Source organism: Meleagris gallopavo, chromosome 6 (assembly GCF_905368555.1).
Source record: "Meleagris gallopavo chromosome 6, MGAL_WU_HG_1.1, whole genome shotgun sequence".
NCBI lineage: Eukaryota > Metazoa > Chordata > Aves > Galliformes > Phasianidae > Meleagris > Meleagris gallopavo.
In genome coordinates this window covers 5,261,443-5,332,896 of record NC_139409.1, presented here as the reverse complement: position 1 = coordinate 5,332,896, position 71,454 = coordinate 5,261,443, and the positions used below count along the sequence as shown (strand labels likewise).

The 71,454-nt window shown below is 41.1% G+C and overlaps 3 protein-coding genes across 5 annotated transcripts in view; 1 reads left to right on the top strand and 2 right to left on the bottom strand.

The window, feature by feature from the left end:
* Positions 1-10,891: 10,891 nt before the first annotated feature.
* WDR48 (WD repeat domain 48) lies at positions 10,892-34,442 on the top strand. Its single transcript, XM_003206931.5, has 19 exons — positions 10,892-10,982; positions 16,936-17,076; positions 18,622-18,700; positions 18,914-18,996; positions 19,111-19,240; positions 21,478-21,566; positions 22,345-22,446; positions 22,745-22,969; positions 23,956-24,030; positions 24,374-24,476; positions 24,950-25,047; positions 25,872-25,979; positions 26,299-26,395; positions 27,235-27,330; positions 28,322-28,430; positions 29,657-29,744; positions 30,247-30,323; positions 31,339-31,531; positions 32,465-34,442. Exons 1-19 carry the CDS (start codon positions 10,935-10,937, stop codon positions 32,558-32,560), a joined length of 2,037 nt encoding a protein of 678 aa, XP_003206979.1. The 5' UTR covers positions 10,892-10,934; the 3' UTR covers positions 32,561-34,442.
* A 1,577-nt stretch (positions 34,443-36,019) lies between these two features.
* On the bottom strand, positions 36,020-42,929 carry GORASP1 (golgi reassembly stacking protein 1). Of its 2 annotated transcripts, XM_010712349.3 has the most exons (9): positions 42,686-42,925; positions 42,250-42,330; positions 41,242-41,445; positions 40,045-40,131; positions 39,550-39,680; positions 38,871-39,012; positions 38,145-38,289; positions 37,770-37,925; positions 36,020-37,537 (listed from the first exon to the last, which is right to left on the bottom strand). In XM_010712349.3, exons 1-9 carry the CDS (start codon positions 42,746-42,748, stop codon positions 37,257-37,259), a joined length of 1,290 nt encoding a protein of 429 aa, XP_010710651.2. In that variant the 5' UTR covers positions 42,749-42,925; the 3' UTR covers positions 36,020-37,256. The 2 variants fall into 2 exon arrangements, with proteins under 2 accessions (XP_010710651.2, XP_085083094.1); XM_085226968.1 differs by lacking the exon at positions 38,871-39,012 and having other exon boundaries at positions 39,591-39,680; positions 42,686-42,929.
* A 17,921-nt stretch (positions 42,930-60,850) lies between these two features.
* Positions 60,851-71,454, bottom strand: part of CSRNP1 (cysteine and serine rich nuclear protein 1) — a 13,381-nt gene continuing 2,777 nt past the window's right edge. The window contains exons 2-5 of one of the 2 annotated variants that reach the window (XM_085226966.1): positions 68,918-69,113; positions 66,469-66,728; positions 65,517-65,813; positions 60,851-64,580 (exon numbers count right to left, since the gene is read on the bottom strand). In XM_085226966.1, the coding sequence (XP_085083092.1) occupies positions 63,597-64,580; positions 65,517-65,813; positions 66,469-66,728; positions 68,918-69,089 (1,713 nt within the window). In that variant the 5' untranslated portion in view covers positions 69,090-69,113 and the 3' untranslated portion in view covers positions 60,851-63,596. Of the gene's footprint in view, positions 64,581-65,516; positions 65,814-66,468; positions 66,729-68,917; positions 69,156-71,454 lie in introns of those variants that run through there. The other variant, XM_003206929.5, reaches the window with a different exon arrangement.

Here is a 71,454-nt window from a genome sequence, read left to right as displayed (position 1 = left end):
GTTCTGGGCTCCTCTGTTCAAAAAAGACAGGGCTCTCATAGAAAGAGTCCAAGAGTCCAGCAGAGGGTGATGAAGATGATGAGGAGCCTGGAGCATTACCCTCATAAGAAAAGTGTTTATAAATATCTCAAGTGAGGGACTCAAGCCAATGGGGGCAGTCTCTTTTCAATGGCCAGCAACAGTAGAACAAGAGGCAATGGACAGAAACTGAAACACAGGAAGTTCTATACTAACACAAGGAAGAACTTCCTTACTGTCAGAGCACTGGAACAGCCTGTACTGAGTTGTGGAGTCTCCTTCTCTGCAGATATTCAGTACCTGCCTGTAAGCCTACCTGTGTGCCCTGCTGTAGGGAACTGCTTAGCAGTGGGGCTGGACTCAATGGTCTCCAGAGATCCCTTCCAGCCCCTATAGTTCTGTAATTTTATGATTTTGTACCTTTTTCAGTATTCATCAATAGTTTTTTCAAAAGCTTATTTGGGCAAATCTATGCATTTTTCAATAAATTATTTTCCAGTGACAATGTGCAAAATTAAATTTTAATGGATCCTACACATAGTTCAGATAATCATAATAACTAAACACCAGAACAAAATATTTCCAAGTAATTCATAAAGGAATAACTGTATGCACCAGTTCAGGTTAGGGGCTGACCTGCTAGAAAGGAGCTCTGCAAAGAAGGTCCTGGTTGTTCTGGTGGACAAGTGGTTGGCCGTAAGCCAGCAGTGTGCCCCCGTGGTCAAGAAGGCCAGTGGGATCCTGGGGTGCATTAACCACACTGAACTGTGTCAAGTACAGTTTTTGTTGACATAACTAAAAGGCCCACTTTTTAGGTCAACAAAATCAGCAGCCTTTTTAGTACCTTAACAGTATGAAAATAAAAATGCATATAAACACATAGGCCTGATGTTCAGAAACCCAAAGATGTTAGGTTGGATATTGCCTGTAGATAAAGACACCTTCACTGAGATCCTGCCTGTGATCAAGGCATCTTAACTCCCATTAACAGACAGTGGATATCTATTAGTAAGCACAGTTAATCAAGGTTGGAGAGATACTGCAATGATCAAATGGAGATAGCTACTCTAGAATTTCAATTTCAAATGTTATATTTAATCAGTTCACCATGCACAGCAAACACTGATCCAGAAATGCTGAATGTTATAAACATCTTCAAATTCATCAACAATTTTACACGTTGAAGCACTAGATATATACACTGCAATGAATGCCCATTATTAAGAATAACTACTAACACTCCACAAAAAGCAAAGAAGATTTAAAAGGAATCAAAATACTATTTCATACCTAGTTCAAATGCTTTTGGAACAAGGAACTGCAAGGAAAATGAGAAAGCAGCTCATTACAGCACTATGAGATAGGCTAAGAACTCTCTTTTCTGTGCTGTACAATACCTTGCAAAAAGCTACAATCATCTACTCAGCTCCAGCATAAACAAAACGCATCTGTTCTCAGATAACTATTTTCTTCTGTCTAAACACCAATACTTATTACAAGATTTAGCAGATTTATTTTATCCTTTTCCAAAAACAAGCTGGGAAGCATAACGCATTTTACTGGACTAATATCTGTTCCTAAAATACATGGTCATTTCTTCCACTTAGCACTTTGCTCCTCACTCTCTGCAATCTGCTTTCCCCTACACAAACTTTATGTCATTTTGAGTGGACAGCTGTTTGTTTGCTTGTTTGTTTTGAAACAGGCATAAAAGATATTCACAGTTTCAGTATAATGTAATCAAACCTCCTCATCGCTTCCAAAATCAGAAACAGATATTGGGCCAGGTTTTGCATTACTTAAATGCCTTGAATAAAATCACGCAACACTTCAGATTTATGCAGAAAAAGAAATTGCACTATCTGAAGGTAATTAGAGCTCAGATTAGATAGTATCAAAGCCAATTTGAATACTACTGTGCATCAGCCAGTGTAGCAAAACAAGACAAAAAGCAGCTTGAAAGGAATGAGAATTTCATTAGCATTTAGTAAAACGTGATAAATGTTAAAAGAATAGCAGCATGTTTGCTGCAAGATAGCAGTTCTACATTAAAAAGATTTTTTCTACCTGTAACTAAAAACAAAACCATATTTAAGTCTTAAAAATCAGACATGCTCTTATAAGTATATGTACATACACACAAACACACTGAGAACCCCAGAATACTTTAAACAAACACACAGAGATTTAAATTTACAAAATTAACAATGGGAATTTTGCATAGTACACCAAATATTTAGCAGAAACAAAACACTTACAGTGCCTCCTTAGAAAGAAAAAGCCTCCAAACAGATTTCTTTAAACTAATTTCAAGAAGCTCTTATCTTCTAAGAGAAAGTTTTCATTCTCTCACAATCACCACCCTGCTCTGAAGACCATCCTACCTACCCATCTAGCTCCCACCCAGAAAGTTTTTGTATTGGGATGCCTGGGGGAGGGACAGAGGGAGGAGCTTCATTGTTGTTCTGAGGTCTCGTAATCTCATGGGGAGCACTGCAAAAAAAGGAAAAAGCCAGAGGGTCTTTTGAAGAATGATTACATAGATATTACTCCATTGTTTTATTTGCACTTACTAAAAACCTGCAACGTTTCTGTTCAAAAGGAAAAAGTTGTTATGCTTTGTATTTCGTTCTGAACTTTTAAACAGCCCAACTTCCCAGCATATGCTGAATATTCAGACAAATTTTGCACTTCATTAAAAGACAGGATCATAGAATCATAGAATGGTTTGGGTTGAATAGAACCACAATGACCTAGTGTCAACCCCCTGCTATGTGCAGTGTTGCCAACCCCCAGACCACGCTGCCCAAAGCTACATCCAGCCTGGCCTTGAATGCCTTCAGGAATGGGGCATCCGCAACCTGAAATGACACTTAACACATTGCTGGTTTTCATTCCTAAAATTCTACTTTTTATTATTCCCAGGCTATGATGTGTATCCATTTTTTATTAGTAAAGATAAAATCTCAAAGTGAATATAGAATCATAGAAGCATAGAATGGTTTGGATTGGAAGGGACCTTTAAGATCATCCAGTACCAACCCCCTGCTATAGGCAGGGACACCTCCCTCTAGACCAGGTTGCTCACAGCCCCATCCAGCCTGGTCCTGAATGCTTCCCGAGAGGAGGCATCCACAAACTCTCTGGGCAATCTGTTCAGTGTCTCACCATCCTCACAGAAAGAATTTCTTCCTAATATCTAGTCTAAACCTACCCTCTTCTAGTTTAAAGCCATTTCCCCTCATCCTGTTGCTACATGCTCTTATAAAATATAGTTGTGTTCATATTTTACATGTATAAAATCCAAGCTCAAAATACATTCAATATTACATTATGCTGTTATTTCATTACAACATACAAGCTTTGTCTGAGCAAAATAAAGACCACAATTTTGTATCCTGAAATTAGTTATATTTTTGAAATAAAATTTAAGTATAAAATTTACTAGTAATAGTAACAAACATACATTTCTGATGAGCCGTATTGCTAATTACAATTATTTCTCTTTCAGCTACATCAGCGGCACTCATTAGTGTCCAAAAATTACTTTACTCTTCAGCAGATAGAGCCTAAATCTTTCATACAATGATTAAAAGCTGTCATGGGTTTTGTTGGAAGAAGTATAGTGAATAAACTACGTTGTCCTTAAAAGCCAAGCAGCCTTAATGCATGCAAACTGAAAAGCAACGGGGATCAAATGCTGCCCAATAGATGCCATCAGCAAAAGAAACAACTGAGGATGGTTTTAAAGAAATAGCAATGCTAAGTGTGCTGTGATGGAAGTTCAAGTGTAAGTTATTTTTCCTGAAAGCATTAGTATGTCCTCAAGAGCAGAATTGTAAGTATTGGTAAAACATCATTCCATAAGGGCACTGTGTGTGCTCTGGTCAAAATCAGCACGTTCTGTAATAGTATATCTGCTAGTATCACTAAGTACAAAAGAAAAGAAAATCCTGACCTGAACTGCTTTTGCTATATCCCCTTCAATAACGTAACCCTGTGAAAAGTCGGGCATAGGGAATAAAGAGAGATATCAAAGGAGTATGAAGAGCTGCACTTCTGCCTTCTTTGCAAACTGTAACACCCGTAACCTGAAGAGAGGAAGGCATGGATAAGAAAAAGAGAACAACTGCAGCTGTTAACAGATGACCTTAGGAAGTGCAGCTGAAAACAAAACATTCAAACAAGTAGTTTTTCTTGTACTGCTCTGCTGCAGGGATGGGGAAAGCTGGCTGAACAGTAAGAACATTGTTTTCTTCTCAGTTTCCTTCATTATTCCTCACAGTAATGAAAGAAGAAAAAAAAAAAAAAAAAGAAGCTGGTTTAACAACAAAATAATATTCATTATAGAAATAAATAACTCTCCATTTAGTTGCCATCTTCTTGCCATAGATCTGTCTCTACTGTTAAATGCAACACATAGCAATCTTCTTTTTCCTGTTTACTGACAGAGCACAAGAAAAATATCTTTTAATTTGCAGCCTTATCTAGCCCTACTTACAAGCACAGTTTGAGCACTGATAGTAGATTTTCATAGTATAACACTCTTTTGTAACACTTATTTGGAGCAGTTAATTTTAATTAACCCCAATGCTTATGGCTCATAAATAATGTTTCTTACAAGTTGATACAATTTTTTACAAGTTATGTAGCGGTGGCAGTTCACTGCTCAGCAGTAAAATTTCACAAATTTCACAGTAAATGGCTCTCAGGCAATGTCTGTGATACTGGAAAAAGGGAAAATCACTCCCATATCTAAGAAAGGGAGAAAAGAAAAGCTGGGAAACTACAGATTGGTGAGATTCACATCTGCTTGGCAAGGTCATGGAGTGGATCGTCCTGGAAGAGATGCTAAGGCACATGTGAGATGTGTAGGTGACCCGAGACACCAAGTATGGCTTCACCATGGGCAGATTGTGCCTGACCTATCGGGTGCTCCTCTATGATGGAATGACACCAGCAGCGGACCAAAGAAGGAGGGTTGGAACAAGATGGTTTTTAAAGTTCCTTCCAACATAAGCCATTCAATGATTCTATGATTAAGAGCTACTTCTAAATAATGCATGCACCTTTATGAAGATGCAAACCCAAATGCATTCATCATGGACTGAATGACTTCAGCTGCTGGTCAGAAGCTTCAGGATACTCCTTAATTTCAAAATGTAAATAAGCAAGAGATGCCAGGAATGCCTCTTATAACTTACCAAGCAAGTGATATGCAACAGCAAGCAAAATGAATGCTGCAGAAATGTATCTTCATTACTACTCATGGAATGCCTGGTAATTATGTGTAGAATAAAAGGAGAAAAAGGAACAAATTCACATACAAAGAGGCAGATTTTTATCATAGAGAATATGCAAAAGCTGTAGTTTATCACTGAGACAAATGTAGGGGCTCATGTTATTGAGCATTTCTGAGATATGCTAAAGGTTTGCCCCAATCCTTTTTAGAAAATAATTTCATAGCCTAAAGTCTGAGATGAAATTATCAAGGTAATAATTTATACAATTCACATTTTCCTTTTTTCTTAGCAAAAAAAAAAAAAAAAAAAGAAAGAAAGAAATCACACAGACATGAAATTGGGTATTTGGTAAATAGCTAATTGGTTTTACAGAATAACAGGAAATGGCTTTTATGGTAAGTACACATTAAATGCGTTGTTACACAAAGTAGCTTTCTGCCTAATGACCTGATGTACACTGAGTAAGCCTGAAAATTAGCTCAGTGCCTAAAGTTCAAGCCATTTCATCTGCTTCCTCTTCGTATTCAGAAAAACAGTGTTTTTGAAGCAGTTTGTGTTTCTCAAAAGTAACAGGCATTAATTGTAAGCACTCAAAATACTGCTACTATCATCTCTGAAAGATTTCCAGTATTTCTGATGCGCTCTTGCTTACACAGTTCATTCTTAAGTCTCACCATTTATTGCACTCCTCCAAGCAGAACTGTGACATGAGAAAAGGAAGAGCTCCACCAAAGTCTGAGCATTCAGTTTCTGAAATACTTCTTACCATATTTCCCTGGAAGATTAAAGTCTAAACTTCAACACTTTGTCAAGAATGCAATAAATTATGTAATAGCAAACAGATTTACAAATTAAAAACAAACTATATATGCTGGAGAAGCAGAATACAATATTTAGTAATTCTTAGACTAATGCTAGAAAGCATATTTAAAGCAATGTTTAAGTGGAAATAGTTGTTCATTTCCTTCCTCCAAAGCCTCCAGTCCTTCAGATCTTTCTGTCCTTCCTCTCTGGCTAGCTTGGGCATGTGATTTATCAAAGTGACTTAAAAATCCAGAAATATTAGTTTTTTTCTTTGCTTCCAGATGCCATCATTCTGGTTCTACTTCATGATGCTACTTACATCAATGGCAGTCATTAAAAATGTCTGTATAGTCACTATTTTGCTATTTTATCCACAAACCATTGCTCATACAGCTCTGATACATGCTCAGACCTCACCTGCCTTACTGCCTCCACCAGGTGCCAGTGAGGAAAGTAACTCCTCATCCAGCAGTCCAAAACAGAGCAACTGTAAAATGATTTTTAGTATTTTTCATTAAGGCCCTACAAATATCCCCTCATTCTAAACAGAGCAAGAAACATAATTAAAAATATATTTTTTATATTTTTTACACTTTAAGCTTTATTCCAGAGGAATTCTGCAACTTTTGGGATCTTAATCTAGAAGCAAGAGGGGCAGTTACAGACACGACAGTACAAAGACAGCAAAGACTGTGGCCATTGCATGTTTGTGTGACTTTTAGAGCAGGTTTGGAAAATGAAGGAGACTAAAGTGGGTTGAACAAATGTCTTGTTGATGCAGTCACATAAATGTGGTAATCCAAAAAAAATCAGTCCCACAGTAAAATAGGCCCTAATATCACCAACTTTCACATCCTATCAAATACAGACTAAATACAGTAATTTCAAACAGTTTCTTCTGAGTTACGCCCATAAATTATATATAGGCTTTGAGCTACATAAAATCTATCATGTCCTTTGGGGATCTGTTCAGTGATTAGCTGGTCTTAAAATGATATTTCTTCATAGCTTGATTTTATGTAATTCTTCTCCCAGCTGTATCATCTATTACTGCACTTCCTGCAGGATTAAAGAGCTTTTTGCTTATGAAAAACATTCTCTACTTCTATAATTATATTAAAAAATGGGATGGAAGTGATACTCTAAAGCCACCTTGCTCATGATTCAGCCTCAAACAGCATCAGCAATACTGATGTAATTCCTGGAGATATTTGCTTCGTCTCTTCTTACAATAGATGGTGATTCCAACTCCTCCATATACAACATATTCTAGTGCTTCACTACTCGGACTGCCAAGAAATGTTTTTTCTTCTGCTTCGTATGAATCTTCTGAACTGCAATTACAGCCCATTACTTCTCATTCACCACGGACATGAAGATGAGTTTATTCCATACTCCTTCTCAATTATTTGAAAACTGCTATAATATTTCCTTTCGTCTTCTCTGCTGTAGCCAATAAACATTTGAACTTTTCACTGTAATTCCTACAGGCTCCAAATCATAGTTATGTCTAAATTCTTTTAAGGTTTTTATTTTTAATGATGTGCCAGCCAAACCTCACAACAGCAGAGGGAAGTAGCTGGAAAATGCAATAGTATTTTTGACCCTATTATTACTGAGGAAATTTCATCTTTATCTTCTTATTTATTACAGTGGTTACTTATCCAGTAAGCATCCACTTGCTTTTCTCCTTATCCCGATGCCCTGCCCTAACTCCTGAATCCTGCTCAGTTCTCTCCCACTTCCTTTTTGGCTCAGCATCTATTTGCTCACACCAGTGTTTTCAGAAGGTTACAATTCAGCCAAAGATTATCAGAGTTTTTAGGAAATTGAAAAATAATCCCTGGATTTATCTACAGATCTTGTTCCTTTTCTTCCAAAGCCAAAAACAAACAGTTAACCTTAAAATTTGATGATCTTATTGCTTTCCTAAAATGTCATGTCAGTTCAGCACATAACATAGAAAACTTTATCTACCATTTTTTTTTGTGCAGTTTGTCTTCGAGACTGTATCAGCTCAGCCTTGCTTCATGTCTGTGATGAATGAGAATGAGTAACAGGCTGAAAGTGCAGCTCAGACACACAGAAAGCAGCAACTTATTGCTTATTACCACGATACTTCTTGTGTTTCAGCAAAGACAACCTCTGATGGACTACACAATCTCTAGAGGTCCCTCCAAACTTCAAAGGTTCTATGATACAAAGTGAGCTCCATGCGTATTTTTTTCTCCTTTCAGTAATGAACTGTTGGTCAGAAGGGTTTAAGAAACACTGTATAGCAGGGACTATCCACATGTAATCAGTTGACATGCAGAGAGGAAAAGTCAATTTTAAAATTGCATAACAATGTAAGTAAAAAAGGTCTACAGTTAATAAACAAATGTATATATATTTTTTCATATACAGAACAAGAATCATAGAATCACAGAAGAAGAAAAAGACTGACCTTGAAGACACAATATGAAGATTAATCAGTGAAAAATCCATTTGTGCTCATGGATTATGAAATGATTATTAGGGTTTATTAAGAAAATTATTCCATTTTATCAGAATAACACAAAAATTATAAACATGTCAATATCTTTATTAGAGAGACTTTAAGAGAGATTTTAAAGTATGCATGATAATTATTGTTCCATGGAAAGAAGTCTTAAATCCTTTAATGGACTAATGCATATTGAAATGTGGGAAGGCACTTGGCTCAGTATTTACTTAAGCAGAAAAACTTCATACTACCTCTTTGTTTGGTTCATGGGCCATTAGGATTACATAGGAAATGCATGCATCTGAAACAATTTGATAATTACTGTTAGCCTAATGCTAATATACAACTCAATTTTTGCTAAAAAAAAAAAAAAAGAGCTTTAATTTTATCTTAGAAAAAATGTAATGTGCTAAGCAATACAACTTTGTCACATCTGTCCTAGATGCTTTGAATCATATGCTCTGTACTATTGTAATAACAGAAAATAGTGGAAATATAGCTGCTAAGGAAGAGCTTTGGCCAAGGCAGATCTCTTTTAAGAATAATACCCTCTGCTTGCAATTGCAAGGAGGACACTGCACTCATCAGTGCTGGAAAATGCAATTCTTATCAAAATAAGCAGTTTATATTAGCATTAATGAGTGGCCAGTGAGCATGGATGCAATCAGTACAAATGTGAATACGTGACTATATATTTTTTTACTTATTCCTTTACCCATTTTTTGACACTGTAAATGCTTTTTGCTAGGTTTACTGATCCTCTGTGCATTTCACTAATCTCCTATTCCAGTCACCTTTACTGTTTTGAAGTAAATGAAATAATCAATACCAAAACAAACCCTCCAAGATAACATCCCTATGCACAATTCTATATAGATCTCAATCCAAAATATTTTCATTGTTGCAACTCAACACTTCATGCATTAATGGGTTAAGCAACAAAGAGATGCTTTGAAGCTCGGAGGCATTCCTCTAAAAAGCAGCACAGACTTTTATAGTCATACACTCAAAATTTGAGCAAGTATTTTCTATTAGACAAAATAATACAATCTTCCCAGGCTCTCTAGAGAAGATGCTTGAGTCTTTGCTATTGTCTCAGTAGGAAAGAGCAAAAGTCAGGCTGAGCATTTGACCCCCAGCACACTTATAAAATGGCTGCCATCCAGAAGGACCTGGACAGGCTTGAAAAATGGTTCCATGTAAACCTAATGAGGTTCAACATGGCCAAGTACAAGGTGCTGTACTTGAGTAGGGGCAATCGCAGATGTGTCTACAAAGAACTCTTTGAGAACAACTATGCAGAGAAGCACTTGCAGCCTGGAAGGCCAACAGAATCCTGGATGGTATCAATAGAGGGCAGCAGCAGGTAGAGGAAGGGGACTGTCCCTCTCTGCTCTACCCACGTGGAGTCCCACAGGGAGTGTTGAGACCAGGCTTGGAGCTCCAGCGCAAGGATGCAAAGCTGTTGGAGTGGGTTCAGAGGAGAGCCAGAAAGATGCCCAGAGGGCTGGAGAACCTTTCCTATGAGAAAGGCTGAGGGAGCTGTAGGTGGTCAGTCTGGAGAAGAGAAGGCTCTGGGGAGACCTCACTGCAGCCTTCCAGTACTTAAGCTTACAGACAAGAGAGGGAGTGACTTTTTACATGGTCTGACATCATCAGGACAAGGAAGAATGGCTTTAATTTATCAGATGGGAGATTTAGCTTAAATGTTGAAAGGAAATTCTTTACTCAGAAGGTGGTGAGGCATTGGCACCCACCCCTGGAGGTGCTCAAGGTCAGGCCGGATGGGGCAATGGGCAGCCTGATCCAGCAGAGGAAAATCCTGCCTGTGCCAGCTGCAACACCCAATAATCTCTAAGGTCTTCTCCAACTGAAGCCATTCTATGACCTTTAAAGGCACATGCAAACCCTTCAGTATCACAGAGGCACAGCCTGATGCAGCCAGAGCACCTCAGTCTCAGGACTATGCACCAGCGTTCTGTCAGCATCTCAGACCCACTGCACCTCAGATGGAGCTGAGCAACTTCAGCCCATAGGCCAGGCCTCCACTGCTCTCCCAGGGATAAAAACTTGTCCCTCCGGCCACCAACAGGAAGAAATCAATCAGGAAGCGGTGGGATGAGTAAGGAGATGACTCCGCACCCGGAGCTTCGAGGACTAGAAGATACAACTAAGGGCGTAAAATGGCGCGCGGTCATGGCAGGGCGGGAACGCTCACCCCGCCTCCTTCTCTGGCCCCACCCCCTTCGCAGTTGCCTGGCAACGCCTCAGTCAACGCCGGCGCCCACGCCTCTCCTCAACACGGGCTTTGGGCAGAGAGGGGGGCGGGACTTCCGGAACGGCTCGTCCTTCTCGGAAGTGACGTCACAGTGTCAACATGCAAGATGGCGGCGCATCACCGGCAGAACACGGCGGGGCGGCGGAAAGTGCAGGTGGGTGCGCGGCTGCGGGGTGCAGCGGGGCTTCGGGGCGGCACGTATACGTGTGGGCCGCCCACAGGGTGACGGCGGAGCACACTGGAGGGGGGGCGATGGTTGTTGGAACGGGTCTCCACGGTGCTCCGTGAGGGAGGCGGTGTTCGGCTCTGCGGCCCGGCTGAGGGGTTGAAGGGAAGCGGTTTCCTCAGCTTGGGGGAAGCAGAGCTGAGCCACCCGGCCGGCTCTGGGCAGCCATTCCGAAGGGAAGGCCGCAGACCGGTCAGGCTGTGGCAGTGAACGGTAAAAGTCAGGGAAATAAGTTTATTGTGATGTTTCGTTATCTTGTTCGGCATACTGCTGGCGCTTTAAATGGCTTTCTATCTTTCGGTATGGGAGAGGATTAATGTTTTATGCCTACCTTTAGTGGCAAGTGCAAGTTTCAGCTGTTTTTAACCGTTGTAATAAAAAAAAAAAAAAATTGATTTGGCTTGAAATAGTCTCAGCATCCTTCCAAACAGAGGTGGGTGCTGTATCTTACGGCATCTTTTGTGTTCTGTCTCATAGGGGAAATGTTTTTAGCTTATAGTGTTTTTTAATAGTTAATGTAAGCACTTGGTCAGTGCTGCATAAAGAATTCCCGTGCCCTTCTGAAAAACCCACTGGCATTCTCAAAAATACAAAGAATCCTAAATATTGCAGCATCATCTGTAGCATACACAAGTTCTTGAAGATTGGCCTCCCAAGGAAGGGGATTTTGTAGCTATCTATTTATTTGATGAACTGCTGTCACTGTGATGCTTTTTACTTCTCTATATCCTGCTATGCTGATCTGGGCTTCAGCCAGTGCACTCCAAGTCTAGATCAACAGAGAATAACTTTGCTTACATGATAAGCACATACAAAGTATTAAGTACAAAGTAAGTATTTTATTGCAGTCCTATTATTTCACTTGCTTGGTTAAATACAGGGTTTTGGTTAGATAATGGAATTCTCAGTGGCTCTTACATCCCTCAGCTGCTGGTAGAAAGTAAAAACCATTAGCAGTTTATTCTGCTTCCCAATGGCTGAGCATTTAATATGTTTCTGCTTCAAACAACAGAGATTTCTTCTGAAATCTGATTAGAAAAATGCCCATCAGGCATGGAGGAACCTGATTCTTTACAAGATATGAGAGCTGGTTAAGCTTTATGCAAGTTTGAACTGTTTCTCTGATGCACCTGTTTTACTGGTCAGTAGAACCATCCAAAATAGCATGGGATGCTTCTGCATATAATTGTATACTGCATAAGGGTTTAATCAGGATAGGTGTTTCAGACCTCAAAATAACTTCTGAATGTGGATAAAGGTAAGAATTATAATTAAGTATAAGGCACTCATTTGAAATGTGTTGGTGTTCCAACTGTAATGTCCCCTTAACTGGGTGGGAATGGAGATGCAGGGTTTGGGAGTAGTGAACACTACTGTGTGATGAGAAGCAGTTGGCCATGTGCTATGGCTTTCAGGTGTTGTACTGTGAATTAATTCAAGGTGAAGCCATTTTTCAGCAGGTGTCTTAAAGTAGCTTCCTTACAGGAGAAGCTTATAAATGCTCTCCCAAACCTGCTGCTTGTCCAGAGCAATTGTGTCAAGGGATTTGGAGAAGAGAGTTACAACTGGTGAATGTCGATATGATTTGGACCAGTATCTTGATTATAAAATTTGAATCAATTTTAAGTGTTTTTATCTTAAAGATAAAGGCCTGTACACAGGAAGAAAACTTTGCACCGATTTTGTCATATTTATTCACTAAAACATCTTGACAGCAACTGGAAAGTAGTGAAAGGAAAAACTTCTATAGTTAGCAATATTTCAGCTACTGATTTTATGTTTGAATGATAGAACTTACTAAGAACAGGGTAGGTTTTGTATGCAGTATATATTTTTTAAAGATGTTATGTGTAGTGTTCTATCTAATCCTTACCCAGTAAATTGATTCACTGTAAAAAGATAAGATGAACTCCTTAACATATTAATGTTATTCTAGGGCTTCGATCCTCTGATGAAAATTTAAATATCAGTATAAGTTTTAGAAACTTAGGTTATTTTAAAGAGTACCATCTGCAGTGCCAGCATGCTGAAGAAACAGCTTGTTGTTTTTTCCTTGGTGGTTACCTACTTCATCTCCTATTTTTTAATGCAGCCAGTGCATTCTGGGTTCTTGAAAATTATCTTTTCCCAGTTGTCCATGACAGCAGCTGTCGTTGAGAATTTCCCTCTACTTAAAAGCAAGGAATGCGTGCCTTCATACCTTGTCTGTTCAGTTTCTTCCTGAGGAACGCTGGCATTTTTAATAGCAGATTCTACCCACGCATAAGGAAAATCTGTCTTAATGTGTGTGTTGTAACTAGGGGAGAAAAATTTCCATCTGGTTGATAGAGTTGATGAAGGAAATGCATTACAGGTACTGTAAGAACTTGGACTTGTGTACTGAAATGTATTTGTTGATATTACCTGTATCTCTGGTGCTCTTAGTCATTAAAATGGCTAATCCTGATCCATTTAAGATACTGAGTCCCATCAATTCTTTATAGTGAGGGTTCATCACTGTAATATTTGTGCAGCGTTTACTGCAGTGAAGTACTGTTATTTATTGCAGGATTTTATAAATGCTACAGCATAATAAACGTAAAAAGCCTTGGTCATTATTGCAACATCTTGCCCTGCCTGGACCATCAAATGCAATATCACAACAAGCTCAGTCAGCTTCGTGTTTGATGCTGGCTTTGTGAATCGATGCAGTGAACCGAGCAGCAATGTGCTCTCAGTTGCCTTGTTTGAAACGTGGTGCAAGTCATAGCTTCCTGATGACCTTCACACTCCTCTCCAGATGCAGTGCCACCTCATCTGGACTGGTAAAAATGTCTGTGCTGTGGCTTAGAGGAGAGTTTAATCACAGAAAAACCTCTTGTATCTATTATTTTGTGTTTGTGTACGCATACTTGAATATGTACTTTATAATGATCATATTTTTACTATATTTTCTAACAGTTATTATTTCTATATTGAGTATCACTCCAATCTAAAACCAAGTAATAATACTTCAGACCTTTCTCCTCAAAAACAAGGCAACAATGGAGAGTGACATGTGGATAACTAGTATTTTCTCTGTTTGCCTTAGTGGTGTCTAAGTTTTATTGAATGTGACTGCTGTCCACCAGCCTTAAACAACTGTCAGATATTTTAAATCAAATTGCTGCTGTATTTATTGCTTGATTTCAAGTTCCTTGTTTTGAGAAGCATTCTAGCCCCCTTTTGGTAGACTTTATGGAAGATTTATTTTGTCCCTTTAAGTTGCGTATTAAGATGTAATTAACTATTTGAATACAATCTTGGATGCTTCTGGCATGTGAGTGCCTTTTGATGTTATTTTTAATTGAGCCCTGCATACCATTTGTCTTGTCTTAGCTTTTTAAAATGATTGCTTCAGTCTAAACGATTGTGGTTTGCAAGAGTGAACCACCTGATGCTTTTTTCTTTTTGATATAAAAAAGAAATTTATGGATTCCTCTCAGACTCCAGAATATCATTAGGTTTGGGAGTGGGAGTTAGAGAGTCCATATTTATGCCATCCTTATTATTTTCCATTCACATTTTGTTCCTGAAATGTGGTTCAACCTGCTGCCATCTCTTGTCCTTACCTAGCTACTCTGAACACAGAAGTGCTGTTCATTTGCAATGGTGTTATGGTATCCAATAAACTTGCTAACTGCAAAATCATTTCATTTTAATTCTCTCCCCTTGTTCTTTTAAGGACTTCTGGACCATTTTTAGTGTTTGAAGTAAGTAATTGGCAGAATACTGAGGAAAAGTAGTGGTTACTTCTGGGTATTATTCTAAGTGTTGAGCTTTTTTGTTAATTTGCTGTCTTTTTTTTTCCCCATTTGATCTGTCACACATTTACACACACCAAACAAAAAAAATATCAGTAGGAAATAAGATACTCTAAATTCAGTTGCTGTTGCTTGACTGAGTCCTTCAGTCAAGTTTATCACAGAAAAGAAACAGCACGATTCAATGCTGAACTGGTACCAGCATCTTCCATTTGCTCTTAAGTCTATCAGAGACTTAGTAACTCTGAAACAAGATACTTGCTCTCATTTTCTCACTTCTCTCAAAATATAAACAATGCTTATAAAGAGCTGAGCAGCTTGCACTTAGTATTTTCATTGCTTTTATTCAAAAGTTGGAAAGCAGTGTGACTTTGCCCGTCTTTCTTGCTTTGTGTGTTAGACCTTGAGTTTGATTGTAACATTCTTTGAATTAGGTAGTCTGGGCATTTTAACAACATAGATGTGGCATGGTCAAGGCCAGATGAAGTGCTGGAGGGACGTCTTGCTCTGTACATAGAATCATAGAATGGCCTGGGTTGAAAAGGACCACAATGCTCATCCAGTTCCAACCCCCTGCTATGTGCAGGGTCACCAACCAGCAGACCAGGCTGCCCAGAGCCACATCCAGCCTGGCCTTGAATGCCTTCAGGGATGGGGCATCCACAACCTCCTTGGACAGCCCATTCGCACACTGGGTGGAAGAACTTCCTCCTAATATCCAACCTAAACCTCCCCTGTCTCAGTTCAAAACCATTCCCCCTTGTTCTATCACTATCCACCCTCGTGAACAGTCATTCCCCTCCTGTTCATACGCTCCCTTCAAGTACTGGAAGGCCACAATGAGGTCTCCCTGGAGCCTTCTCTTCTCCAAGCTAAACAAGCCCAATTCCTTCAACCTTTCCTCATAGGAGAGGTGCTCTGATCATCCTAGTGGCCCTCCTCTGGACTTGCTCCAAGAGCTCCACGTCCTTCCTGTTCTGGGAGCCACAGGCTTGGAAACATTTTCTTTGTGCTGTTCTAAGGTGCTTATTGGACTGAAAAATTAATTTCATTAAGTCCAAAACTACTCCTTGAAAGAGTTTTCAAAACACTGGCACTTATATATCCAAATGATTCCAGCTGTTGGCAGGTTGTATTCTGTCAAGCTTAATATTTTACCCTGCTGTAATTGTTTTCCATTATCTGGAAAGGAAGATAGCTTTTGGTTCCCCCACATTATCTCTGAATGGAAAGCTTTCTTCTTAGCCATATGCAAATGCTGTGTAAGTGGTCAGGAGAGAGGCAGCATGGTGTGAATGGGTTGGCTTGGAAGCATCTGTAGTGCTTTGTAACTGTGCTTACTGCACGAGTAATAGTGGAGAGCATTGTAAGCCTTGCAGTTTGTCCCCTTAAATCTCCATTTGATGTTTCTGAATAAAACAATGAAGTGAGCAATACACACTGTGCTGTCAGGTACAGAAGGACTGCAACTGAAAGAAAAGTTTCTCTAATTGGAAGAAGACTAAATATTTCTGCTTCTTATTATGTTAGAAAGGAGATAGTTCTTTTTTTTTCTTTTTTAAAGAACACAAAAAAAATCAAAATACTGCCTTTCTTTAAGTGTCATAATAGTATTAATAGTAATAGCTGGGATAGATTTTGAACCTGCAGTCTTTCAGTGCTTTGTAAACCTTACTGGTGGCATCCTCTCCCTGCAAGGCTGGGAAACACTGTCATCACAGCTTTAGAAACCATGAAACCTGCTTAGAAAATGAGACACAAATGCATCTTGTTGTCTGGGATCATCCAGAATCTCTGTGCAGAGCAGGGAATTGAACTCAGGATTCTCCCAGTCTAAGCCTGATTTGTAAGGATTAAATAATCCCTTGTGCTCCTTGTGTGGCACTGCTAACATCTTTGTAACTCTTCCCCATTTTCAGGGGGAGGAAATTGACTGAGGGCAGTGATGGTAGCTTTCAAACTGGCAGACTCATTTAATGCTTTTAAAGCTCTCAGTATTTTCTACCTGAGAACCTCACTGGAATGAAATTAGCTGGTAGAGTTTTGTGGCCGATTCAATGTCTTAATACCATAATCAGGTCTGTGTAAATGTATTTTAGGTCTCCTATGTGATTAGAGATGAGGTGGAGAAGTATAACCGAAATGGGGTAAATGCACTTCAGCTGGATCCAGCATTAAATAGACTCTTCACAGCAGGCCGAGACTCTATTATAAGGATATGGAGTGTCAATCAGCACAAGGTAAGCCAAGAGGATTTCTTAGTCTAAATCTGCTTTGTGTTTTTTCAGTTAGCATGCTACAGGTATATACCAGATATACCAGTTTTTAACAACTGCCAATCATGGTAGAAAAATGCTTTTGGTAAATGTTCATATTGTAACAAGATATATTGGAGTTTACAAACCCTCATTTGGGTCAACATCCTGAAGAACTAATCACAGCTGAGATAAGTTAAATGTAGAATGTTGCAATTTTCAGTGATAAAGAAGTCATAAAAAAGATTGCTTAGGTCTGTATATTATGTTAGTTACAAATGAACTTTTGATGAACTCATATATTCTGGTATTTTGGGAGGATCTCTGTTTGTTATCTCCCTTTTATTATTAAGATCAGTTGATCACATCCTGCTAGCTCCCCTTTCTTTCACCATTGCATTTGATCTTCTAGCTAAGGAAAGCTTGTTAATGCATTATGCCAGACAACTCTGGCTCTTGGACTCTCCTCAAAGGAGTGGTGTTTCAGACTCTTAATTGTCTTGGCCTTTTCTTGGGCTCTCTTCAGTAGTTCCATGTTTCTCTGGTATTGGAGGGCCCAGAAATGGTCGCAGTGCAGAAGGATCACCTCGTACCTGCTGGTGATACTTTGCATAAGGCAGCCCAGGGTGCCATTAACCTTTTTGCAGCAAGGACACACTGCCAGGTCATGTTCAACATGATGTCCAAAGGACCCCCAGGTTCTTTGCTACCAAGCTGCTTTCCACTTTGGGGTCACCAGCCTTGGCTCCCTCTGAACAAAAGGTCAGCATTATGAATCTGAGCAGATTACTGGAAACCAAGGCTTCCATGTGAAATATGCAGGAGATGACACTTCTGTCAGACTCTTTTTCAGTGGTGAGAAATAGAATAGAACAAGGGGCAGCAGGCAGAATCTGGAACCTAGAAAGTTCCGTACTAACACAAGGAAGAAATTCATCGCTGTCAGAGGGACAGAGCACTGGAACAGCCTGTGCTGAGGGGTGTTATGGTCTCCTCTGGAGATGTTCAAGACTGCTCTGGATGCCTACCTGTGTGCCCTGCTGTAAGGAGCTGCTTTAGCAGAAGGGTTGGACTCTATGATCTCTTGATGTCTCTTCTAGCCCCTAAAATTCTGTGATTCTATAAGCTTCATGTCTGAGAGAGCTAGAGAGATCTTTATATTGTGTTTTAGTTGTTCTGTTCCTCTCTGTAGCAGAACAAGTCTAATCCTATGAATGCAGAAATAACTTCAGCTTGGCAGACTCTGCCATTTTGGTTGTTTTTCTGTGATAGAAGACTAAACTTCTGTGACAGAAGTTTTCAGGTGAAATTCGTCATGAAGTGGGAATGAGTTTAAAATATATAGAGGGTTCCCTGAAAACTACTTTGTGATATTACATTTTAAAAGAAGTGGAATAGTGACTTCAAGCAGCATCATGTTAGTCAACTTTTGGTCCATTTGAAGATTGCAAATGTCACAACAGGATCTGATAGTTGCATTATCTTTTCCTTTCACAAGGGGATTTTAAACTTTTTTTTTGTAATTTCCAGCAAGACCCTTATATTGCATCTATGGAACATCACACGGATTGGGTAAATGATATTGTACTCTGCTGCAATGGTAAAACATGTAAGTACTAAATTGTGTCTTCTGTAAGCATGTAAAATTTATTTCTGTGGTGCATGTTAATTTGCTAAAACACTGTAAGCACATTTAAATGAATCGTACCTACACGTTTTGTTTTCATTGAATCATTTGTTAAGAAGCTTAGAGGATTGTTCAGACATTTTCTAAGGTAATATATAAGCTATTAAAGTTCACTCTTTATCTTCCCCCATTTAGTGATATCTGCTTCTTCAGATACTACTGTTAAAGTGTGGAACGCACATAAAGGATTTTGCATGTCAACACTAAGGACACATAAGGTGAAAAACATTATTTGTAACTACTATATCTTACAATTGACAACCTTTTAAATGTTGTGATGTAAGCTTCAAGTGTATAATATTGTTGAATCACACTGTTACACTTTGTTATAGGATTATGTGAAAGCCTTAGCATATGCAAAAGATAAAGAACTGGTAGCATCTGCCGGGCTGGACAGACAAATATTCCTCTGGGATGTAAATACTCTAACAGCACTGACTGCCTCAAACAACACTGTCACAAGTAGGTACCATGGGAGACGAATGCAGCATATTTTATTGAACTAGCATAATCTGTGAGATCGTTTTAAGACTAAAGATACTCATTTCTGTGTGCAGATTCAAAAAATGTGCAAGAATCCCTAGGTTTTTGAGGGCATATACTTGGTCCGTTTATTGTGTTATATAATAGTTGCAGATGTTGAACAGCCAACAGTCGTGCTCAGAATACAGGTCTATTTGGACCTCTTCTCCTGAGATGTAATGAGCTGTTGTTCATCAGAAGGTCACAAAGCTTTCGCTTAAGAAGCTTTTTGCTCCTTAGCTAATACAGAAAATGCACTGAGAAATATCCAGAGGGAAAATTTCTATAATGTGTATTGCGTTTATTTAGATGTTGAAACAAATGTAGTACAGCCCCTAGAGCAGAATTTGATACATTCAATAGATGTATCTGTCAGAAGAATAAAGTTACTAGATAAACTTAGATACAAATTCCTGCCATTGTGGGTGATACAGAAGTAAAGGTAGGGTACTGGAGAGATCTAACTTGGTAGTTAAATGTTAGAAGGCAAGGGGACACTGTCAGTAGGTTCTACATCACGTTTAATCCTTAATTTTATCATCATATTTTAAGGAGTACTCTGCATTTCTACTCTGTCCCTTTAAAGATATTACAGTGTATTGAAATTCACTCTTTTTTCACCCAGGGAGCAATCCCAACCTCAGTTTCTTACAATTGTCAGAACAGTGTTGGTCAAGTTTCTCTTCTGAAAAGTGTGACACCAACCTTCAAGTTGGGTAATATTTAATTGCTTGAGTGAGTGACACAAATCTGGGCCATCAGCATCCTGTTTTGTGGTGGTTCTTACGTTTTGTGGAAGGAGATCTAGTTTGATCACAGTGTGCTTTACTGCCCGTAGGTACTTCAGAAGTATACTGTTCAAAGTGAGTGGTTTCTTTCTTTTTATACGGAGTGTTTGATCTGTGTATAGGATTTTTAATTCAGTTTTAGCCCTGTGCTGACATTTTTGTGTAGCCTCCAGCAGAGATGACTTCTAGTGAGCTATTTTGGGCTGCGAAATAAGTGACTGACACGACTGCACACAACTAAATAGTCTTGTGTGTTTTCCGTGGAAGTTTGCTGTCACTCAAGTGTTTTGTCACCAAATTTTGCTGATAACTTTAAGACGTGTTTTGGTTGAACAGGGAATTTTTGAGGAAAAAATCGACTTGCTCTTGGGAAGACTTGGTCTGGGGGGAAAAATGAGTTTCTTAAACGCTGCTACCGTGATGCAGAACCCAAATGATTTGTTTTGAGTGCAAAATGGAAAAGAAGTGGAGACATTACCTCTAAGATGATAGAAACAAATTTGCATTTTTGGTGTTAGAGCAGTAGTGCTTGGTAAGAGAGAGGGAAGAGAAGCAGGCAAAGTTTTCTTTGTAAGTACAGTGCTCCCAACTAAAAATGCTTCTGGTGGGAAGAACTGTGTTGTGAATGAACTGACTTTGCACAGTCCTTTCAAACAGCACTGATTTCATCGGAGTGCAAGTGAAGGTTTAATTTGCTGTCTGATTACAGGGAAGCAAGGTGCACAAGCCAACATTAAAAGGAAGCCTGTTTTTAAAGAGTGTCTCTCAGTCAGCATAGCTATAGTTTAAATTAGTTGAGGAGTTTTGCTTCTGAGTGACTGTCCCATCTAGAAGAGGAAGGAGTTGAGCTTTTGTTCCAGCATGAATTTTGTTTCTAAGCACTTAGGATTCTCTCCTACATTCCCAGTGTCCTCCTACCCATATTAGCACCATAGGAAGTTTTAAAGCCTTTTGTAGGTTATATGTTTGTTGGACAGTGTGCTAAACTTAAAGATTTTTATTACCACTTTTTAGGTTGCTTGGCTAGGAAAAATCTCTGCGCTTAAATCCAAGAACTTATTAGGAAATCACTTAGAAGTACCATTCTCTAAGTAGTTGAGAACCACAAGATTACCTTGCATTGAATCATTGTGGACATCAGGACTGTAGTGACCATAAATGTGAGGTTTTATACAACACTAGATCACGAATCAGAAAGAACAGCAATATGCTGTCTACAGTCTTGCCCCTTTTTTAGCAGAGCCCCATATGTGGAGTAGGATGACGCTATTATAGATCAAAACCTACATTTGAGTCTGTAAAGATAGTGTTTTTTTTTAGTGAATAAATAACTGTGTTTTCAAGTGGCAACATTAAAATTGAAAATGTTAACTTTTTGCTTTGGAACAGCTTCTTCCCTGAGTGGGAACAAAGATTCTATCTATAGCCTTGCAATGAATCAAATGGGAACAGTTATTGTATCTGGGTCCACTGAGAAGGTAAGCAAAAATCTAGTAAGGCTTATTCTGCTTCTGTTCAAATGTTAATGTAAAGAAAAGAGACAATTTTACTCGTGTTCAATTTTACGTCTGTAGCAGCTTTTGTGTTTTAAGTAAGGAAAGTGGAGGCTTTTTTTGTTGTTTTTTGAGTGGAAGTTGAAGTATCAGTCATCTATAAATTACATATTAAAACTGTGGCTTGTGTAAAACTTTGTACATCAGAGATCATTTAATTTCATTGTAAGAGCTCTAATTTTGGGGGCATGTTACTCAGCTGATCATACAAACTGAAGCATGTACCACTGGTGAAAAAGAAATGATACAGCAACTTCCAAGGCCCCCATGGGGTGGTTAGTAAAGTGAGCTAGTGAAACTTTGTGTTTGATGGTGTTTGTTATAGAGAAAGGTAAAACACCCAGGAGTTCCTTGTCTATATGAAAATGAAAGTAGAATATACCAGCCAGGTTCTCAGAATTCTTTTTCTTTTCACACATCACACTGTCTTGCTTCCAGTCACTTGCGTTCATTAAGGTCTTAAGAAGACAACAACAGAAAAAGCCAGAACAAATGCCATTACAATCAAGGGAAGAAAATCCTGTTTGTTTATTAGAGATGCATAAGATGTAATTGTGTATCCTGTTCTAATGAAATATGCTTTTGGTGATGGATGTGTACTTGTTGAGGGTAAGGATCAGTTTATTCAGAAAGGCTTAATATATAGAGAAAATGCATAAATGGAAAGAATGTTAATGCAGTTATTCTGTGTCTGTTTATGTAGGTTCTCAGGGTGTGGGATCCAAGAACTTGTGCAAAACTAATGAAACTCAAAGGGCACACAGACAACGTAAAAGCTTTGCTGTTGAACAGAGATGGTACCCAGGTATGTGCTTCTATTTGAGGGAATGCATTTTGCAGAACACAGGAATGTCATGAATGTCTTTTCAGCACAATAACTGTTCTATGTTGTAGATTACAGAAGATATACCAACAAGAATTGTTTAGATGCTGAGTGATTGAGGGGGTGGCTGACAGTGAATGGAGTTCATGTATGGGAAAGTGATGAATACAAACTGTCTGGAAATAGTGACGAGAGTTGTTAACTTTTCATTTAGCATCATCTTAGTGGAAAAAGAAGAATTATGAGAGGTTTTCATGAAATTACAATGATTGTTGCTCAGTGTCTTTCAGGCAGTTCTGATGGGACTATTCGTCTGTGGTCCCTTGGGCAGCAGAGATGTATAGCCACATATCGAGTCCATGATGAAGGTGTTTGGGCTCTGCAGGTCAATGAAGCATTCACTCATGTTTATTCAGGAGGAAGAGACAGGAAGATCTATTGTACAGATTTACGGAATCCTGATATTCGTGTGCTTATTTGTGAAGAAAAGGCACCAGTTCTTAAGGTAATTGGTTTTGCTTCACGAAATCACAGAATGGTTTTTGTCAGAAGGTATCTCTGAAGATTATCTTGTCCAACCCTGTGTTCAAATAGGACCATCTAGAGCCAGTTTCCCAGGACCAGTTCAAGATAGCATTTGAAATCTCCAAGGAGGGACACTTTGTAACACCTGTTCTGGTGCTTGGTGACCCTCACAATCTTAAAAATATTAATAATATAAAAAAAAATAGTTGTTTCCTGATCTTCAGAGAGAGCATTTGCTTTTTCAGTTTGTGCCATCTGCTTCTTGCCCTGGCACTTACCCTGTCTAACGAAACAGTGGCTTCAGGTGTGTGCTGACTAAAGATTGTATACTGCACATTTTTACCTGACTAGCAACCTCCAATATTTTGGGTTTTTTTTGTCTTAAATTACATCTGAAACTTATTTATCTGCAGAAATACCTGATTGCTATCAAAAATGTATAAATTCAGACGTTATTGAAACTGAGCACGTTTTAAATATGGAAGGTTTTTTTACTGGGCTTTGGTACAGTTTTTTAGAAAGCAAATCAGCAGTGCCAAGGCTTGAAATAAAAATTAATTGCTTTTTAGAAATACATGCACTGAACTGTACTAGTAATATTTTGCATAATCACTGGAACCAGCAGCAAGATTTCTGAACACTGAAACAGTGTGATCTTAAACTGGGAAAAAACATGTGCGTGAGTCTGAGCCTTTTGAGGATGCTGCTTTTGGAGAGTTTGCTGATTGAATGTTTTTTTTATCTGTAACTCTTAATGACATAGCAGTGGAACATGTAGGTATAAAAAGAGTGTGATTGAAACAGAAACCAATATATAAGCTATATAAATGTATATATATATGTGTATAGTGCTTATACACTTGAGCCAAGATAGTGCATTCACAAGGAAAGCCATTATACAAGCTGTGCATACACAGAGCAAAGTTAAATTGAGTGACTGAAAGTATCTATAATTCTGTTATCTAGATGGAACTTGATAGATCAGCTGATCCTCCTCCAGCAATTTGGGTTGCAACAACTAAATCCTCTGTGAATAAATGGGTAAGTGATAAATATTTTATGCTCTGTGGATTCAAATATGTCATCATGGAATTTGCAGTCTTGCTTTAGGATCTAGTGGAGTGTTACTTGCAATTAGGCTGAGTTGAGATGATCTATAACATTTTTTCTTTGTTTGTTTAAATTATAAAATGTGAATACTCAAGTTGACTCAAGTTGATATAAATCTTTGAATTACTTCCTTTATTATCTATGCTGCTTTTATTTATAAAATATCCAACACTGGTTAACATATGAACGGCAGCATGAGCTGGCACTTCTTAGTCAGGATAAAAGCAAAGTTCTTGAGTGACTGAATGTGTCCTTATTTTGTTTGCTTCTTTAGACTTTGAAGGGAATTCATAATTTTAGAGCATCTGGGGACTATGATAATGATTGTACCAATCCTATACCACCCCTGTGTACACAGCCTGACCAAGTTATAAAAGGTAAACAGCTGTTTTCCTTGTGTTGTGAGTGCTTGTAAAATGTTATCATTAGCAGAAATGGTAGATCTTTAAGACTAGCTCACGTTCTTAGCTATCTGACACTTTGATTTCTGGAAAGTTTTGGCTCTTTTTAAGGACTGTTCTGTAACAACTTTATGCATTGCTGTGCAGCAAATGAAAACATAGGTGCTATCACCACTATTTTCATCAAAAATCCAAAATACAGCATCGTGTGAGCATCTACAGAGAAAATTAACTATATCCTGGGCAAAACCATGATAAATAAAATCAAAGACAGCACAAGTATCATTTATGTAGTGTTAGTTATGGTTGAATAGCATTTAAATATTGGTGGTGCTTGCATAATATAGTTAAACCAAAGAATAATGACTCCTGTTGTGTTATGTGGTTTAATTTACTGTAAAGCTAGACAAAAAGAAGTGTAGTGACCTTAGTTCTTGTTTGTTTGGCAGGGGGTGCTAGTATCATTCAGTGCCACATTCTTAATGACAAGAGACACATATTAACCAAAGACACAAATAATAATGTGGCATACTGGGATGTCTTAAAAGTAAGTACATAATTTTAGATTAAACATCTACTGTTGCATCAGTAATTATTTTGTGGGGGGGGATTCTGAAGTGTTCTTTTTTTGTTGTTGTTATGGGAGTTTCTTCTGGTTGAAAAATAAGTCATTTTTCTGTCCCAAGACATAATGCAAAGTTGACTTTTTTGAAAGAGGAGAGAACATTACTGAGTCCTTCTGCATCTTAAGAGCTTCTTTGCCCAATGTTGGGTTGAATAATAACATCTTCATTTGCTTTAAATTCAGACCTTTAATAAAGCGCACTCAACTGTCTTACTGAACTGCTGACTGAAGTGAAAAGGAAGGGAATGAGAATGAAGAACGTGGATTTGTACTAAAAATGTTTCAGAGGACTTGTAGAAAAGTGAATGTTTTCTTTTGGCTTACAGTTGGTATATACTTGAGAACAATATTAGGACCAAGGCAGATGTACCAAATTAAAATTGACCTTCATTCAGTTATTTTTAGCTTTCGTTATTAGGGTATTCAGCAACTTTTCTTAGATTCATCTGCATACATACTCACTTCAGAGATGGGTTATTCATCAAGTCAAAGTGTGTTGTCTTGTGTTTAAGATTCACTTTTTCTTTCTTCTCTGCTGGCTTGATGCTTTACCTCAGGAAAAAAATGTGTTCTTAAAATTAATGGACAAAAACTTGAAGCTTTAACTTGTGTGTTTCTGTACTAAATTAGTTGTGGAAAAATGATAATAATTTTGAGTGTATATGAAAATCAAGTATAAGTTTTAAAGAGTTGTTATGATTCAGTATGCAGAATTGAAACACTCCCGTATCCCTTTTGCTGTACAGGCATGTAAAGTTGAAGACCTTGGGAAAGTAGATTTTGAAGAGGAAATTAAGAAGAGATTTAAAATGGTGTATGTGCCAAACTGGTTCTCAGTAGACTTGAAAACTGGGGTGAGCTACAAATCCTAAATCTCTTCTGGTGTCATGTTTTGTATACTATTTCTTCACAACGATTATAGTGTGTTCTAAGTTTTGAAGAACTTATCATTTATCTGATGAGTTTGACTTATTTGGAAGCAAATCAATACATTGTACCTCCATTCTTAATAATCTGTATGACTTGTACACTATTGTGTCACTTTAAATTCATAAGACAGTTAGGAATTAATTTTTTGCTTTGTATTCCCAGCTGTTCCTTCAGTAAATTTGTTGGGTTGTTTAGTACAACACAACTACTGCATTCTTCTTGCTCATGGTCTTTTTCCAACAGATGCTGACAATTACTTTGGATGAAAGTGACTGCTTTGCAGCCTGGGTTTCAGCAAAAGATGCTGGATTCAGCAGTCCAGATGGTTCTGATCCAAAATGTACGTTTTTACTAATATTGGTCTTTCACTGAAACATAAAAGCAGAACCAATTCCAGTGTTTACATTACAAAATGTTTGTTGGATAAATCAGTTGTTGATTGGGTTTTAGAGAGAGTTTCTTGAGACTAAGTGACTAAATTTTGCGAAGAGTTCTCCAAAGAAATCTTTTTTTTCTGACATATTAAAGTAGTTATTTCTTCTTAATTTGGTGTAGTGGAAATGCTAAGTCATGGCCTGAAAAAGTGATTGAGCACCTGGTGAGAAGGCAGGGCCAACCAAGGGGAGCTCATGTGCAAGCAGTGTGCCTGACTGACTGGAAGGGGTGGAGCCAGGATCCACCCCTTCCCACACTTAATTTAAGGGTAGACAGTGGAGGTGAGGGCATCTCTTGCCAGAGATCCCTGCCTACCTGATCCCTTCCAAAGTTAAGCAGCTCTTTTCCTTCATTTCTGCATCTGTGGCTGCTATATTTGGGCTTTTTCTCATTTGCTGTAGCCAAAGACTTTGCAACTCTGCTATTATCCCGCTTAGTTTTAGACATCCAGGAAGCAAAAGGGAAAAAGCGATATTCCTAAATGTAGAGCTACTATTAAAACTAGAGAATGTTGAATTAAGTGAATGAACCAGTAGTAATGATTCTGAGACTTGAGTCTTTCTGAAAAATCAGCTTGTTCTAAAAGATTTAGCCTGCAGTTTTGAGTTTGTGATAAGCAGATGTCTGTGCCAGTGATTAGTTTGCTTCGGGAACTTTGGGGAAAATTTTCATCCGTGGATCAAATATAGGATGTTATAAGTCAATGTTTTTGATGAAACTGAAGTTCTTGCTGTGTCTTGACAGTGAACCTTGGAGGGCTTCTATTGCAAGCACTTTTGGAGTACTGGCCTAGAACACACATCAATCCAATGGATGAAGAAGAAAATGAAATAAATCATGGTTGGTGTTTTAATATTTTTTTTCTTTGAGATTTGTTCTTATATTCTTATATTTTTGTCTCTTTAACAGTTGTAGCACTTAGCAAATTCCTCTGGATAAAGTTGCTGATTATCATACTTCTGTGTATTGACTGCCCACAACTTTGGAGTCAGACAGTATAGAAGTGTAATTCTTAAGCTTTTGTAGTGTTGGCATATTTATGCTGCACTGCTTATTTCTGTGAGTTGTCATGGATTAGTGAAATGTTCAGAACATTCACTGCAGAATCAGAGCCTCCATTTTTTCCTTCTCAGAAGTAACAATTCAAAGAGATGAGAGCTTTCTCTTATTGTTTCTACTAGTTGTTAACAGAACTGCCATGAGGAAATCTTTCAAACTATAGGACTTCTCTCCTGCTCTTCCTTAGCATTATATTCATTCCTTCTCTAATAAATTTTTCTTTCTTGGGCTCTTTGCTTAATGCAATTTTACTTTTGGAAGATGTGAATCTAAATACTTCCAACTTATGTTTCAAGGTACTGGAATGACAAAAATAATTTTTTTCAAAAATTGCATAATTAATGCTGAGGTTTTTTTTTTTAAATTTTTGATTTTGCATGGATGTAGAATCATTTCTTCAAGTGTTTGAAGACCAGACTACTAACGCTGTGCAAAAATAAATGAATATAGAATGCAGTAACTTCAAGGAAGTGTGAATTTGAGCTTTGCTAGTACTGTTTCTTGACATTTGGCAAATCCATGCAGAAAAACAAAGCTAGTATCTTCCTGAGTTCTGAAAACACAGAGGAAAATCTGTTTACTCACTAGTTTTCTTCTGATAAACTTGCATGTGTTGGAAATGGGGATTTTCTTTCTCTTACAGAGCTTATGATTTTGTTTCATTTATGAAATTGATTAACTGTAGATGGAGAAGATTTTTTTTTTTGGTCTATGTACACCCAGTTTTAAGGCCTAGTACAGTCTTATTGGTGTGTGTATTTTTTTTTTCCAGCAGTGAATGGTGAGCAGGAAAACAGAGTCCAGAAAGGAAATGGATATTTTCAAGTACCACCACATACACCAGTTATATTTGGTGAGGCTGGAGGACGCACTTTGTTCAGGTATAGAATCTCAAAAGCATATACTAAGTGGCCAAATACTTCCTGCCTTATCGACATGCAGTCACTTGTATTTGTTCTGTACTGTGCATTTAAGATGTGCTCTCGGCAGACAAAATAAGCAGCAGTTAATAATACTACTTACATTATTCAAGCTCACATCTTTGTTGGATGTCAATAAAATGTGGGGTCTTACAGTGTTAAAAGTTATGATAGCTTTTAGTTCCATGTTGTAGCTGTGAGATGCTTTTTGGTGCCCTCTTCCTGCAAACAGGTAAACTGAACTTTGTTTTAGAAGGAAACTGCAATATTTCAGGTTCTTGTAGGATTTTGTTATGGATCTCTGAGCATTAATGATTTGGATTCCTGCCCACTAGAGAGTTAATACTTGTTAACATAGAAGTGGTCCTTTTGAGTTTGTTTTTTTTTTCACAAGCTGCATAGGTTCCAAAACCATGTAACTTCCAGTACATGAATGGATCAGCAAAATAAGGTTATGTTTTTCAGCTTTGAAAGCTGGATTTTTCTTTCCAGTATTAGTGTACATACACCTTGGCTGAAGCTTAATATTGCGTTCATTCTATATGGTGGACTTCAGGTGGTGTTATACAGCTTGTTCTGAAAAGAACATTAAAATGACACCATTGGAGGAAACAAGCTTTGCATGTTGGACCTAAGAGCTGGATTGCAGAGATCTCTGGGAAAATACTTGATTAGTATTTATAAAAACAAGGTGTGCTTTGCTATGAAGGAATTAACATAAACGTTTGGTTTTGTTTCATTATTGATGTGTGTATTCTTTAAAATTATTTCTATTCTTTCAATTCAGTGAGAGTTCAGCAGATATTTTATATGCAGAGCTCTATTTTCCCAAGCAGAAAAGAACTGTTTTGTCAGCTGCCTTTTCCCCCTTCTGACGGTTTTGTGCTTACAACATAAAGCACATGCAATCCATGAGCAAAGTAGTTTCATGGTTTGTGCTGCAGCCTTGTAGTCTCCTTATTTCTGCCTTAGGGATCCTTCTTGCATGTTGTTATCTTATTATCTTTTGTAGGAAATACCTGACCACTTCCTCAGTAAGCTTGATCCTGTGAAAAGCCAGCTAACCAGCTTCAAGTTTCAAGCACGTTAAAAGGGCACATCCTCTCCTGAATGCTTTTTAATGTGTGTTACGATGATTGATTTCTGCACACTGAACGTTCTCATTCATTGAGCTGACTTCTCTGTAGGTTATTATGTCGGGATTCAGGTGGTGAAACGGAGTCTATGCTTCTGAATGAGACTGTGCCACAATGGGTGATTGACATCACTGTGGATGTAAGTTTCCCACGTGTAGACTTCAGGTTTTGTTTGTTGAAGGTCAATTACAAAATCTTTAACTGAGCTCAATCTAAATAACATGTTCAGTTTTTCTGTCTTTCACGTACTGTATTTAAAAATAAGTGGTCTCAAAGACTCTACTCAAGAACCTTGAATAAGCATGATTTTTTTTGAAGTGTCCAGTTAAGGTTTTTTGTGCATTCAGGGCTTAGAAAAGGATCTCAAATGTAGAGCTCAGGTATAGAGAGTAACCTTTACATTGCTGCTGTATTTTCATATTATCTGATTTCCTTTGAAGTGAACAATAATTATATTCAAAAGGTAGATGCAGTATGTGTATCACTGAAACTGGAGCATATTAGAAGTGTGAGTAATTTGGAAGCTGTCTGTGGTAGTTGCTTATTAGGAACTGACTATACTTTGCTTACCAGATGGTGGAAATGGGAGCTGATAATAGTTCATTCTAAATTTAACACTTTCCAAATTTATTTCCTTCTAGAAAAATATGCCCAAATTCAATAAGATTCCCTTCTACCTCCAACCTCATTCGTCTTCAGGGGCAAAAACTCTAAAAAAGTAAGTAATAGTGCATATTTGAGTCTCAGCATTGCATAAAGGGAATTGTAAGCTCAAAAAAACCATATTGATGGAGAGGATCTTACTGTGCTTGATTTACTTGTGGAACACAGTTTCCAGTCATTTAAGCAGCAATGCTCTGAGGCGTTCAGTTGTATCAGAATCTTTGGAAGAAAGTAAAGTTTCTTTCAACTGACAGTTTCTTAAGTTAATGCTAAGAAATTTCTGAAAAACCAAATAATGAAACTTGATTTGGTGTTGTTTGTAGTGTTTCATCAGAACACAGAGGAACTTACAGATTGTTCTGCTGTCCAGAACTACAGTTTTCCGTTCTTTTCCTCTTTCTAGCAGTGATCAATAATAGTTTTTAGAAGGAAAAGGTACAGAACCTGGCAGGGAACACAAAATGGTCTGCCCATCATGTGTGGTCTGCATACATTAGAAATCAGAGCAGGTTCTCAAACGTTTAGGCAGTGAGGTGGGCAATACACCTGCCATTTATTTGCAGCAATTCTGAGAGTTTTTTTTAATAAATGTCTGGTTCCTTTTGCTGAATTCTTCACATCAGAGACAATTTGTGAAGGAGAAGCTCCACAGACTTTGTGTACTTTGTGGAAAAACTGCCATTTATTTGTTTAGAATTCTCTTTTTCTTATGTAAGAAGAACAGCATATTCTGTTCTGCCTCATTTATTGTTCCATATCCTCTGTTCTTCTCTTACTAATTCCTTTTCTTTGGAAAGAAAAAGGTTTGATTTTTAACCTAATGAGGTTTGATTTCTTGAATTCAGTCTGTCAGATATCTTACTGGCTTTCTGAGATCCTTCGTGCCAATCTTTGGATCGATAGCTAGTGTTGTGTCATGGTATTTTGTTTGGATGATTCTGTTTATCTTTTTATATTATGATAGGTGCAAAATTTAATTGTTTGCATAGTTTGCTATAGATAGGGTGTCATGGAAATAAGAAATAGTTCCCTCAAGTTTTGTCTTGCCAATCTTTATTTACCTTATGTAGAGACCGGCTGTCAGCAAGTGATATGCTTCAGGTGAGAAAAGTGATGGAGCATGTGTATGAGAAGATCATAAACTTGGATAACGAGTCTCAGACAACTAGTTCTTCCAATAATGAGAAAGCAGGAGAACAAGAAAAAGAGGAGGACATTGCTGTGCTCGCAGAGGAGAAAATTGAACTTCTTTGCCAGGACCAGGTAAGTCACTTAGGAATTTTTAGCTTATGAATAAAACCAGCTTCTTGCAGTCAAGCAGTTGTGAATTTCTGAGTACTGAGATGGAAGTGTACCACAGATTATCTGCTGCATTTAAAAGTAAGTAAAAACCATCTTACCATGTTAACTGACACAAGTTCAGACAGTAGTGGATGGCTGGACCGGAGAATTCATGAAGTATGCCTGCTTCATTCAGTTCTGACCACCAGCCTTTATAGAATCATGCAATAGTTTCACACCTATGCACAGCTGAGCTCTTCCATATTGCTCTTAGTCATCTTCCTCAAAGGAGGAAAAGGAGAAAATGCAATGGAAAATGGCTCAAGAGTTGAGATTAGGACAAGGAGATCACTCACTAATTACCATCACAAGCAAAACAGACTCAGCGTTAGGGAGATTAATGTGATTCATTGCCTATTATAACTCAAGCAGGGAGAAACTAAAAGCAAACTGAAAACACCTTCTCACCACCCACACTCCTCTCCCTGAGCACCAGAGGGAAACAAGAAATGGGGGCTTTGGTCATAGTCAATAAATGTATGTAGAACACGGTAAGCACTGAAATGCAAAAGCAAAGTTGAACTGAAAAAAAAAAAAAAAAGTTCGGCAGAATTCTTGATATGAGCTCTAAAACTCATCCATTTCCAAATTTTAATCAGGAACTTGTTCCTGACATTTGCTTGCTTGAAGGTTAAATATTGAGGAAGTGATTGTTAATGAAATTATACATTAATTGGGCAAATCTTCTGTATAACACAAGAGTTTTACTTGCTAGATGACAAATCTGAGCGTTTACACAGTTGATCTTTAATGCCTGTTCACCCATAGGAGTCTTTTGCCCAACCACAGTGTTACATCCTTGAATTTTTTGACAGTGCAGCAGCTTGTGGAGTAAATGATGTTCTTACTACTCAGGTTTTGGATCCGAATATGGACCTTCGAACTGTAAAGCACTTCATCTGGAAGAGTGGTGGTGATCTGACCCTTCATTATCGCCAGAAATCAACGTGAAGGGGGGTAGTGGACTTAAATGGTTACTCATTGACTTGACCATAATGTACTGGTTCCAAGAGTAGTACTATAGAAGCCCACTGAATCCTAAGGTAGATGAGACTTCTAATGACTCAGTATGGATGGAAAGTATACATTTAATTGAAGTGACTAATAGATCTGTAATATAGAGGAAAAAAAAAACCTGTATGATTTAAACTAAAATCTGTCCTAGTCTCAGTCACTGAGATTGGGAGGTCCCTGAGTGGTTGGTATCGTGTGAGGTGTACAGAGAATGGATGATAACCCAGTGCAGACTTTTGCTTCCTCCTTTTTTGCTTAATTTTTTTTTCTAGAACTTTATATTGTCATCCGCTCACGCTTGATATGAAACCATTTCCATCGTATTAATGAGTAGTGGTATTTACAACATAATTCAGAACTGCACAGGCAGTATTATTACATTCCATTCATAAAGTACCTACAGTGGTCTCTCGGGTTACTGAACCATTTCTATCACTTAAAAACATTTGGTAAATAGGTAATGCATACTTCAAAGAATTGGCCCACTTAATTGCTGATGGAGGATTAACATCAGACTTGTTCTAATACTGTGACTTGAACGTTGCTTGAGAGAGTTATTGTCCTGCAAAACAAGAACACTAGGTAAATATTGTAGCAGGGTCAGTCCAATGATGCTGTGCATCACAATAGGGTGAACATGCTTTGCTGCAACCTAATGAATTCTTTTTTAATCTATATAACTAGTTCTGGCAATTTGTGCTCTAAGGACACCGCAATCTAATTTTTGGTAACTTTGCTCTATAACTATGTGACACTTTGTTAAAACTTCAGACCATTCTGAATATAACTTCCAATGTTTCACGTCGAACTCCAGACAATTCACAGCTGATTTTCATACTCATGATGTAAAAATACTTATTCTTTTTTTCTTCCAAAGTTTTATATGCAGTTGTTCTTTTGTTGTAGATGCAGATCTTCTTTTCACTGTTATTTCTAAAAGAAGAACAAACCTGTGACTGTCGCAGACTCATAGTAGTCTTTTATAGTTTAACTTATTGGGGGGAGGGGGGTAACGGTGTTCAGCTTTTCTTGAGAAAATGTGGGATTGTCCCAGGAAAACCATTTGTATCCAGAACAAATTAAAATCCTCGTAAAGAAATGATGTAAAGATGACTTGTCTGAAGCAGAAGCACAAGTGCCTTCAGAGGGCAGTACATTAATTGAGTTTCTTCGGGAGACATATGCTCTTGCCCTTCCCGTGTCTTGCTATCAAGATTTAGGTTGAGGCCTAAAGGAAGTCCCAATAGATTATGTTACTGGGATTGTATTGGTCAACAAAAAGTGAAATATTTTTCATTGTATTTTATTTGAAAAAATTAAATCATTGCCTTCTGCACCTAACCTAACTCAACAAACTCATTGCTTGAATAAAAAACGTGGCTCAGACCTAAGCTAGCATGTCTTTTACTCATCTTTTGGAAGGGTTGGTTTCAGTTTTTAAAGCCCATTTCTGTGTATGTTCACTTTAATGCAGTTGTGCTATCTCTGCATATTTTTAGTAGTATTTGTAAATTAATGCTTAAAACACAGCTGTAATTTTTATTGATAAATTGTCCTGACTTGTATTAACTAATAGCAAGGGTTTGTGCTTTGTTTCAGTAGACTTTTTTCTGGTCATCTTGTTGACCTATTGTATACACTGTACATTCTCCCAGTTATTTTGTTTGAAAAAACCCAATGTTTTTCTTTTTTCCTTTTTTTCCAAACCATCTTAAAACTGCAATTTCAGGGAAGATTGACAGAGGAGTCTGCAATGCCAGAAGGATAAATGATGTTTCACAATTGTATAGAATAAAAGGCTTTAGTTAAAAGTCTGAAACTGTTTTGTGTATTGGATCATTTATGTGAGTTTATAGCTTGTACCATTGTCACTGAGTGGCTGAACTGCAAAGGACTTCCAAGTACTCTGAAGCCTCAGGTAATGGAATGGCTGAGGTAACTGCAGTGCTTTCATCAAATCCTTCCAAGATGAATGATCTCGTAATGTGGGTGAATGTGAGAACGTAGCAGGCCTTCAGATGCAAATTTGGAGATGCTGTTGAGGTGGAGAATGTGCACAATTAATGTTGCTTATGTGGGCAGTGCTTATTTTCATACTGTGTGAGCCAACACATAGAGGTAGCTCAAGTGAGTTTTCTGGATGTAGAAACATTAGTGCACGAAGTGGCAAATAGGAAAACGCCACTGTGTTTTCTGATGCTGAAAGTGCAGAAATGGAATATCAAAATATTTCCTGTGGGTGCTATCAGTTGTGATGCTCTGAGAGGAGAGAGCAGTAATGTAGAGGCCAAATGCATTTCCAGAGTTCTCAGAGGGAACAGCAGGTAGGAGGAATCTCTTTTGTTCATCTTTTGTTTTTTGGAACTGCCTCCTGGAAGTCCTGAAGGAAAGAACATTAAGATGCACCACCCAACTTCTCCAAAGTCAACTTGAGACACATCCCAGTGTTGCACTACAAACAGAGCAGGAGATCGGGATGATCAGAATCATAGGAAAGGCCATTGAGTTGTAGGAGCTTCTTGAATTTATGCTCGAATTGAAAGGCTTTGTAAATCAAGTTCTGAGAAACAACCTGTTATGAGGAAAAAGACTTACTAGGCAAGTGATGTTTTCTCTTCAGTCAGGGTACTGCTGAAACCAGCAGTCAGAGGCAGTAGTTAGAGTTGAAATATATCATTTTTGGAGAACTACTTGAAGGATTTAGTGTGAAATTTAGAAAGACTAAAAGTTACATATATATATAAAAAAAAAGCTCTACTCAAAAATGAAGTCAAAGCCTTAAATTCTAACTCATAGCCAGAAAAGGTGGTGGGGGAAAAATGTGATTTGGGATTTATTAGTTTCAATTGTTTATATTCAGTAGAAGAGGAATGACCAGGCTAATTGCCCTGACCTTGAGCCAAGGCAAATTAGTGCTTCTCTAAAGGGAAAAGGATACTTGAGCAGTGGTGGCAATGCCCAGGAATAACAGGTTAGTACCATTAGTTAAATGACATTAGCAACTCGTAGCTGCTCTCACTTGAAAACAGTGAAAGGCAGAGGATATGGAAGTTCCTGCTGTAATCCCTGGTACCAGCTGAGATGAAATTCAGAACCCTGCAGTAGCTGAAGCACCTAACTCAAACCCATCAGTGCCTGCTTGAATGTTACTGTCTCTACTCTTATACTGTAAGGAGATTCCAAGCACCTTGGGACGTAATCTCCAACTTGGCAAGAGATCAGGCACTGAGAATTAGCACTAAATGAAGCTTAACCTTCTATCTGTTAAAAGAACAGAACATACTAGGCTTTCCTAAACTGCTCTATCAGACAAATGTTCCTTGGGCTCAAGTCTTCACACCAACTCTTCCCAATCCCAAGATCCACTTATGATGAAGCAGGCTGGACGCAGACAGCTGAAAGCATCAAGCTCTTTATTCCTGTAGCATTTCCAATTTAGTTTTGACACTTCCTCCACTGAAGATTTGAAAATGTGCTTAGGGTACAGCATCACCTAAATGTATTGCTATTAGCTTAAAAACAATGTTGGTAAAGGTGCAATGCTAGAAGCAGTGCTAAACAAACAGTTAGAAATAACAAATCACCTGCATGCTACCAGGCTTAGGAAGTTACCTCTAGCTTAAATTACTTACATTATGATGAACCTTTAGTGTTTGGATGTTCACTCTTCTAGCAGCCAATTAAGGAAATAAAAGAAGGAATTTATTTTAGCAGCAGTAGAAAGAAGGTCAGTATTAGCAGGCCATCCAGCAGACCAGATTTCAAATCTTTTAATTCTGCAACCTATACTTAAGGCGTAATCTATTTGTCTCCTAAGCAGGAAGAAAGTATTCTGACCCCCCTGACTTCATAGAATTATATCATACCATAGAATGGCTTGGGTTGGAAAGGACCTCAAGGATCATTAAGCTCCAACCCCCTCTGCTACAGGCAGGGCTGCCTTGTTTTACATCAAAACTTAAAATTACAGTGAGTATGGAATATAAAGAACATTTTGACTCATAGGTACCCAGTTCCCTTCATTCGTTGAGGATTTTCACCACGTTAACTGTACCAACTACACTGAAGGTATTCCCAATCAGAAGTAGTAAAATTTAGTGATAAATCACTGCCCTGAGAGGTATAAAAACACCCTCATGTTTTTCATTGTTCATTTCAGATTCACTATTCACTAGCTTCTGAAGGTGTGGTAAATATCTGAAAACAAGTGCAAACAAGATAAAAAATAAAGCTACAAAAAGCAATAAATGCTGCTGCATCATGATGTACCCTCGTGTCTTAGCGATTTGTATGAATACAGCGAACAGAAAAGCAGAGGAAAAGCTATTTCTTTGTCACTATGGAAACTCAGACATTTGATTCCATTCAAGACCATTCTCCAACTGGTTTCCACATTAATTTTGCCTTCCATTTAGTGACTTTGGATGGCATTCAAAGTTTGAATGCAGACCAAGCTGTTGAACAATGGTTGCATGAGACAATACAATATGTAGTTCATCTGGATATGGTTTTTTTTTTTATAGTGTTGTCTACGCTAACAAAATAGAACAGATGTAATTCTTTCAATATCAGAAAAATATTCCAAACTAATTTTACAGCATACTCTCATCTGTAAAAAGAAGCAGCATCCATTTCACTCATGTCTTTGTGCAGCTTCTTCCCCTTTCTGTTCAGGTACTGCTTCATCATCAGGTTTCATCTGAGCAGTGGGTAACGAGCTCTCAAAACTGTTTATGAGTACTGTTTCTTGGTTTTGGGGATCAGTTTGTAGTGCTGTTTTTGAAGAAATTTCATTAGGAAGAGTAAAAGAAGGTAAAGATGATGCTGTAGGCAGAAGGTGGTCCAAGTCTGGCTGCCTGGCAGAGCCTTCAGGATTCTTCATTATATCTTCTGGGCTCAGAGCCGTGGTGTTCTCTGGGAAATCAAGAAGTATTTCACAAAACAAAGAACCAAACACACACCAATTCCTGTCAGTGCCTCTGGTTATGGTGCTTTGAAAATCAATTTGAACGGCAAGCCTCTCATGGGCACAGCACACAGATTCACAGCTGCCCAATACACGAGCTGCATTTACTCAGCTCTGCAAAACTCAGTAAAATCTGATGCTGTAGTAGCTCAGGAGTCTGGAAACCCTGAGTAAACTTACCAAAATAAGCAGAAGGGTCACTGTTTGACATGAGCTTTTCAGTGCCTACAAAAGAGCCTGCTGCTGGCATGCTGAAGGAGGCAGAGGAAGAAATGCTGGACACGTTTGTTAAGTCAGTGAGCTCAGGAAGTGAAATACCAGACATGTCAAGAAACCCTGAAGAAAGAAAATGTTGTGACACTTTCAGATTAACACAAAATTTCAGCTTCAAAAAAGAGACACGCTACATGCAGACTGAAATTTATTCAGTTCTATACACCATTGCTCATGGTCTTGTATTTAATTCTCAAACTTGTTTAGAGCTTTTTGATTTATTTAAATGTCCTCTTTCTTTTGAAAGGGAGTAGGTTGGAAAAACCATGCAAGAAAACATACCTGGATCCATAACTCTCTGGAGAGGGGGAGGAGGAGAAAGTGAGCTTTCTGGTGAATACCCACTCGTTTCTTGGCCTGTGGATTGATCCAGGTTCATAACTACTTCAGAGCTGTCACTTTGAGAAGTAGGTGCCAATAATGGAGCCTGGAATAACACAGTAAAACACATCTTTTCATGCTGCAAGTGTCACCTGAAATCAGTCTTCCCATGAGACTGCCTCGGTCTCTAAGTCCATCTATTCAGAGAGAACTCGATGCTGAAACTAATAATCAAGTCACTGTTTATGACTGGTTAAAACATATTCTTTCAAAGCCAACGTGTTCTTTGAAGAGCTGACACTTAATTCTTGTAGGTGTATTTTATTTCCTAGTTACAAGGATATCCTAAACCATTTCCTCACTGATCCAGACAGTTATCACATCCTCAGAACAGGAAGCAAAGATCTGTCAAGAACACGTTTCAGCCAATACCAATGAAAGAATAAGTGGAATATTCATTATTGCACCCAAATACCCAACTACAGTGATGAATACAGAAAGAGACTTTATTGCCTCAAAATTCCATCTGGTATCTTTCTCTCTCAAGCCATCATTTCTGCCATCTGCTTGGCATCATAACTCTTACTTCTGCTGTGCTCAAAAATACTGTATTATGAATCTTAAAACAAGCAGAAAATTAAATGAAAATGAAATCCCATAGGATGTGTGATCTGACTTCCTACATACCTCTGTGTAACCATTAGCAGATGGTACAGGAGTTCCAGCTTCTGGTAAGGGCGAAGGTGGTTTGCTTTCTGGCTTTTTCTTTGCTACTATTGACTGTGTTGGAATCCTGTGCAAATAGCCATATCCAATACCACACCCCAAACTGCACAACAGAAGTAAAACAAGATTTGGAAAAAATCCTTAACAAAGCTGGCAAGCCTTTTAAATTCTGACTTCTAAAACAAGAAGAGTTTGAGTCCTTAAATTGGAGCAGGAAATACCTACCTGCAAGAATCCATTCTGCTACTAACAGAGCACAAGGCAAATGGTATTTAGATAGATGTAGCTCAGCTTTTGGTTAACTATTTCCTATATCTTCATGAAATATATGAGCTGACCTGATTTGCATTTTGTTCTTGCTTCACCAAATGCTCAAGTGTGAAAGTGTAGCTAGTGCATCTGCTAGCAAGGAAGTCAGCATAAGTTTTACCATCAGTATCAACTCAAATAGGATTAGATCCAGAACATGCCTAATACCTCTCAGCTATTTCTTCTCTTTAATGATGAACAGTTTCACGCGAGAAGGAAATAAGCCTTAAAGTGAAAACAACAAGCTGTAATCAATGACAATATTCTTAACAAGAGCTCATTTACAGTGAGTGCATAACCTGTCATCACCCAGATCACCGCAGATCAGTACCTTCCTTCTCCACCCCAAGCTCCATTGGGAGTCACAACTACCTCTCGAATGGAGTCTGCTTCAGTGTTATAAACCATCAGCTTCAGCGGCTTTCCCTCATGGGACTCAACCAGCGAGAAGAAATCTTCTGACTAAGAAAAGAAATAGCAGTAGTTATTAAATGCATGAAATGAGGAACCAGAAACAAATTGGTATTTGAGGCACTTACTTCAACATGAGATATTAAAAACCCAAAGATAGACTAAAACTCACTAATGTACACTTTTTTTTTTTTTAAAGTAGGTTAAAGTTAGATTTAAGTTAGGTTTAAGTAGATAGATAAATGAATAAATACTGGTAAACTTTAGCTCAGCCATTAAGCATCTCAAATATTAACCTCACAAAATCCAAAACAACCATCCCCATATGTTCAGTGTGCATAGAATTAGGGTTATAAACCCTAACATCTTCATGCCTGCTATGTTTATGTGTTATGTGAAGGAACACCAACCCTACCTCCTGCAGAATCTGATCAGATCCAACAATGTAGTCAGTGTATGGCTGCAATCCACCTACAGCGGCAGGAGATGCGGGTTCAACATCCTGTGAAAGAATGGCAGCTGTCACCTGCACTCTCAGATGAAATTACTAAAAGCTAATTCAAAAGACAACAGAAGAAAAGAACATCTGGTTTACAGGACAAAACAGAAGTCTTTGAGCAGTCTAATAGTAGGAGCAACACTGCGTAAGACACGCCGAATACAGAAGGACCAATTTGAAAATGAGATGTTTTGAAATTGAGAAGAAGTTGCATTTATTTCAAGAACCAGAGACCAGATAAGACGGTCCAGATAAAGATAAGACCAGCTCAGTCTTTCCTAAGCTGTTCTACGCTTTCAGCTCTCCCTCTTGGTTTTAAAACAATGTTTTGGTGCTTTTTCTGCATGAGTATTATTTCAATGAAGTTGAGACAACAAAAGCACCAATTGAGCCAGAATCATTCTTTTTTTTTTGGTTTTTAATTTTTTTTTGCTTTGCTATTGTTTCTTCAACACAAAACAAAACACTTCTCCCCATCATGCAGTCTGCACGGTCTGGTTGGGCTGGGATTCGTTTTACTCTTAGTGGCAGGCAAGACTAACAGACATCTTGTCCCTGTTCAAACTTTCAAGATTGTGTTCCCCTCCTCTTTGTGATTTCAGCACTGCACTTCTACATATTACTCTCAAAAATATATATACATTAAAGCAAGGTTATAGGAACACCAGCAGGCCACCATGAGACAGTCACCCGCAACTGCATTCTACATACAGCAACATTTTCATGCATAAGGATCTGTAAATCCTTATGAAAACATTCCTGAAATACCTGAGGCTATGAATTAGCAATCCTTCTAAATCGCATACCTCATCTAACAGAAAAAACACACACACACACATAACAGATGAAAAGCTTCAAATCTCATCAGTGAAACTGGAGGTTGGTAGCCCTGCCTGTGGAAGGGGGTTGGAACTTGATGATCCTTGTGGTTCCTTCCAACCCAAGCCATTCTGTGACTCTATAAACACCTTTTTGATGTTTACCCCCTAGACAGAATAGATTCCACTAATAAAATAGTATATTGCTGTCTTGGAGGAATCTTCGAAATGGAAGTCTACGTTCTGTTCTTAGCTCAGCAACAACTTTTTGGATAAGCATAGAATTGTGACTCACCAAAACATGCCACACGTGTTCATTGGCCCCCTGGAAACTGCAGAACCTCACGCTGGCTCCGAGAAGACCTTGTCCTCCCCACATGTTACTGGGGACCACCTCCACCTCTCTTATCTTCATTGTTTTGATGTTATACACCTCCAGTTTCACTGCTTTTTCAGCATTTGCCTTCAGTAGATCTTTCAACATATTGTTTTCTTTATTCTGTAGAGCAATACATATATATGGTTAATGCTATTCCTAGTTGCACCTGTAACACAGATGTCATGCTTGTGGCAGAATTTGAATACAAAGAACCAAAACAGTCATTAGACTTCATGTTTTACAATCAGTCCAGCAGTGCAGTTTTCTTTTATTCAGAAGCAGTCTGTGCTATCAGCTCATGTCCTTCTAAAAAAGTAACTACTATCATTCAGTTTAATTGCTTACTTTCCTTTTCTTTTAACCTCTGGTAAGTCAGAAATGTTAGATCTTAACTACATGTTTGCATCAGTAAGTGGCAGCACTTCATGGCTGATCAGTACTGATCCTTGGGCCAAAGGTGTGAGCCTTCCAAACCAAAACAGTGCACTGAAACGTATTCAATTCTTCCTCAATAACTCACCATACAGAAACTGTGTGACCAGCCCTAACCCATAAGCAAACAGGCCACGTGGCACTTTTCTTCCTGTCAGTGATTCTTTCCCCTATTTTATCAAATGTTGAAACAACTTTGCTTAAACAAATGCTGAGTTCTCACTACTGACTCACTAGCTCAATATTCACCTGGTGGCAGAAAATACCCATGAATAACACCACAAGCACAGAGTTAACCTGCAAAGAAGCCAGGGTGACTGAAGGCATCAGTAACACTCCTCAGGTTTTGGTTTCCCTTTTTAATGCCACATGCAATGCCCAGCAAGCCATTCTCCATTCTGACAGCTTTGCCATCTACCTCTCAGAATAATGATACTTCAGGAAAAAAATAAAAAGAAAAAAAGAAAATAAAGTTTTAGAAGAGAGACTCACCAGCCTGGTGTGTCCTATCGCAATGATGAAGTCAAAGAAAGGCTCCAGCCCTCCTTGTTGAGCAGGGGAGTTCTCCTGAACCTGAAAAAACATACATACATATATATTTTTTAATTGTACATGGATCTGCAGTGACGTTAAGCGATACAGTGTTAACTATTACACCTGAGTCAATATTTACTTTTCACTGAACCAGAAACGAGACAACAAGCGACAGACACTGAAAGCGGTTCACAACCGTGAACTCAGATATTTATATATTTGCTTCCAATCGCCCCTTCAGGCTTTTCCTCCACGCTGCACACAAACAAATTCCCCAAGTGCAGCACCACCATTTTTCACACACGAGTTCCTCCCCGCGGAGGCAGCGCGGGCCCGGCCTGCCTGAGGCAGCGCGGCGCCATAACCCCCGCCGCCCCGCGCCGCCCCGCCTCACCCCATGTACGTGGAAGCCCTCGGCGCCGCCGTCCGGGAGCTCGGAGCTCGAGCCCAGCCCCATGCCTGGCAGCGCGGCTCAAGTGGCGGCGCCGAGCAGCATCTCCCCGCCGCCTGAACTCGACGGACGGCCCCGTAGACCTGAGCAGCGGAGCGCCGAGCAGGGAGGTGCGGGAGGCACCACCCATAGCAACGCCTCCTCTCCTCACGGCCGCCGTTGCCGCCCCACCCCGCCATTAGGGGCGGCTCAGCCGTGTGTGCGCCTGCGCAGGTGGGAGCGAGGTTGTCCGTCCTCCTCTGGGCGGTCCGTGGCAGTGTCTGGCCGCCCTCTCAGTGAAAAAATTCCCTCTGAAATCTAACCTAAATCTCCCGTCTTTTAGTTTAAACCTTTTGTCCTGTTTAAACCTTTTGTTTCCTTTTGTCCTGTCGCTATCAGACCGTGTAAAAAGTCGCTCCCCCTCCTGTCTGTAAGCTTGAGTACTGGAAAGCCGCAATGAGGTCTCCCCGGAGCCTTCCCCAGACTGATCACCCCCAGCTCTCTCAGCCTTCCTGCACGGCAGGAGCTCTCCAGCCCTCTGAGCATCCCCGTGCCTTCCCCTGGACGCGCTCCCACAGCTCCAATCCCTCCCCCAGCATCGCTCCATGCGGGGCCCCACGAGGCAGTCACAGAATGACAGAACAGAATATTTATACAGCCCCCTCCCTGTCCCCGCTGCCGCCCTTCTGCTGATGCAGCCCAGGTTGCTGTTGGCCTCCCGGGCTGCAGGCTCACATTGCTGGCTCGCGTGCAGCTTTCGTCCATCAGGACCCCAAGTTCTTCTCCACAGAGCTGCTCTCAGTGAGTTCTTCTCTCAGTCTGTACTCATAGCTGGGATTGCCCCGACCCAAGTGCAGCACCTTGCCTTTGGCCCTGTTCAACCTCATTAGGTTCACATGAGCCCACTTTTCAAGCCTGCGCAGGTCCCTCTGGATAACATTCCTCCTTTCTGTTGTGTCAATGGCACCTTGGTGTCATCAGCAAACTGCTGGGGGTGCACTCACTGCCACTGCCTGTCATTGAAATGGAAGAGTGCCGATCCCAAGATGGATCCTGGTGGACACCACTCATCACTGGCCACAAAGCCACTGACAACAACCATCTGGCTGCAGCCATCCAACCAAGGCATAGGGAGCCTTGGTAATCATTAAGAATTGCTGATATTTCCCTTCTTCCTTAAATTTCTTATCTTCCACTCCATTCGTCTTAGGATGAACTCTGATTCTGCCTCAATAATTACTCAGTAATGAAGGGTTTCTTCATTCTTTCTTCAAACACCAAAAGAAAATGCCAGAGACTCTGATCCCAGTATAAAAGGATTACTTAGTATATATAAGACCACAGCCAGAAAGCCCAATGGAGTTATTTGCATTTATGTTTACTGTGGAAGATAGTGAGGAGGATCTCACCCCAAAACATTTTTTTGTCGGAAACCTGTCAGAGAATCTGCCTTCACTTAAGGTGAATGCCAAGGAGACTTCTGAACTCATGGTTTTGAAGGAATAGGTGGCAATTGCACAAGCTCTTTAAAGGAATTCAGAAATGGTTTAGCACACCTACTGGCTGTAATAAATAGTAGTTCTAGTAGAAGCTGGCAAAAGGGATAAGCAGTGAAATGACAAAATGGAATTATTCAGAGCAGTAAAAATAAGGAGCAGTTCCAGAACTGTAAAAGGATCATGAAAGATTAGGTGGGCAATAAAAGCACAGATATAATGAAGTGTAAGTAAACACAAAAGGATATGTGTCAGGAAAAGCTCTGACTGACTGCATGTGTGAAATGGTGGGCTCTGAGCTGTTCAGCAACAGCCTGCTGTGAGACCTGGGGTTTACAAAGAGGCATTTCAGCAATTGGTAGTAACCGAAATGCACATCACCTGGAACTGCTGGAAGAGCAAAAAGGAAGCAAAGGATGGCTGCAAAGAAGACACTGGTGACTTACCATATGAATTCCATTTTCCCATGTCATTTCCTAAAGAAAAACCAAAAACAACCAGTAAGAATTGAAAAGGTTGAAAAAGAGCATTAACAATAATTGAAGGTTTCACACATAGGGAATGATTAAGCAAGCCAGCACTTCTTCATTTGGGTGAGAAACAATTGAAGAGAGAGAGAGAGCATGTGCTACGAAGTCATTTGTGGTACAGGGGAAGTAGTCAGGAGCTGAGTGTTTTGCTCTTATTCCCTTTTTTAACAAGGGAACTGTTGAAATTGTGAGAGCACGGGTTCAAAGTAAGCAGAAGGAGGTGATTTTTCATGTAACAGCTCATTGAGTTCTGCAGCTCCCTACCGCAGGAGGCTGTGATGCCAAGAGTTCACTTGGCCCCAAGGAAGCACTGGGCGAGTTCACCAAAGAAAAATCCAGGGAGAGCCAATATGTACACAGAAACCACTGCAGCAAAAGATATTTTCTGAGCTAAAACCATCCAAGGGTTGGGAGAGTGCTGAGGGGAGTATTCTTTGTGCTTGGCCCAGTCTTAGTCTTCACTCAGTTAAGTTGTAGAAAGAAAGAAATCTAGAGTTGTATGTTTTAAGTGCTGTTTTTTTCTAAGTTAATAGATAAAAATAATATCAAAATAGAGCTGCTGTCACTGAAATTACAGCAACATCAAATCTGCCCTGGACCGCAGTCCAGGTTGCACAGGTTGATGCAGGGTCACCAACCAGCAGACCAGGCTGCCCAGAGCCACATCCAGCCTGGCCTTGAATGCCTGCAGGGATGGGGCATCCACAACCTCCTTGGGCAACCTGTTCCAGTGCCTCACCACCTTCTGAGTGAAAAAGGTGATGGAAGATTCACCTTCTATATCAGTGAGGAACTGTACGCTATTTCTCAGTGTTCCTTTCTGCTTAATAACTCATTTTTCAAAGATATGACATTTGAAAGGGGGCAATTTACTAATCTGCTTTACATTCTAGCAAATGCTATGCATGTGTTAAAGCTATCAAGAATTAGGAGACTCATTTCATTTGACTTTTTTCTGTCTATATGACTTTTCAACATTTAATGCATTAGGACAATTTTGTTTTAATAGCTGCTAATCTAATAGATTGTGAAACTGTTTTAGTGCTGGGAAATAAAAGAAGAAAAAAAGGAGAAATGAATTATATTACACAAATACTTTTGAGAGCTAATGGGTAGAAATGTTTTTTTTTAGTGGATATTTCTACATTACTCCAAACCTTTTCCTCCTTTTCTGATAAATAAGAATGTTCGTATTTTTTTCTGCAGTGGGAAAGTAAGTCCTTGTTGGGGAGTAAAACTCTTTCTGCAGGTCTGCTTGGATTTGGTTGTCATTTTGGAGCTACTTTGATGTAATTATGTGACAGAGGCAAGTAGGCTGGTATTGAAAAGCTTTCTCAGCAATCTCCCTCCTTCCATTTAAAAGGGTTTATGAAGATATGCAGGGAGGGCTGTCTGATCATATCCAGGACGTGGTAAAAAGGAAACCCAGCTGTACTTGAATGTGCTGGTCTGTAACTGGTGGGTGAGAATGGTCAAATTTCTTAGTGAATATATTTTGAAATCTCACTCTCTAAATGTTATTCTGTTAATTGTTTATTAGATAGTGAAGGTAGAGTTGTATTATCAATCATAGAATCATAGAATGGCTTGTGTTGGAAGAGACCTGAAGGATCATGAAGCTCCAACCCCCTGCTGCAGGCAGAGTCACCAACCTCCACATCTAATACTAGGCTGCCCAGGGCCCCATCCAACCTGGCCTTGAACACCTCCAGGAATGGGGCATCCACAACCTGTCTGGGCAGCCTGTTCCAGTATCTCAACACTCTGATAGTAAAGAACTTAAATCCAGAAATGGCCAAGAGTAACACTTAAGGTATTCTCCATAACACTTTGTCAGCAATGGATTTTCCTTTTATAATAAAGTCAATACATGATAAAAATACAGCTAATTTTGTGAGGTGGAATGTCAGGCTGCAGACATGAAAACTAGCAAGCCATTAGCAATACGTTTTGACTCTTACAAAGTTTTAAATCACTTGAAATGTGGCATTTCACTGTTATGGCATTTCGGTGTTATGGCATTTTAGAATTAGAAAAATGAAGGCCTTAGAAAAACCTGCGTGTGGTCTTCCCTTTCCTTGTGAAGGAAACACAATTTATCTTCCAGCACAATGGAACTAAAACAATGTGACATGCAACTGACAGATTCTGCAGAGCACTGTAAACTTCAAATGCTTATTTTTCAAAGCCCTTTGTGTGCTTGGCAATTACAACTCGCTCACAGGGTTGCTCTTTTCTAAAGGTTCCAATGTAAACGAGAGTTAATAGGTGAGATGTGCGCTGACCATTCTCAAATGTGCTTAGATGAATACATAGATTGTATGAAGCTAACGGAGATAGTCACAGGTTTCTTTTTTTTTCATTAAGAGGAGAAAAACAGGCACTTCTAGGCGGTACCCTTACAGTAGAGGATTTTTTCCCCATTGTATAAGTAGTAGTCCGATATGACAGAAGAATTGCATAGTGTGAATACATTTCTTTGGCTTCTTGGATACTTGTTTTCTGTAGAGTTCATCAGAAATTGTGTATCTGATAAGATTACCCACTTCAGTGGTAAACAATAAATTTGTCCAGATCTTCAGTCATATCTGTTTGTACATCTTCGAGGACGAGGACAGGATGCTCATGAACAGGGACTGTGAACATATGGTTGTCTCCAGGACAATGTAAGGCAGGGTTTTCGTATATACACCATACATAAAAACTTCAAATGATCATCAATAGAATCTTGCAATCCTTGAGAAGCATATGTAAGAAATGATAGGACAAGGGGGAGTGGTTTTAAACTAAGACAGGGGAGGTTTAGCACTGGAACAGGTTGCCCAAGGAGGTTGTGGATGCCCCATCCCTGGAGGCATTCAAGTCCAGGCTGGATGCGGCTCTGGGCAGCCTGGGCTGCTGGTTGGTGACCCTGCACATAGCAGGGGGTTGGAACTGGATGATCATTGTGGTCCTTTTCAACCCAGGCCATTCTATGATTCTATGATTCCATGATTCTATGATTCTATGATGATAAGTGTATTTCTGTGTATGAAGAGGCCAAAGTTCGGCTGTTGCCAGCTCTGTTGATTTTGTTGTTTCAAGCTCTATTCACAAGAGAGACTTTGAATATAAATTGAATTGAATATAAATATTATATTGATGGCATTGAATATAAATAATATATTGATGTTCACTGACAAATAAATTTTGGGTGTTTCCAAAGCAACTCAATTCAATGCAGCAGTACAGCATCTCTTATTTAATAGGCTTACTTGCCTTATTACTGAGACTTGTAGAGACTAAGTAAATTTTTTGTTTGCTCAGTTACTGTACCAGCATGCCAGTGCTATCAAAATTACTCAGGTTGTTAGGCCAAGGTATTCCCTGTACAAATAGAGATCTTGGAAAATATTTCAGCATTTAAGCTGCATTCAGTGAGGGAGGAGCCCAGCAGGCTGAGTTGGTAGCAGGCAAGCAGTAGTGCAGGCTTGAGTATGTTGAATTAACTTGAATAGCATTTGGTGTAAATTACCTTAAAGCTTCAGAAGTGAACGAGTCTCCTGTAAGCCCTATGTCAGCCCTGCCCTGATGTATCAGGTATTTGGGGCATTAAAATGGCTGTGTAAGTGTACGTTTAAGTGGCTAAGTGACTTCCAATGGAGCCTGAAGAAGTGCTCTGCTCATAAAGTGAGACTTTATATTAAAAGGCAAACTGGTTAACTCTCTAGGTTATGCTCCCCTAGTCATGTGGTGGCCCTTTACTGGGCTTGTTCCAGTATCTGAGTGTCTTTCTTTCACTGGGGGGCACCCAGCTGGACAACTACTCCAAGAATACAGTCTTACAGATGCTGAATAGGGAAGGAAATTGCTTCCTACAATCTGCTAGCTACACACCTGCTAATGCAGCCTAAATTGTGGTAGGCTTTGTTTGCTGCAAGGGTTCACTGTGCAATTTGTTGTTCATCATGATGCTTTTCTAGAGTCCCCTCAGCATGCACAGTTATGTGTGGTTATTCCATACCAGAGGCTAAATGTCCTCTGCTCTCGTCCCAGACAACTCACTGTGGAAGGCACTGGGTTGACTATGGTGCAATTGCCTTCGGTAAATCCATACTGGATGATCTTCTTGGCCTTCATGACTCAAAATTTGCACCATAGCCTTCCTAATGACTGATTTTAGGCTGACTGGCTTGTAGTTCCTTCAGTGTTGAAGATGAGTGTGGTTATTTTGCCTCTAACCCACTTGGTTGTTGTGACCTCTCTAGGAAGACAGATTGTGTAATGCATTGGTGGGTAGCTGCTGAAAGGATCAGGCCCAGGACAGCGATAGATACCAGGATGCTCAATCCTTAAGTGCAGGTGTTCTCCAGCAAGGAATAGCACTCTTGTCTGCCCCTGTTCTACTGGCAGTGAAAGCAGGTTGGACTCTATTGATATGGTCAAAACAAACTGGTTCAGTTCAGAGTCCTGATACTGCTGCAGGTGGAGAAAGGAAAAGATCAAGTTGGTTTGGGGAGGAAAAAGCATGGGAAAATAGAGGTGTAAGGAGTTAAAAGAGGTCAGTTGCCCATAAAAAGGCTGTGATTAGTATGCTTGTCTAGCCATTCCCTGCATCTCATCAGCAGTCTCATTAAACTCCATTTCTAACTGTCTCCTAGGCAAGAGGCTCTCCATGGTGTTTGTATGGAGGTCTCAATGCCAGAGATCAGAGATCACAGTGTTTTGTGTCCATAATGCCAGGAGATGGAGCAAGTGAGGGTTTGTATGTCTATCTAGGATATGCAGGAATTTTTATGCAACCATAGTCCTTTTAATACATTTCATCTGCTTGCAGACAGCACCATCCCTGGCATGTTTTAAAGTCCATCAGTCCTCGAGTGCCAGAGTGAAAGGGGATGAATTTTATATACTGAGAATTATCCCTCAATAAAAAGCAGTGATGAAATGCATAGCTGCACTTACCCCCATCAGTGTCAGCATATTGTGTTGGAGTAGTGAAGCATTTTAACAGAAGCATTCATTGAAATGGACTTAAGAATGGAAAAGACTGAGATGGGAGATGGGGAGAACCATCTATACTATCCACTAGAAAAAGCCATGGTACTTCAATGCTGGTTTGTTATTTTACAGGGATTCTCAGTCATGCACACAGATTTGGAATTAGGCATGTAAGCTGTATTGTCTGTCTCATGGACAAATAGGGAATGAAAGATCTATTCTTGTGAGTGCATTTTCATGTATATGAGAAATATGCTGGGAAGAAAAATAGATGTTGACACTGTAGTCCAACAGCCAGGTTCTCCCCACAGAGCACAAATCAGGTTTTCATTCCTACTCTAGTTAATATGTTATTTATACAGGATGGAACAGCTTCAGTGGGGAGGAACTGAAAGAGATTGATTTTATAATACCAGAAGTTGAGTGTTTGGGACATAAATCTGGTGATTGCCACATGGTGTCACCTGCTTCTTTGCACGGGCTCCAAAACCATCCAATTCCATACCTGCCTGATCCAACTTTCTAAAATGACAGAGAAATAACAGAGCAAAAATGCGAATAATTTTTCCCTAGGTTAGCGAGTCAACTCATTTTACCACGTGAAATGAAAACTCCCAGAGCTGATTCAAGGCAGCTCAGGACCATGTTGCCAGGAGTACAGTGATAACAAGTCCCCTTTTTTTTTTTTTTTTTTTTGTAGCAACAAGCTGTTAGAGCAGCCCAGGCGTGTAGGTAACATTACCCTTGGCACAGCTGATGGAACTTGCCCAACTCATCAGTTTTGTGTTATGTTAAGCACCCGTAACTGAAGAGCACAGAAGCCAATACCCTATTGCTGTATGCTGCTCTAATTATAAATTATCCTTGCCAGTTGCTCCAAGCAATTCCTTCCAGACTGCAGTTGTTAGAGAAAAAGCTGCTTTTTTTGAATACTGCTCTTCATTATTTAATTTGTTGTCGACGCTGTAGTACAGGTGTATCTTTGTGCATTGTGTTAAGCAACGTAGTTAACATCTGTTATGACCAGCCTATTCTCTCATTCACTATCTCACAAAGGGAGCACTGAATAAAGCTCTTCACTTTGCTAGTGTTTTGGGGTGAGATTAAGAGCATCAATTTTGACATTTCAGATAGAATCTTGGAGAGATGCAAGCATCTGCCTTCCAGAGTGGGATTTGAATTGGCAGGCTTTCAGCAACACGTGCCATTGATGGTGTTTAAATTCATTCAGCACCTAAGCACATGTACTTGATTAACTGCAGAAGCATTTTCTAAGCATGTGAGCACTAGGTACTTATGCAGTCATGATTCAATGCAAGAGTTGTGGCACAGGGAGAAAAGTAAACAGCAAAACCCTTTCTCCTCCAGGGCTTACTTCCTCCTACCTTAACATTTTATACACTTGGTGCCTGATTTATCTCTTCTTTAAGTGGTTGACTTTGCATTGATGTATGTATATGAACTGGAAGAGAACACGTTCTGTAAAACTGTAGGAACTCTGAAACTGTAAGTGAAGGGATGTCATATGTGTGAGATCACCCGTATGTCCATCAACACATTGTAAAATAAGTTAAATGTCTACCTAAAAAGATTAATACACTTCCTATTGCTTATAGTTTTGTATGTAAAGGTATGATGAAGGCAAATATTGCAAAATTTTTTAAGATGATGATCCTTTCTCTTAGTGCTTTTTATAGGTAAATGTGGTAACTTCGTATTGAGGAGTCTGGTTGTTTTCTATTCTTTTCAAATAGGCTCATCACAATCAAACTCTGAGATGCTTTAACCAAGCTACAAACAGCAGCAATACGAGATTTGTCTAAATCCTCTTGGACTTGCTCTTCGAGTGCCATGTAACAGCAGTTTTTCTGATGGACTGTTTATAACTTACAGAAGTGCTTTTCTCCGCTCTGATGGACTCATCTGCTCTTCCCATTGTTCTGAGCCATGTTTTGTCTCTGTCAAATCCAAGGCCTCTGCCTGTAGAGAGTGACAGTGCAATTTTTTCTGAACACTCAATCAAAATAACTCGTAGTATAATTCAAGATGAATGGACCTCAGGAGATCATGTAGCCTAACCTCCAGCTTGCTCAGCTTTTGTCAGGATTGTGGTGCCTTTTTGGAAGAGAGTCAACTGTCATCTCAAACAATTCTCTATGCTTTGCAAGATAGGGTATCAAGACTGCTGTCTTGGAGGTTTTCCTGTGCGTTATCATTTAACTGTCAAGTACAGCACCTTTTTGCAGTGTCCTTTACAATGCCCAAACCACATTCTTACACTTTGCAAAACACTCAATTGATTTGCCACCTTTAATGAGTAAGTCTCCAAAGAGGGAATTTTGACATTTTGGATGGCAGCACTGGGCTCAAGCTACATTTCAACTGCATCTCAAGCTACATTTCTGAATTGGAGCTTTGTTGTATTCCTATGATACCGAAAACTAATCAGCCATTTACTCCAATTTCTGTGGGTTTTTTAATTGATTTCCTTCAAATACAGTCTGTCATAACTCATAAATTCAAGGTTTTTCACCCTTGCCAAGTCCTTTTACATGGAGCAGTACTTCCCAGTCCTAGTGCTCTAACTCCCCTCTCTTCATTCACATATGACCAAGAGGCTCACCTCGTTCACCAAGCATATAGCAAAACACAGACAGTCCCCCTGGAGCTCTACACTAAAACAATGTCTGAAGTGGAGGAATTCAGAAAACAGCTGTAATTCATCATCTGGAGTGTAATTTATTTCTCCTTTGGGCATTACAGCACAACCCAACATCAAAGCCACTCAGCTGCAAAATGAGTATACCATTTGCTTTGCTGTAGAGTACAGATTATGGACAAACAATTACTCAATCTAAATGGCATGGTGTCCAAAAGGAGAATAAACAGACAACAATGTTCTTCAACAGAATTGTACATAAGGAGCACACACAAAATCTTTGGAATAATAAATTAGCAATAGAAAATGAGAGAGCTGGCCAGGTCAAACAAGGGTGATGAATGTGGTGGAAATGAGAGAAGAGACTGTTTGGCTAAGAGGCCACTCTGACCTCCTAGCCAAAACTTACTGGGAGCTAAAAATGACCTATGATGTAAAGGGAAAAAATGTTCAATGGCTTAAAAAAGGTTTCAGTGCTAAATATCACAATGAACTTTTATGGCTTCCAAGAAAATAGAAAGGGTTGGTTAAAGAGGACTGGTGGAATTACACAGAAAAAATCCTGGTCCTACCATGTCCATCCCCTGGGCAGCAGATTTACATACTTGGATGAATGAACCTTGCTCTCTTTTCCAGTTCATTTTCTTAACTCTTCCTTTTTTACTTTATTATGTCTACAATCATAGAATCATTAAGGTTGAAAAAGACTACTGGAATCTTCTAATCCTATCATCAACCCATCACCACCTTGCCCACTAAGCCGAGTCCCTCAACCATGTCTAGCCCCAGACCTGCTGATGTCAGTACTTATAGAACCCTGGACCTACTTTTAAAACAAACTCCTCAATAGAATTTGGGTAAAAATGATCCAGAAAGAAAATTCAGGTCTGTGCCATGCATGGAATTATACCAACCATTTCTCATGCTGACAACGGATCTTTGGCTGCAGTTCAAGGTGGCTTACTACCTATACCTATACCTCTGTGTGTCCCAAAGAGATTTTGCTTCATCGTGGAAACAAGATTCTGGGTTTTTATGTTGTGCTGAAGAATCTGTGTGCTCCTAGGTAGATGCCTAATGCATATCAGCAAGTGCTTAGAGTGGTTCAGCTTTACTCTGCATGTCTGGAATGTGACTGGATGAATATTAGCAGAGATGACTCCTAAAAAAAAAAGGAAAACATTCCTTGCCCTAGATCACGAGTAACCAACCCTTGCTTGGGCTGCAATGAGAGAAGAGGAATTGTCTTGGGCTGCAGATATGTAGGTTGCTCCAAAAGTAATGCCTCCAACTTATTTCCATGGAAAGTACAACTGAGCACAGCAACACTGTTTGATAGAACAAATTTTCAGCTACAAAACACTGTTTCTCAACATAATCATCACCATTAGCTCTGCATTTTTGCCAGCAATGAACAAGAGCCCACACGCTGCTCTCATACAAACCTGCCCCAGCAGGGATGACCCACTGCTGCTGTTGCCACTGCTGAAACATCATCCCCCACCTCACTGTGCTCATGGTCTCCATAAACATTCAGCAAGCATCAATGAATGTCAATGGGTGCCATTTTTTTCCGCATGGAGAGACTCAATTTCACACTTCTGCTTCATCTACACTTCCATGTCAGATGCCATTTTGTCAGTCTGTGCCTCTGCTGCCATCTGTCACAAGGTCATTCATTGCAAAAGCTTCTACATGTTCATCTTAAGGGCTATGTTAAAGCTGCTATCAAAGATGGAATGCACATCTTGGCATTTCCTCCTGCAAGGATCACCACTTGCCATAGTCAGATGGACTACCCATCTGGGTAATGGTCTGCTCCACCTGAGAAAAAGTCTGGGATCTTTTGCATTCCTAAGAGAGAGATCAGATCTCTGCCAGCCACAGCATTTCCCATTTTCCTCTTTTTTTCCTCATAGCCCAGATCTCTGCCACCCCTGGCACTGAGAGCCAGCAATTTGGGTGCAGGCAGAGGGAAATATATTCAGCAGGGAGAAGGGAGGAGAAAAGGATGCTAGAAAACAGGACCAGCACATCCAGCCAAAGTTGAAACACCCTCCCCTTTGGCTAATACTCTTATTATCCAGTTGACAAAGATCCTGTCATGTTACATGGAGCAGCAGGCAGCTGGGTGGACAGATGCTTTTCTTAGAAGGGAATGCAACATGTGCATCAACAGTTACTAGCCTGAAGTGCTGGCTGGATTAGCCCTGCTTGGGTTTTAACCTGATCTGAGAGCACTCGAAATTTGTCAGGTGTTATTTCTTCTGCACGGCCCGGTGGGAACTGTGCAATGTGGAGGTGTTTGGGTAACCTTGGGCAATGCCTTGAACAGGTTCTTGCTTTCTTTTGGTTGTAGGTTTGTTTTTAGTTTCTTTTTTTTTTTTTTTTAATTTTCCCCACATTGGGATCATTTTTGATCAGTTTAACAAGTTCTGAGCGTAGTAACATTAAGCAGAGATTTAGACACGGCTTCTTATCAAATCTGCTAGCATTAAAAAAAAAAAAAAAAAAAGTGCTTGGAAAATTGCTGCCACTTCACTGAAGATGATTCAATATCTTGTTCCTCTTGGTTGCCTGAGTAAATTGTAATTGGAATATTTAAGCTGGGAAAGGGTGAACCTCTCAGCATCTAAGTGGTATTGATTATAGCATATATAATTAGCATTCCAGCACAAAATCTGAAGTGTTAGTTACACCGATTGAAAGGGTTCTCTCTACGGAGGGAACAAGATCTCTGTGAGAAAGACCTGGTAGCTCTCTGAAGGAAGGGATATTGGCCAAAGAAAGGGACTTAGGTTGGTAAGAGCATGCACTGCTTCCCGGTCATTGTGGTGGGGTTGTGGAGACTTCTGGAAGCAGATGTCGATTTCACTTCACTTTATATGACCTGGAAGACTGCTTATGGTGTTCTTCAACCGTGGAAGCTTTAAAGACAGCGACTGTGATGTCACCAGATGCAGTGAAAGAGCTTAGCCAGAGTACTTTGTTAAGCTGATGGTTGGACTGATGTGTTGGTGGTTGGACCAGATGACCTTAGTGGTCTTTTCCAACCTAAATGATTCTGTGATTCTTTTGAAATGAATTTCCCTAAGCCAATTCATAACCTTTTGTGAGCATATTTAAACCACTACAGGCATCTTAACACAGTAATGAGCAAAACCAGCTAATGCAGATTTCCAGCTCCATGGTCTCTTTTCCAGGTTTCTTATATGGAGCTACTCCACTGTTCAAAGGCACACACACCATTTCTGCATGGCCTGGGTGCCAAATACTTTGTAGTTTTATATAAATATATACATTTATATATATATAAAGCCTTAAAACCTTTGTCCTCATCCTCATTCTTGCTACTACTGCTGCATCTTTCACACCCTCTGAGTTCCTGCTGCTGCTCCTGCACAGCTGGGCATCTCACTGTGCACTTAATCAAAGGAATGGTAAAGCTCTCTTTGCTTTAACCTTGACTTTACACGTAATTGCAGACTTCCTGGGAGTGGAAATCAAGCTGATTGCTGATTTACATAAGAGGAGACACATTTGCATTAATGTCAGCACTTGAAATGGGTTTGCATCCTGAGAAACCTACATAGGGATAGGAAGGTGGAAAGAAGCTCAGGTTTCACAGCCCACAGACCATGTTATACACTTTGCTCTGCAGCAGGTCGTACGTGCACCGCACAAATGAGACAGCACGACACCAACACACACTCTTCCTTAATTACCCATTAGTGAACGTGCTTACAGAAGGGGGTAACAAGCTGATCTTTCGCACTGCTTCAGATGCAGAGATGCAAAGCGAATGCTTAGACGCCACTAGAGGGCATTGGCAAACCGGAGGAAAGCTTGATGTGCTTATCACCAGCTCCCGAAGAAGTTTTGCGGGCTGATAAAACGGCATGAGTACAGCCTTGCACTCTGTCCTTTGTGTTTGCTCGCAGACGCTCAGATAAGCAACCGGGAGCTGCTTTTTGCTGCCATTACCCGGAGGTCCTACTGGAAAACAGATAAACTCTGCTTATTGCGGTGAGCGCAAGTGAAAATGAAACCAGCAGCACTTTATTCAGAATTTAACAAAAGGACTGGATCCCCAGCTGTGTTTGTAGCTCATTGCTTTATCAGCCTGCCCTTGACAATGTTTCTTCTGTATTCAGAATTTTGGCAATTGTCCTCCTCTGACACAGGCACACACACACACAAAATAATGAATTAGCTTTCCTTCTCTTTAATATTAGTGAGTGGTTCTTGCTCCTTTTAAGACAGCGTGTGATTTCTGCTGTGACACCAAGTTCAGCTGCTTCACTTCTAGATCTGTTAGACTCACTAATAATGGAGTAATAGCCCTTGCATTTGGCTTAGGAACCAAGTGAGAGCAGCACCCTGAGTGTACATGATCAAAGGCTTCAGGGAATGGTGTTTTCCACAAGAGTCCCTCAGTCCTTTCCAGAACCCTCCTGGATGCTGAGAAGTGAAGGAGTGCAGTCTCTGTGGGCTTTGGGGTGCCTGAGATTGGGTCTATGTCTGTGTGCTCAGTGCCTGAGCCGCAAAGAGGTTAAGGATGGCAACCAGGAGGAGAAATATTACGCTGCAGCTGCAGGAGTAGGAGAACCACATGTTAGAGTCTGTTTAGAGTCATTATCACATCCCCAGCACCAAGAAGGAGCTTTTTTTTTTTCCGGGTTCCCATGACAGGAACAGTTTGTGCTGCTCAGCTGTGATTTATGGCATAGGATAAGACGAGGTGATAGCCTGGCAGCACTCACGTGGCATTGCATGTGCTTCTTCCGTGCCTTCTTGGTATTCAAGAGCCTTGCTTCTGAGCACTATAGGAAAATCTGTAACCTTACCTCAGGCACCTGTGGAAAATGCTGTTCTTCCAACAGGCTTTATTATGTAAAGGTACTAGGTCATACAGAGATACAATATCCAATAGGACAGCAAAAACACCATTGGGTACCATAATATTAAATATTATATCATAAAATATTTGCTGTTTCCACAGCTGGGTGATGAGTGTACAGCTAAAGCCATCCATGTTTTGGAAAACTGATGTTCCTCACGTCCTTTAGCGGAACAAAAAAAGGAAGCACTCATGGCTACTGAAGGCATCTTCTGAGTCTGATCCCAGCAGGTGTAGGGTGCTCTGGTGAGGTGCAGGACTGGCCACAACATCTTGAGGTGTTTGGTGAGGTTGCAAACGCTGTACAACACAGCTCTGGGATTCATGGATCCAGTATGGAGGACAAGGCCACTAGGGACAACCGAGGACATCCCATCCTGCTGCTGATTCAGAGAAGCACAGGTTTCTGAGGCCCCATTTCATCTCCACCAGCCCCATAGAGCTGTCTACAGAGCTTCGAACATCTCAGATGGCCCCAAACACAGCACACCCGGAGTTCTTAGAGGATCTGACAGAGATACTCTGAGAGATCACACAGAGATACTCTTGGCAATGGAGCCCTCAGTCATGTCACAGCTGGATTGAGATGATTTAGGAGGAAATTTTTCACTCAGAAGGTGGTGATGCATTGGAACAGGTTGCCCAAGGAAGTTGTGGATGCCCCATCCCTGGAGGCATTCAAGGCCAGGCTGGATGTGGTTCTGGGCAGCCTGGTCTGCTGGTTGGTGACCCTGCACATAGCAGGAATTTTGAAACTAGATCATCTTTCAATCCAGGCCACTCTATGATCCTATGATTCTATGATTCTGTGTTTATATTATGGAAGTGCCCTCATTCACATCCTACCCCAGGTGTGTTAGTCTTTGTCAGATAAACTTCCAAATACAATAGTCAAATTTACATCACTTCATCACCCAATTGTTTCCTCTCCTGAGCAAAATTGACCCATATTTTTGGGAATACAATGTGCTCCCACCTCTCCTGACAGCTATTCAGCCCTAATTACTGGAAAGCACTTTGGGATGCTTTGAATATAAAAAGCACTTAAAAACCATTAAATTCTCATCTCTATTTACTCCAAAGTAGTATCCAAGTAATTATTTCCTGGAAGTGCAGTAGATAACGCTCTCAATAGAGCAGGTTTATTTTGGAGGAATGTTATTTGCTGTGGTGGCGGCTTCCTCCTGTAACCTTATCCAAACGGCAGCTCTGGGCCTGGGCATCCCATTCCATGCCCACTGCCCTCTGAGGCACAGCCTTTCCCTCACCCCCAGCTGCCCCTCCTCTGACAGCTCCATGTTGTTCCCTCAGGCCCTATCACTGTCCCCAGAGAGCAGAGCTCAGCACTGCCCTCAGTTTCCTGTGAGGAGCTGTATGGCCGTGAGCCCAACCCTCAGCCTGCTCTGCTCTCAGCTCTAGGCCTCAGGCATTTCGGTAGCTCACTCTCTGGGCAAAACGTGCTGTGGACCTGAAGGAGAAGGCAGCTGGGGCTGCTGCCCAGCAGATGGCAATGCTGCTGTTCACAACATCCTGGTGATATAAAGCAGGCTGATGAAAATGTGTGGTTCAAGCAGTATTTGAAACTCCTCGTAGATGAAGCTGTGAAGGAGAGAACTTGGTTCTTTCCATCAGTGACTTATCTGAATTCTCCCTTTAGCCAGGTGTCTGTCAGAAGAATTTTGATTGTTTTCTAGCAAGAAATAGAGCTAGGACGAGAGGTACTGACATGAAGTTGTGCTTCAGGTTGGATATTAGGAACCCTGAATGGATGGTGAAGCGTTGGCACAGGCTGCACAGAGAGATGAGGGATCATCCCTGGAGGTGTCCAAGAAAAGAGTGGATGTCACAGTGAGTGACATGGCCTAGAGCTGTCACAGGCATGGGCTGGTGATTGGACTAGATGATCTTAGTGCTCCTTACTACTTTAATGATTCTATGAATTACTTACACTTCTTCTCTACATTTAGCAACACCCATTTCCTGAGATGCTCCTGAGGTGGATGAGCACAAAGGAACCCTTGTGTGGTTAAAATTAAACTGCTTTTGTGCTGGTGTGCAATACTGGTTGATTAGATGGAGGGATCCTTTTGGAGTGATGAGGATCTCTGTGCTGCAAGGAGAAAAGGTGTTTATTTTGGATCTTCAGAGTAGACGCAGGTCCTTGATGTGGGAAGAGCTGGAAGTGTCCCAGGCAAAACCCTGGGCTTGCATTGCCCTGCAGCTCCTGGGGTGTTTTTTCCCTACTGGAGATAAAGTCCATCTCTTTGTCACTTTATGGCTGTTCCTGCCCAGAACAGCACAGAGACATCTCCTTCCTGCTTGGTGCCAGCTCTGGGCAACAAATGACTCAGCCTCTATGCAGGGAGAGAACTGCTGTCTGTCTGCTGGCTGCAAAGATGCTTTAACTCTTTCAGCAGCAACTAAAGAATGAAATGAAAGCAAACAATGAATAATTGTGTGCTTTTGGGTGTTAGGAGCGAGCGTAGCTGCATGGAGGAGAAAAACTAACAACAGTAAAGAGGGTGAGGAAGGTAGAGAGTGCACAGCTCGAGCTGGAGCTGCAGTGATGGGATTTATGGGGTTCATTGAAGGAGCTGCCCACGGCGATGAATCACAGCCGTGTGTCATCGGGTCTGGGCACGTCTGTCCCGCTGCGTGCTGAAATGCAGCTGGCCTCAGCCTTGCCATGGAGGCTGCCAAGAAGAGAAACGAGTGACACAGGAGGCTCCCACTGGGGTGAAAAAGTAGGGAGGCTGTGGTGACCATGACAGTTTGTTGTAGACTATTTTGGTATAGTGAAGATGAACATTTAACATTTCATCAGCACAAACTACAGTGACAGTGGAAAACACCTTTGCAATGGACTAGAGAGTTTTTTATTCCCACTCAGTCTTGATTTTGAGGGGCTCAAACGTTGACGGGGAGAAAACGTGATTCCAAATCCAGCTCATGTCCCGTGTTCACATCTCTGATTTGTGCTCACTGATGAATTTGGCCTTTTCATTCCTGAATCCTCAGTGCCACTCATCATGGGCTGGCACCAGTCAGCAGGAAGGTCCCGCAGAAAGAGCTTCATTAGTGGGACAGCCCAAGAGATGGCCTCAACACAGTGACCTTCCGGCCAGACAACTCCAACCCAGTGTGCCAGCTCTTTGCTGGGCTTTGATACAACCACCATTTCCCACTTCCTTGCTAAAGGTGCTCTGCCTGGTGCAGTTTCAATGTCCAGGTCTGGGCAGAGCTACAGGAATGGGGATGAGGGCAGTGTCCCATCCCAAGGGACTTTGACACTCTTCTTTCATCGTGGTACTGGGTGCCTCTCTGGGAAGACACCTGTCCCTGGGCAAAGTCATGATTTTGAGGTCCATCTCATTATTTGAGGTGGGAACGCTAGGGTGATGAGCTTCAAAACGGTCCAAAAAAAGCAAAAACAAACGAAAAAAGGAACAGCTGTGACATGCAGTAGCTCTCACACCCCTCATCCAAGCATCTGAGCCACAGCAGAGAAAAGAAGGTAGCAACCAGTCATGCTGAAGGCGCAAGAAGGGTAAAGACACTGCCGCATTCAAACAAAATTATTTTATTGAAAGTGTAATGGAAATTTCTTCATATTGCTTTGATGAAATGAGAGACAGCAGCTGTAGACAAATATGCTTTTTTCCTTTTTTTTTTTTTAAACAAATGCAAATGGATAAGGTAAAAATAAAGCATTTTTTTAACTTGTACCCTTAAGCAACATAATCACAATATATACACAAAGGAAGCTAAAATAAAGCTATGTTGAAACGAAAGTGTTTCAATCAATACATTAGATAATTACAGATTGTGTCAATAAATAGCCAGTTTTAAAACTGTTTAACAGGCAACTTTTTACATAGATACCGAGAAGAAAAACAAACAAGCAACAAAATTATATATTTACAATTCAGTGCCTTGAAAAGAAAAAAAAAAAAAAAGAAAAAATCTTTTTTTTTTTTTTTTTTGGCACCAACACAAATAAAATGAATAAATTATAGAAAAAAAAAATCCACAATGGCAGGAGTCAATCTCTGTCATTCATTACAAAAAGTGTTGTGTATATATATATATATAAAATATATGTATATATTTTATATATATAAATATATATATATATATGCAGAGAAACTGAGGAATGTTATAAAATATATTAGTGCCAATAAATACAGAACGGTACCAGACTTCCAACAGTCAGTATTTTTGATGCAGTCTGAAGGATAGCAACTACCACCAGAAGATAACCAAGGGGGATTTTCAGTCAAAAGAAACGACGGCGACAACAAAAAAATTAGATAGATAGATAGATAGATAGATAGATAGATAGATAGATAGGTATCCAGGAAATCCTCCATCTGCCAGTAGTATTCCTACAGTCGCCCTCCTGCCCATGGGGATGGCCTCAGGGTGATGCCTCGTGGGAGGACATGGCGGGTTGACTCTGCTTCAAGGCTGACCGGCTCAATACCAGAGAAGACGTACAATTAAATAATAATAATAATTATTAATAACAATAATTTAAAAACAAAACAAACAAACAAAAAAAACCACCAGCCTTCGCGCCATTCATATGCCAGAAGCTTTCCAAATTGCTGGCAGGGTGCCATGGTGGCATGGCAAGACTACTTGTCCATCAAGTGGCAGGTCTCAAACAGCCCCATCCCTGCCGGTGGGGACAGCAAGGGTTCAGCTAAGGGAAAGGTCCTCAGACCCACATTTTGGGATGATTCCCCCCAACGGGGTGACTATGCAAGAGGGGATTTCAATGTACAGCTGTGGGTTTCCAGAGAGATACCTAGACGCCCACGCTGCTGGCGCAGGCACTTAGTGCATCACTGGCGTGCAGATTTGGGTCCAGTTACATGGCATGGCCAAATAGTGTCATGTTCTCAGGCTGATTCAAACAACAAAAAATCTAAGTAGGCCTCTAATCTCCCTCCTAAGCACAACCATTTCTCTTTTTTCCTCCTCTCTGCAATCATACTCAATAAATAATGCAACAACCTTCATATTCGTCTCCTTTTCTTGATTTACCCAATTTATCTATTTAAAAAAGAGCATAAACAGTCTGGCCCACAAGTTTCTGGAGTTGCCATACCCTCAATATCTGGGAGTTGTAAGGGTTTTGCTGCCCTTCACTTTGCTCTCCAAAGCCCCATGGGCTGCAAAGGTTACCCTGACTTTCTCCCTCGCTGGCAGTTCCTCTGCATATTCAGGCACCATAAGCGATCACAAAAGATCTCATGGCCAAATCCTTAGGAAATTCAATAAATTAGAAAATAATTTATGGAAAGATTTCGGTGGTTTTTGTTCATTAAATAGAGCTAGCTCATGTTTCTCAAACAGAGGATGGTTTTGCTCCCTATAGCAGTATCATGCATATCAGACTACGCGCTATCACGTCTACAAAGGATGGTTCACTACCAGAGGATGCTGCAAGAACACCGCCCTCATCCCTCCCCTCCCACCCACCTTACATTCAGCTCTTGTAGCAATGTGAGGCGAAGACTGAACAGACAGCACCTCCCAGACTCAGACAGCGGGGTCATTTTAGGATGCGTGCTGCTGGAGACCTTACTGCCCTTCCAGGTCATTGACAAACCACAGTGCTATTCATGTACTACAGGTAGAAAATAAATAAATACAGATATATTATGCAAAAAATATGATTGTGCACATAATACATCTGAGGTATTACCAATTTAAATAAGGTTTCATGCTAGTTCAAGCTTCAGTGGCTAGTTAAATTCTGGAATTTGCAATAAATAGATGAAGGATGATTATGTATATAGTGTACGGATCTCTTCTGTAAACCTTTTCCGATTTAAACCCAAGAGCATGTTAGTCTGGCTCTTATGCAAATCACAAATTTTCACAATAAATACAGCTTCAAAAGTTGTCTTAAAAAGTTCCCGCGACACCGAAACGTTTCTAGAAGGGGCTGTGTGTACGACTGGCAACATTCGCAAGGAGCATTTCTCAACAGGTCTTTGCATACAAAACACAAGGAAATTCATACTTGAAAGTCTTCGTCCCTCCCTCCCACCCCCCGACCCCATCATGAAAGTTTAGAAATTTTTGCACAAACAGCAAGAGAACTGATTGTAGCTGCAGTATGTCAAAACGTCCACATTCTATAAAGACCAAAAATAGTTTGTCCGCTCAGAAAGTCTGATTATTTTTTTAATCCTTTTCACATAGCACAAGTGAAAGTTTGCCCGTCCAACCGTTCTTCGGCTTTGGTTTCAGCACCATGATGCTGCCAGTCCTTCGCATCCCCAGCCAGCCAGGAGCTTCACACCTTCACCGTTTCCATCAGCGATGACTTGATGGCATCCTCCAAAAGCTGATTGTCTGTGAAAGGGGCTGGGGTTTCGGGGACGGATTCGGACAAACCGATGAGAGACTCCAAGAAACAGGAGCCCTGATCTCCAGCTTGCGGGAAACCGGGGAAATTAGGCAACTGAAACTGTAACGCTGAGAAGTTATCAAGGTTCTCATACTCCTTCAAGGAGTTGTAAAGGGGTCCCAAGTTATAGTCCGAGAAGGACTGGAAGAAATCCAAGGAGTCAGAGGAAAGGCTGAGGTCGGCATAGCTCTTGGAACACGACTCAGCTGGGGCTGGGGCGCAGCATGACACCCCATCACAGCGCGCGTGCATGGCCTCCTCCAGCAGCCCACCACTGTCCTGGTTGGCATTCTCGTCCAGGCACTCAGAGAGGTGGGATGAGGCCCCGGGGCCAGGCTTGGCCTCGCAGCTATGGTCCTCAATGAAGAAATCGGCAGGGTGGAAACAGCTCAGGTTGTCCTGGCAGTGGTCTCCCTCCTCCTCGGCATCCGAATCGTTGAAGTGGAGGATGCGTGCCAAGCCATCATCATCGATGTCCGACTGGGACTTGTCGGAGGGGAGGCTCTCATAGGGTTCCTCCAGGTCCTCGCTGGGGTGGGAGGAGATGGAGGAGTCCGTCATGTCGCTGCTACAGCTGTTCTCGCCCAGGGCTTCCAACTCAGGGCTGAACTGGAAAGCAGGGGCCAGTGACGCCGTGCGTTCTTCCAAGGGCCCCTTTGCCGCTGTGCAGCCCAGCTGAGGCAACCGCTCCCGGAAGGGAGGTTCAACCTCTGCCACCCCCTCACTGCTCTGCTGCTGCTTCTCCAGCTCCAGCTTCATGATGGTGTGGATGAAGTGGGTCTGTACCCGGGCCTGGTTGAACTCGATCCTGCCCTCCGTGTTGCCGCAGCCATCCTTGGTACAGCCACAGGGGAAGGAGGTGTGGTCCATCTGGGGGGAAAAACATGGGGGTGAGGACCCTCGCCCAAAGCCCAAGCCACCTTGATTAACCCCCAAACTCTCACACATCACCTCTGCAGCATGGGTGAGGGATTTAAAAGCAAGCCAAAAAATACAAAATAGTAAAAAACAAACAACCCACACCACCTGCTCTTTGGAAGAGTTGTCTTAAAAAAGATGAATTTAAGTACAACTGAAAAAAGTTAAAGGGTTTAAAAAAAGAAAAAAAAAAGCAAAACGTAATGCTCGGAAAGGAGACATAAGTGGGCAAATGTGAATTTCTGTATTGCACCACGATATCTAATATCTGATCTGTATCATGAGCTTCTGCATCTCTGCAGGATGAAGGACAAATTGCTCTACTGGTATCTGCAGCACTTTTACGTATCAGTTGTGAGCAGCCACTAGAGGGGGGCTGTGACATGCACACGGACATCAAGTCCTGTGCAAACCCATCTGCCTGTGCGTATCCAACTGCCTGTGCACATCCAACTTCTGCATACACATCCTGCACCACCCAGCCTGCAACCACAGCACACAGCAAGCAAGTCAGCAGCACCCACAGTAGCGAACACTCCTCGTAAACATAGCAGGACAGGCACCTCTGAAAACAGAAAATATATTAAAAAAAAATGAAGGTAACTAAGTGCAGCTACAGGGGCCACCCTGTGATATGCAGGTGGGCCTGCAGAGCTGACACTGATGCTCCCACGTGTGCGAGGAGTTGGGATGCACACCAAGGAGGAGAATAAAAATAAAACCAAGGGAGGAGGAGAAACTGGAGCCTCATGGGAGGAGCAAAGGGCTTCTCCTTGCCAAGGCATCCCCCACAGCCCGTCTCCCTCTGCCATTCACAATGTGTGTTTTCCAGCAGCATCTCCAAGAGCTTTTCCACTTCAACTTGAGATGCATGAGATAGGGCAGTACCTGGCACTTAATGCCTGCCAAGCTGCAGCTGCAGGTTTCAGGATCGCAGACCTCCTGACAGTCACAGCCACAGTCCTCCCGGGACAGGCGGATGCTGTGCAGCTCCCGCTTCTCCTCCTTGTCAATCTTCTTCACCCCAACGGCTTTGAGCAGTGCACGCCTTTTCTTGGCTGGATAGGGCTGGAGGAAAAAGCCATCCTCCAGGTCCACGTTGCTGACGTCGATGTCGTCATCAGAGATGTCTTCAATAGTGAGCTGGTTGGCTTCCTCCGATTCCTTCGTGCCGTTCATGGTGAGCTGAGGGCAAAACGTGGGCAAAGTGTTACGGAGGTCTCAGGGACACCAAGACAGCAACCTTCAACACCTCAGGCCAGGAAAAATCACGGAATCATAAAGATTGGAAAAGACCACTAAGGTCATCTAGTCCAATCGAACTCATCCCCACCATGCCCACTAACCATGTCCCTCAGTGCCACATCTTCATGTTTCCTGAACAACTTCAGGAATAGTGACTCCACTACCTCCCTGGGCAGCCTGTTCCAATACATGAATCATAAAATCACAGAATAATCCAAATTGGAAGAGATCCATAAGGATCCAACTCCTGGCTCCACAGAGGACCACCCAAACATCAGACCATACATCTGACTGCATAGCCCAGACACTTCCTGACTTGCCCCAGTGGTGGCCACCTCTATGACCAGTATCTGTCTCAGAGCCTCCAGAGAGAGCCCAAAGACCATAGGGTGCACAGCATCTCACTCAGGTCCCACCTGAAAACCTGGTGAACACCTGCTAGGGGAGCTGAGCATCACTTCTTTCAAGGCAAAGAACCGACCTGTATTTCTCAGAGACACACAGTAGGTTCTGGATCAATGTCCCAAAGACTCAGAAAGACCAACACAAAGAAAAGACCTTCACGAGAAAAGACACCCTCAATCCAGCCACTCACTTTCCATTTCAAAGCTTCCAACTTCTCCTCTTTCAATTTTTCTTCCAGTTTCTCCCGACGAACGTTTTCCTGCTCCTTGGAGAACTCTGCTAACGTGAACTGCCGAGAGGAGCTGTGTTTGCTCACCATCCCCAGCGTGCAGCCCCCGCGGCTCGGTACGCTCGTGAAGCCTTGGCAGCGCGGGAAGTAAAACACAGTGACCCGGTCAAACTCCACGTTGTTCTTCTTTAGCCGTTTGGATTTCTTCAGAATGGACGTGGCTAAAAAAGGGGGAGAAAAGAGTATACAGTCAGCGATGCCATCCTGAAGATGGAGGTAAAATAACTTTGCTAAACACCATGAACCGGATTTGCAATGGTAACATGATACGATAAGGTCACAGCATCTTGTGCTTTAGGATCTAAAGGTGGAAAGTGGATACAGGGGAAACTAAGCCAAGTCCTGATGCACTGGAGTCACCACTCAGATTCGCCCTAATAAAAGCCCACTGCTTCTCCTCCCCACCACAACTTCTGACAGGAAATACATTTGCTTATTCTTCACATGCAGCAGAGCAGAACGAACAAGCAGCCAACCACCCTGCACACCTGTCCCGTTCCCAACCCCATCACCCTGCCTGCTGTCCCAGGGTCCCACAACACTGGGACACAGATGCTTCAGCTCCAGCTTTTGGGGCAGGACAGAAAACAGCCCAAATGGCTGCTCCTCCTGGTATTTCCTTTTACCATCCACTGGGAGGAACCATGAATCTATAGTTTATTCTTGTAAGACTCATTTGAGAGCAGCTGCTAAGATGTTAATCTTGATGCAGGTGACCCCAGGGTAAACACAGCAATGCATGACTCTGGTTTATTTTACGCTGCTGAAATACACTACACAGCACTCAGAGCAGAGCTTCTCCAGAGATACCTGGTTCTGCACATGCAGATGGAGCAAGCAGGGGTGGAATAACTGGTCAGAGCAATTTCACAGAATCATAGAACTGTCTGAGTTGGAAGGGACCTTTAAAGGCCATCTGGTCCAACCCCCCTGCAATGAACAGGGACACTCACAGCTCCATCAGGTGCTCAGGGTGTTGTCCAGCCTGACTTTTGAGTGTCTCCAGGAATGGGACATCTACCACCTCTCTGAGCAACCTGCGCCAGTGCCTCACCACCCTTATTATAGAAAGCTTTCCTTATATCCCATCTAAATGTCCCTTGTGCTGTTTACATGCCAGGAAGAAGAGGCAGAAACGCACAAATTCAGTGTTTGATTTTTTTGGTGTCACTCTCTAATGAAGTAGTGGAATGTGGGAACAAGAAACCAGGAAGGGCTGGGTCAATTCCCAGCACGAGACTGAGCTGTGCTGCTTGGATAGCAGAGCTGAGAAAGTGCAAACTGAACAGCAAGCTGCACCTACATTTCACAGGTCTTGCTTGCCAAAATACCGCATTTCAGTTTCAGATGGAAAAAAAGAGAAGAAAAAAGAAAAAAAAAAGCATTCACCCATCTGTGTCAGCAGCTTCTGCTCACTCACTGAGGGTTTCGAACCAGGCTGCGCCATCGCTTTGATGCTATCTTTGCACTCTGCGTTGCTTTTTCATAATAACCTTGATTCAATCTTCTAAACCATCAGCTCTTTATCAAGAGGCAAGTTAACCACCGCCAGCATCTATCGACCGAGCTGCTGCACTTTGGCATTTGCTTCTCACTCCTTCCCCCCCCCCCAAATTGTTTTTCCATTCCTGACCCTTTTTCAATGGAGCCAGAGAATACAAAAAGTTCATTGTTTTGTCACCAAACCTGGGAAGACAAGCAAGAATGAGACTCTTTATTATTACAAGACTTCTAAAGCCTTTTCAGACCACTGCGTGTTTGTGTGTGTCTGCTAAGTGGAGCTTAACTGCTATATACAGTGGGTGTTCAGTGTAATTTACTGGGTTGGAGCATTTCTCCTCCACGAAGATGGTCTCCTATTGTCTTTCTTTTCCCTTTGCACAGCAGATAAGGGATTTTATGACCTTGTCTTCTGCATGTTTTCCTAAAAGCCCTCAAAACCAATAATGCTGGGAAAACAAAATAGCATTTATCTGTACTGACAGCGGAGGCAATGTCAAACGTGTCGTGTTCTTTGGCAAAGTCCCCACCTTACATAGGAAACGGGTTCTGAAATGGTAATTAGGCTGCTGGTTAATCATTTTTCAAAAGCAGCATTACGGGCTGCCTGTTCCATAGATACCTATGGAACAGCTGATAGCATAGTGAGGGATGGAGGATGCTCTGATAGCAGCCTCCTCTGGACACCTCTGCCCATGCGTGTCCCATAGGCCCAGAAATTTGGGATTTGGGCAAAAAAAGCTGCAAACAAATGGCAAAATGGTACGAGGAGCAGCTGAGGAAGACTCTCGTGAAGATACTGGGGGGTTATAAGGACAGGGCAAACAGGGCTAGGCGATAAGGGACTCACGGGTAAAGCCAGGTGCTATGGCAGAGCTGGGCTTGCTGTCTCCACGGGAGCTGTCTTCATCCGAGTCCCAGCCTGAGGACGCCGAGGAGGACAGAGGGGAGCAGGAGGAGGAGGAGCAGTAGGTGCTGTCATCCCCCAGCTCTTCATACTTCCTTTTCAACACCCCGCTCATGGTGACGCCGTATTGTTCATATAACTGCAAAAGAAGGGAGAAAAGCATCATCAGAGAGGGGAATCATTGCACTTACAGTCTGCACGAGCTCAGTGTGATCACACAGGTGTGACTCCCCAGAGCTGCACCCCACAGCCACACCTCACTGCCGCCCCTGCACGCAGCTGCAATTCCTCTCCTCTTTTAGAGGAAACACAACTGCCCAGGAACCCATTCAATCAACACAAACGTTATCCAACAATAATTACTACATTTTGCTTACTAATTCTTTTATGTTAACTCCTTCCCCCGATCGCTTTCTGTGCAGTTACAGCTTGAGCGTCTTGCTAATTACAAAAATAAGCCGGTTTGCAAAGAACAATCTGCTGGCATGATTTACTTGCTACAGCCCCCTGGGGAAACAGACTTATTAAATGAAGCACTGAAATACAAATATATCAACTGTGAAGAACAGCCCTTCTCCTCACGGTGCCTTTCATAGTCAGTCCCCCATTCAATAAGCTATTCTTGTTTAGGCTGGGTTATGTATCAAGCATAGTAGCAATTAAAAACAACGTAGCTAATTAAAAACAAAGCAGCTCTGTGCTTGCTTAGATTCCTAAATTTCCTTCACGCTCTTCTACTGCCCATTTCCAGCATTCACAACCCAGTGTGCCTGGAGCAGGATGGTGGAAGGGTAAACCCAGTGCTAATGGACGCGGTGCCTCGTGCCCTCTTGTGAAACCCTCCCACCAGCACAACCTACTCCTCGTAACCGTAACCATATCACTTTCTCACCCTCTTTTGCATGTCTGAACTGAATTTAAATCTCTCAAACCAACATCCTCCTAACAGCCCTGAACAGACGGCACAGAAACTGCAAGGACTTCAGAAGCTCCCCGTGATGGGATGCTCAATATCACAATAGTGCTGCGATGGTGGGTGCCTGCAAAGCCCCACTGCTCATCAATCACATTCACCGACAGCTTCCAGGAGCCAAAAGTTCTCTGAAAGGTTAAAAATGGATGGATGGAGTGGTTCTGGGCTTGGAAGAAGTTAATCATTGCATGGGGCCGCATGTGCCAGAGGTTGGGTTGTTGGGGCCTTGACCCAAAGCTGATGTGAAGAAGGTGCCTGTGGCAGCTTCCAATCCAGCACCAGTGCTGAGCCCTCTCCTACCTTTTCACTTGCAAAGTGCTGGCAGCCGCAATGTTGCAAACTCTCTAATCTCCTATTTTTCAATTCTTTTTCCACTTCCCGTTCTGCTGATGGTCACCCACACCAGAAACGAAGGAAAGAACTTCCAAAATGAAGTCCAAAATGAAGTACCTCCTTGTCCACGTCGAATGGCCAAAAACTCCACAAAAACAAACACAGGTGGCTCTGGGATGTACCCTCTCACTGCTGCAAGGACGTCTCTTCTATCCCTACTGAAGGATGTTGCCTTCCAGCCAACAGGAGGAGAACGCAGCTCTCCAGCACACCCAGAAGATGGGAGTAGAGCAGGCAATGATGTCACTTGGGCTTTGTCCCACCCTGCAGGGACACCAGCGGGCATCAGAGAGAAGCCCTCAGGCAGTGACATGGCCTTTTGGCCAAGCTCACCCCATCCCTGCATCAGTTTGCCACCTCCTCTCATGTGCCATCCATCCATTCAGCCCTCCGAGTGCCTGCCTCTCCACCCCAAATCCTGACTGCGGGGATGAGCAGGGCAAGGACCAGCTGCCAGGAGCCTGGGCAGCACCAGGACTTCTACCTACAGCCAAAAAACCCCAAAGCAGCATCTTTGTATGAAGGGGCTTTCCCAGTTTGTATGATTCCCAGGGAAGCGAGCAGAATGTCGACGCTGTCCCAGCGCTCAGCCAACAGAGCTGTGTTTTGGACGGTACCATTTTTCACATTTGTTTTGAAAAAATACCTCTACATCCATCTGCCCCCAATAAACACCACCCGGATGGGGTTCAGCCATCAGGGCGAAGTCGGTGCCCTGCACTGAGCACAACCAGTGCCCTCCTCCAGGCACCATCAGTGCCCTCCCCTCCTTGCCCAAGTGCTCGGCAGCAGAACCCAAGCCATGAGAGCAATGCTGCTGAAACCGCGGCTGGGATCGCTGAGCTGCGGTGATGCCGCAAGCCTGAGACTCCCATCCACATCTGTGCCTGCCACAGAAGTCACAAAAATGTGCATAGCAGCGTGAAAAACAGAAAATATCAGCGCTCAGCAGTGGAAATCTCTGCAAGCAGCTCCGAGAACAGGAGGATTTTACCACCTTTACTCCCTCTCACTCTCTCTCTCTCTTTTTTTTTTTTTTTTTTTTTTTTTTACATAACCTGAAATAAAATAATCCTATCTTCCTTTTAGTTGCCAAAAAAGACATTCTGTTCTT

Coding starts and splice junctions, on each gene's coding strand:
- WDR48 (XM_003206931.5), top strand. CDS start 10,935: ATGGCGGCGCATCACCGGCAGAACACGGCGGGGCGGCGGAAAGTGCAG. Junction 10,983..16,935: donor CGGGGCGGCGGAAAGTGCAG/GTGGGTGCGCGG, acceptor AATGTATTTTAG/GTCTCCTATGTGATTAGAGA. Junction 27,331..28,321: donor AGAAAATGAAATAAATCATG/GTTGGTGTTTTA, acceptor TTTTTTTTCCAG/CAGTGAATGGTGAGCAGGAA.
- GORASP1 (XM_010712349.3), bottom strand. CDS start 42,748: ATGGGGCTGGGCTCGAGCTCCGAGCTCCCGGACGGCGGCGCCGAGGGC. Junction 40,132..41,241: donor AACACGTGTGGCATGTTTTG/GTGAGTCACAAT, acceptor ATTCTTTCACAG/GATGTTGAACCCGCATCTCC. Junction 37,926..38,144: donor CCAGAGAGTTATGGATCCAG/GTATGTTTTCTT, acceptor TTCTTTCTTCAG/GGTTTCTTGACATGTCTGGT.